This window comes from Juglans microcarpa x Juglans regia, chromosome 3S (genome assembly GCF_004785595.1).
Source record: "Juglans microcarpa x Juglans regia isolate MS1-56 chromosome 3S, Jm3101_v1.0, whole genome shotgun sequence".
In the NCBI taxonomy this organism is placed as follows: domain Eukaryota; kingdom Viridiplantae; phylum Streptophyta; class Magnoliopsida; order Fagales; family Juglandaceae; genus Juglans; species Juglans microcarpa x Juglans regia.
This window is the reverse complement of record NC_054599.1, coordinates 21653135-21724309: the sequence shown is the minus strand read 5'-3', so window position 1 is coordinate 21724309 and position 71175 is coordinate 21653135. Positions and strand designations below refer to the sequence as shown.

At 35.0% G+C, this 71175-nt stretch overlaps 9 protein-coding genes across 10 annotated transcripts; 3 read left to right on the top strand and 6 right to left on the bottom strand.

The window, feature by feature from the left end:
• Positions 1-1542: 1542 nt before the first annotated feature.
• Positions 1543-4584, bottom strand: LOC121257385 (ACT domain-containing protein ACR4-like). Its single transcript, XM_041158375.1, has 7 exons — positions 4220-4584; positions 3960-4005; positions 3755-3869; positions 3602-3669; positions 2383-2982; positions 2181-2285; positions 1543-2089 (listed from the first exon to the last, which is right to left on the bottom strand). The coding sequence occupies exons 1-7, from the start codon at positions 4291-4293 to the stop codon at positions 1745-1747; spliced, it is 1353 nt and encodes a 450-aa protein (XP_041014309.1). The 5' UTR covers positions 4294-4584; the 3' UTR covers positions 1543-1744.
• Positions 4585-14725: 10141 nt separating this feature from the next.
• On the bottom strand, positions 14726-15896 carry LOC121257384 (transcription factor TCP20-like). Its single transcript, XM_041158374.1, has one exon. It carries the CDS (start codon positions 15742-15744, stop codon positions 14944-14946), a length of 801 nt encoding a protein of 266 aa, XP_041014308.1. The 5' UTR covers positions 15745-15896; the 3' UTR covers positions 14726-14943.
• A 2710-nt stretch (positions 15897-18606) lies between these two features.
• On the bottom strand, positions 18607-26402 carry LOC121257383 (glucose-6-phosphate 1-dehydrogenase, chloroplastic-like). Its single transcript, XM_041158373.1, has 11 exons — positions 26330-26402; positions 25977-26208; positions 22940-23172; positions 22717-22811; positions 22429-22543; positions 20625-20830; positions 20388-20537; positions 20178-20298; positions 19841-20070; positions 19556-19756; positions 18607-19248 (listed from the first exon to the last, which is right to left on the bottom strand). Exons 2-11 carry the CDS (start codon positions 26173-26175, stop codon positions 19002-19004), a joined length of 1797 nt encoding a protein of 598 aa, XP_041014307.1. The 5' UTR covers positions 26176-26208; positions 26330-26402; the 3' UTR covers positions 18607-19001.
• Positions 26403-30702: 4300 nt separating this feature from the next.
• On the bottom strand, positions 30703-31693 carry LOC121257382. The gene has a single exon (XM_041158372.1). It carries the CDS (start codon positions 31560-31562, stop codon positions 30867-30869), a length of 696 nt encoding a protein of 231 aa, XP_041014306.1. The 5' UTR covers positions 31563-31693; the 3' UTR covers positions 30703-30866.
• A 2563-nt stretch (positions 31694-34256) lies between these two features.
• On the bottom strand, positions 34257-38088 carry LOC121257381. Its single transcript, XM_041158371.1, has 4 exons — positions 37338-38088; positions 36783-37023; positions 35199-35316; positions 34257-34732 (listed from the first exon to the last, which is right to left on the bottom strand). The coding sequence occupies exons 1-4, from the start codon at positions 37937-37939 to the stop codon at positions 34641-34643; spliced, it is 1053 nt and encodes a 350-aa protein (XP_041014305.1). The 5' UTR covers positions 37940-38088; the 3' UTR covers positions 34257-34640.
• A 61-nt stretch (positions 38089-38149) lies between these two features.
• LOC121258791 (heavy metal-associated isoprenylated plant protein 8-like) lies at positions 38150-40375 on the bottom strand. Its single transcript, XM_041160330.1, has 6 exons — positions 40367-40375; positions 40129-40237; positions 39768-39943; positions 39513-39600; positions 39116-39401; positions 38150-38222 (listed from the first exon to the last, which is right to left on the bottom strand). Exons 1-6 carry the CDS (start codon positions 40373-40375, stop codon positions 38150-38152), a joined length of 741 nt encoding a protein of 246 aa, XP_041016264.1.
• A 3955-nt stretch (positions 40376-44330) lies between these two features.
• On the top strand, positions 44331-45746 carry LOC121257379. 2 transcript variants are annotated; one of them, XM_041158370.1, is made up of 3 exons: positions 44331-44455; positions 44638-45314; positions 45401-45746. In XM_041158370.1, the coding sequence occupies exons 2-3, from the start codon at positions 44685-44687 to the stop codon at positions 45611-45613; spliced, it is 843 nt and encodes a 280-aa protein (XP_041014304.1). In that variant the 5' UTR covers positions 44331-44455; positions 44638-44684; the 3' UTR covers positions 45614-45746. The 2 variants fall into 2 exon arrangements, with proteins under 2 accessions (XP_041014304.1, XP_041014303.1); XM_041158369.1 differs by having other exon boundaries at positions 44401-45314.
• Positions 45747-53330: 7584 nt separating this feature from the next.
• On the top strand, positions 53331-54484 carry LOC121257378. Its single transcript, XM_041158368.1, has one exon. The coding sequence runs from the start codon at positions 53480-53482 to the stop codon at positions 54311-54313; it is 834 nt and encodes a 277-aa protein (XP_041014302.1). The 5' UTR covers positions 53331-53479; the 3' UTR covers positions 54314-54484.
• A 12898-nt stretch (positions 54485-67382) lies between these two features.
• LOC121257377 (protein LAZY 1-like) lies at positions 67383-70572 on the top strand. The gene is made up of 5 exons (XM_041158367.1): positions 67383-67502; positions 67620-67686; positions 67994-68805; positions 69045-69345; positions 70223-70572. Exons 1-5 carry the CDS (start codon positions 67497-67499, stop codon positions 70240-70242), a joined length of 1206 nt encoding a protein of 401 aa, XP_041014301.1. The 5' UTR covers positions 67383-67496; the 3' UTR covers positions 70243-70572.
• The last annotated feature ends 603 nt before the right edge of the window (positions 70573-71175 follow it).

Genomic DNA, 71175 nt, shown 5'->3' with positions numbered 1-71175 from the left:
TTGCTTTGATTGTTGAAAGAAAGTATAAAAGAAAATTGAAAAAAACGCTGAGGTCAGTCGCGTGGATAAGCGTCATCTTCTTCTACATTTAGTCTTTGATATCGTCGTCTGAAAATATACCCATTTAAGAAAGTTATTGGACACACACAACATCGATGTGAATTTAATCGTACACAGTAGTTTTGTAGTGCTTTGCCTCATCTTTTTCCAAAGTTTTCACAAATTAGATGACAACTTGTATATTTCAATCTAATATATATTTATCTAGTTCTCTATTTTCTTCATATTTTCTACAGCCTTGTTCGGTGGATTTGAAGGGGTATATCAAGGATAAGCTTCCAATAATCTTATTCGACGAGTAATTAAGAACAAGGGAGTCACAGTATGTTTCTGGGGGGGGGGGGGGGGGGGGACGCTTATCCAGGGCGATTGAACTAAGTGTTTTCAAATGATTATAGACATCATCGTCCTATCAATTTAGTTTTTTATCGGTAATTATTTATGTTGTCTGTGCATTTTTCAAGCTGAGAAAAGATATTTACAATAAATAAATTATGCAATCGTCGCGTAATCATTTTGTAAAATGTAAATAAAACATGAAACTCACATGAAAAAAATTAATTTTTTAATAATAGACTTTACTCTTTTTCAAAACAATTATACAGTATTTACGCATTTCACTGTTGTATATAGAATTACTCTTTCATCTTTATTTATATTCAATTGGGTCGGAGAATTGAATAGTATCTCAATTGATAAGAACCAGTTTCTTTGCCCCTTTTACTTTCAAAACCATAGTCAGCAAATGTGATAAGAAAAAACTATATATAATCTATATAGAACTAAAGGAAAAGCACTTCAAAAGTAGAATATATGTAGTGGAGAAAGGATGTCATCAACAGGTATGGAAAACGGGAGGTTTATCTTGGGTACAATGAGCGAGAACAAAACAATTTTTAATAGGCAAAAGATTCCGAAAACAATAATAGAAGTCGGAAAAGGAAGTAAAAAGTGGCAAACCAGTTCTCAAGTTCTCGCACCAATGAATACAGGCCACATGGAGTAGTGAGTACAGACTCCAGAGAGCTGTGAGGTTACTGTGAGGTAGTGACCTTACCTACCAAACCACTACGTAGCCACTTCCAAGAGAGGAGAAAATTATAATAATAAATGCATGGAATGAAAACTTCTCAACTCAGAGGAATGACTTGATCGATGTGTTATGGAATCCTCAGGACTGCAACATGTCAACCTTGGCGGCTTTCTCAGATCAGGGGTCATGGCTATCTATCTATCTCTTCTCTTTTATTTTAGTCTTTGTTTTTTCGACGAATATTGTGGCTTTATTTTAACAAAAACGACAAAACCCTTTTGAGCCAAGTCTTTCAAATTTTCCATGTCATTTTCGGCATTATGTTTGATGCCGCAGCAAAAGAATTGCGTTTTTAATTGTCCATCTATATATATATAGTCTACAAAACAGTCTGAAGACCAAAGGATGAAACAAGAGGATTTATGTACACCGAACATGGAACAAAAAGAGACAGCATAGGGAAATGTATGCATGAGGCTTAGCAATTGTTGAAATATTGAAAGTTCAAAGCCTGACCAAGATCAACAAGGGATTCACCTGCAAAATCTACAACTAAGCAGACATTTCTTGATATCTACAGGCATTAATGGACAGCACCTTTCCTTTGTTTCTTTTTTTTTTTTTTTTTTGTGGGGGGGGACTTATTAATGCTTAAGAACATGACTTTATCAAACCCAAGTTGTATAGGAACTTCTCCGATTTGGTTCGAAAGAGATTACCCAAAGAGAACTTCCCACTCTCCTGGGTTGGAGATTTTGAGAAGGCATCATCCTTCACATGTAGCATTGTGAGGCCAATCTCTTTCCGAACTGCCTCAATTGTTTCACTCTTTACTGGATTTCCTGATGCATCAGTCACATAAAAAGCATTTACAGCTTGGGAACCCCTGGTGGTGACCTCGGCTCGGGTTACTGATAAACCATTTTCTCTGAATATTCGAGTAACATCAGATAGAAGGCCAATTCTGTCTTCACCACAGAGTTCTAGTCTTATGCCCTGTATTATGAGAATGTGCATTAGCATCACATAAGAGTTGGACAAGTACTGAAAATCGTGTATGTATTTGAATCCCCCCACACTCTTTTACCTCGGAAGTTCGCCTCCTGATAGCAGCCTCCAGGCAATGAATTACCCTTTGCCTCTCTGCTTCAGAACTAATAGGGCAGCCATCCGTATGCCTGATATAATATTCCTATAAACATAGAAATCCAATGTTTTCAACTTTAGTCAATGCAAAGCATAATCAAGAAGAAAAGCGATCAAAGCAATTCAAAGTAACAAAAGACAACCTGATAAGCCTCTGGTCCTTCAGCAATGACAGTTCCATGGTATACCACATATTGCATATCTGTCAACGTGCATACAGTATCAAACAATAGCTTAGGACGGTCAGGGCACCTCAAGTTCACAGCAGTATATCCCTTATCTGCACATTTCTCTACAGTTACAAGAAGTTTGCTCCTGTCACTTGTTGACATGCAATCTGTGTCATCCATATCATAATCGCGATCAGCATACATCATTTGATGCAGCCTCCGTTCCTTATGAGTGGAACCGACCGAAACAGCAGTGTTTGCACCCCGTTTATCTCTGTCCCCCTTTAGCACATAAAGAAGAAGTTGTTTGATCTTAGCAAGCTGATCAGGATTGTCAATTGGCAATCCAGTTGCCTCATCAGTGATGAGGACAACTGACGCCATTCTTGAATTGTGGGTCCAGACTTCTGCTGCTACCACATTACATTTGAGGTCAGCAAGAACAGCAAAAGCCTCTGAGAGTAGGCCTGGCCTGTCTCTTCCAGTCAATTCAATTGTTGTGTGTTCCGTGGCAGCTTGGACACCCACGGACCTTCTCAAGGATCGAAAGCTATGTGCCTTAGGTCCTAGCGACTGTGACATGTAAAATTAAACTATAAATATGGCTTGCAATTCTCATGGCTCCATCTAAATAGTTATACTACAGACCAAACAGCAAGCACAGCCCCTCCTTTGTCTGGTCCTACTAGTATCTAATTGTTGATCTAAGTAATCGAGGATGGTGATTTAAGTAAAGTCCTTGTAGCTAGCCCCCGGCCCATTGGAGGCTTCATAGAACACAACACTATTTCTGTTTGATATCTATGTACGCATGTACAGTTTGATCAACTAGATTCCTTTCATGAACATCATGTAATTAAATAAGAAATTAATATGAACAGGGATTCCTTAGCAGAATATAAGAAGCTATATTGATCCGAATAGGAATAAATAAAGCTAGGCTATTGATAAAACTAATTTCAAAAATTTTCCGGACTGCACAAAAGTCAAAACCAATATGAGCGTTTAGCAAAGTAACGGGGAAAACAACAGAAATCAGCTACCAAGTTCTTCCTAGAAGTATATCAGTTTAAACACCCTTCAGAATTCGCACTCTTAACATCAATATCTCCAGCTCCAAGGTAATAATTTCTTAGGCACTTCATAATTGGTATAAATAAAACGTAAAAAGAATGTTGGTTCGCATATCTACCAGTTGAATCTGTTCAGCAAGATCGTCATCAAATAGCTTGTTCCCATTCCGATCTGTGACATGAAATACTGCAAAGAACAAATGGAAACAAGAAAACTCAATCACAAACCACACATCCAGGGTCTTACGTATGTATGAAAATCAGAAACTAACCATCCATGAACCATTCCCCATCAGAAGAAATGTAAGCTCGACGAATTATAAGATTCAAGTCAATGAGAACTTGAACCAACTCCAACAAACTCCCACGCTTATTTGCACTATCAACCTAACAATTCCACAAAATTCATTGCAACTGAGGGTCTCTCGAATTGCATACAAGATAACCCAAAATAATTTAGAGAATTCAATCAAATACCTTAATCAAAGTGGCTTTCCTGCTGGAGGCATTATCAACTGTAACCCTGCAAATTCCGTAATCAAGCAGGGAACTAAATCACAAACCCATGTTGCTAAAACAATCAAGATCGACGCTTTCAGCTCAATACGGTGGAAATATCGAGAAATGAAAGAAAAGCGGTCCAATTCCACCAGAGCCTAGACCGAATTGGAACGTAAAATGGAATCCCAGTACAGATAAAAGCAATGAAAAAACATCCAGAGATTGAAAGAAAGTACCTGGGAGGGTTCATTCGAATCACAAGCTTCTCAAACTCATCATCCATAGCGAGAGGGGAAGACCAACAATCCATTTGGAAATGAAATTCAGAAACACAAACCTGAGAGGTTGAAATAGAGAGAGTAATGAGTGAGGGGATAAAGAGAGTATCTTTCTGCTCTGGAATCTCTGCTCTGCTGGTTTCCTTCCTTTTATTTATTATATTTGTTTTCTCTTCTGTCTGAGTTTTCTGGCACTTTCTTTGTTTGTGCCTGTGGATTCTGATTTCTGAATCGGGGTTGTGGTTTGTTGTAATGGGTAGTTGGTTGGGTGGTGGTGGCTCTTCAGCTGGACGAAGATGTTTTGGAGGGACAATGGGACATACAACAAATTAGCAATTTTAAGGAGAGAGCACATATAACATTAAAAAAAAAAAAAAAAAAAGAGGAGGAGGGCATGGGACTGTCATGCCGGCCTGTCCCTGCTAACATGGGCCCCACACCACTTCCCCTGTAAACATCTGGTCAGTCATCCGACTCATCCCCTCATGTGATCTATTGTCTTTGTCTAGGGTTTGCGTTCTTTCACAGGGCGGTTCTACACACTCTTACCTTTGGTTAAGAACCTCGAGTGTCTATTTCAGCCTCTTTGTGGCTTTTTTTAGGGTTTATAAGGTTTATTCTTCCCTGATCAAGTGGGTCTGTTTGGCCATATTGGCCCCCAGCGACTGTGTTTATTATGGTCTTTATCAGAGGCACCCTACCCTGGCTGTCATTCCATATAAAAAAAATCTAGTAAGATTTGCTTTGCTTTTTGGGGACCCTTTGGTTTAGTAAGCATGTGTCACATTTATCATTTAAAACCCAGTAGGATTTCAAACTCTCTTCAGCTGATTTAAATCAGTTTAGTAGGATTTCTGTTCAGGCTTGAGGCCAGGCACCCCCCACCTTGGCATAGATCGAGCAACCTCTACGCTTAAGCAACCATTGCCTCCAAGTCCAGATCTAAATGATTTGTTTGCCCTACTTGCTGCTAGAATCACACTCGGCCTAGTCCCGCGAACTCGAAGATAAGAAAAATTGAAAACAAAAAAAAAAAGGCAAAATCATCTTGTGGTGGATCTTAAAGATAATGATCATCATGTACTTTAAAATTAGTTTTTCTTTTTACCAACTTTTTATTATTATTTATTATTGTTGCCCATCTACTTGGAGGTATGGTTACCCATATGATCAGCTCCTCACAGGTATGAAGACTGAAGAGTACGTAGTACTACTATATTAGAGTAAACAGGGAGTGGAACTCTGGGAGGACTCTTTGTTCTGTATAATATAAAATGTGGGAGATGAAGCCAAGAACTTTTGAGTTCTGTAGATCATAAAAAGTACTACTCCAATAATTGCAATCTTATTGTTCCACTTGCGATCTGCACCGTTTGATCAAGCATCCGTGCTTGGAAAATAAAGTGCCTCTTGAAAAGAAAAAAGGCTTATTTGGGAGATGTTAGCCACCCACAAATCCCTGTTGTTCGCAACATCAAGTGCAGGATATTTCGCCTTTCTGGTGTTACTCCAACGTACAACAAAAGCATATGATAAAGGCCGAAACAACAGATGGGGAAACTGATCAAGAGCGCCACAATGAGAATGACACGATGATACATAGACAAATAAATGCCACTGGCCTTGACTGTTTGTCCTGCATTGCTCTGCACATGATATATCATAGCCACAATGAGGAGACACATAAGCGAGGTGGCTCTTTGTTGTACTTGTCTCATTCATGTCTGGGCATTTCGGGGAATGTCACATGGATTTAACAATGTTGATGAACGTACCAAGGTAAGTTGCATGAAAAACTAGGGTTGAAAGAAGGAATTCTTTTTTCTATATCAGTATAGAAATTGTTGGAAATATTTTTAAAATAATATATATTATATTTATTATTGATAATATTTTTGGGATTTATTTTTGGAAGTTGTGAATTATCTTGAAAAGAAAATAGTTGTGAATTATTTTTGGGATTTATTTAGTGGTATTGAGGCTCTAGGTTTACTCGTGGGGCTAGGTTCGAGCCCAGCTCCACGCAAACCATGGCATGTGGCCCAGCACCAAAGCGCTCATGTGCAAAGCGCTGCAACGCGTCAAGGGGCGCAAGCGCGAGACAATGCATGGAAAAAATAAAATTCCCAAATCACGCAAGCTGTTTAGAGAAGAAGCAACATGACCATTGGACTAGGTCCAATTATTGTGTCACTTGGTTATAGGCACAATAAATATACATGTTCGTACCAGATTTTAGAAAAATTAATGAAAAGTTCATTCACATCCTTTTGTTATCTATAAATAGACCCATTATCCTACGAATTTAAGAGTTCAAGAAGGTAATTTCAAGATTCTCTCTCTCTCAAAAGTTTGCATTTCTTCAAAACTTATTATTAGGATCTGTTCATTTTGCAAAGAACGGTTTTGTAATCTCTTGGTTGAAAAGCAAAACCTGAGGGTATTAGGGGTCTAATTTCATGTGTACATATGCAATTAGATAAACAAATTTGTTTTGGGTTTAATTGTACCTTTGAGGCAAATTTACTTGTAACTCGTGTGCATACCATTATTGGTGGGGGTGAATATTATCTTAAGGAAAGCAACATTGTTACGTGTCTCGAAGCAAACTTTTCTCTCATTATTTTCTCTTTTGTAACCCCTTTTGCACCAATACAAATTTCTCATAATGACTCGTCTGATCATACGAGCTAATTGCAAACCACAATCATTGATGAGTCATTTATTTCAGCAACTCTCTACAATCGATTGAGAAATATAGTACCATGTGTAGGGAATAATTGTAGGTAAAGGGATTGCAAGAGTAAGTTGTTGTGAAAAAACCATGCAAGAAAATAAAGTAAAACAAGAAATCAATCATAAGATACAGAGATTTATGTGGTTCGACAACGTGCCTATATCTATAGCGCTGCAAATGATTTTATTATCTTGAGGAATGACAAATTATACTTTGGAGGCAAAAATATACTGTTCAAAATAGTCATACTATTCATAATAAACATATATATATGTGGTTGTACGGCAAAAACTCTAATTTAACAATTATTGGGTTATTCACTTGAGCGAAGTCTCGAGCGAACTCTCTATTTGATGTTTGCTCGAGCAATATGTCAAGCAAAATTACAAACTCTCTATCTAAGTTTCGCTCGAGAGACCTGTAGTGCAAATGTAGAGTGAACTTTCTATTTTGCGTTTCTCGAGTCACAAACAGAGTCAAAAAAATTTCTCATGGCCAAGTCTCATTGAAAATCCATCAAAAAGTCGTATGTTGCCATTGTCCGATCGGATTATCAAATTGAGTTGTCATAAGAATAGCAAGGCTCCACAAACAACACGAGATCAAATGACAACAGGATGAGCCAAGAAGAGAAGGTGCAGTACAGGCTGCTACGAGAAGTCGAGATTTGCTCTATTCAAGTGCTTTAGAGAATGAAGCATACATAACAAAAGAAGAAGAAGAAGAATGAAGATGATGCCCTAATCTAAATATTAAAACAATTGTAAGTGGCAATGTACATTCTCGGGATATAATATTTTTTAAATGAATGTTGCGTTGATCATATTATATTAAATCTAATGCACACACGAGTAATCTTAATTCTATATTATTATCTCACTCTCATCCTAATTTATAGACATGACACTTGTTTTCATTTTATGATTATATGATGTTAAAAACAAATTCAAAGATTGAAGGAAAGTGTCATCTTATGATCAATGATCATATTGGAATATACATTGTCTGATTTACTTGAAATGAGTCATCCAACTTGAAACCAAACAAATATTATTGATTCTTAAGATTTTAATATGCACTGCCCGAATAGAAATGCAAGTAGAATGAGCGGTTGTAATGAGTTTACTTTGGGATTGGATTGTGGATCATGAGGATATATCACACATGCACATGCACATGCACATGCGCACTTTAATTTTGAGATTAGGTTCTGACTAAAGTAAACAATGTCGTCTCGACCCTTTTGTCTTTAATAAGCTATCTACAAATACTACTTAATACTTTGCAATTTTGATGCCCAATCCATGAAACTGTACATGCGATTTTGACCAAAAAATAATCCAAACAATAAAAAAAGAAATGATTCGTAGGGGACAACATTTCCGTACGTACCAGGATATTGATGTATAAAGCATGCAGTGATTTGCAATTTTATATGCCGAAATGTCTTAATAAATTTGGGCGGAAATGTCTGATTGGTCCTTTCTGTCTCAGTAATAACAGTATTAACTGTCAAAATGAGTACAACAAGCGATAAGACTTGATTGTTTATCAAGTACAGTACCTTAATGACGAAGTGACGTACGTTGCTTTATTATGTTTTTAATTTTTCATATGTTTCCGACACTTTTTTGTGATGATCTTCATCTATAATTTCTGGTGTTTAGTGTTGGAATAAGGGGGAAACAATCTTAAAGGGGCTGAGAATTACGTGGAATCCATTTTTCCATTTGAATTATTACGTCCATGCATTACCGTTACTTCGCCAAGTTTGTGACACTGACTAGGGTTAGACTCTTTACTTGGATCCAAATTTGAGGGCAAAAGGAAAGAAGTGGAGGAGAGAATATAACTAGCTAGTGGAAAAGGGCATCGAAAAGGATGAGAAAATTATAAGAAGTTTGATGCATGCGCTAGCTAGCATTCGAGATGATTGTGTGATTGATCGATGACACGACTCAATAGTGATGATAAAAAATGTTACAAATATAAACTGTAATATTGAAATAATAATAATAATAAGAGTATAGTATATATAACATTTTACTAGGGGTGGCAAATTGTATTAACGATTTGTGTTCGTATCATGTCAAGGTATGTACATTATACTTAATGGGTCAACACAAACACGACCCGTTAAGGATTTCGTGTCAAAATCTCAAATCTTAACACGACACGATAAAATAACGGGTTTATACGACATGATCCGTTATGACCCGTTAATGAAAAAAATAAATTGATACGATACGACCCGTTTCAACTCGTTTACGTTAATGGGTTGAATAGACACGATAAGACACGACACGATATGACATATTTGACCTGATTGATTTTATATAAACATTTAAATATAAATAATATCTATAAAAAAAAAACTGACTATAAGTCTAAAATTACAACGCAAACAAATATGATCCACACAAATTGTAATAATATTCATTATCAAAATTACATCCCATTATCAAAAAAAAAAAAATACATCTCAAATATAATAAACAAAACACACATTGTAAATATATTAATGTTACAATTTCAAATATGATAAAAAATTAAAAACACAGATCTAAACAAATTTAGAGCTTGAAAAAGGAAGTAGAGCGTCCTCTTTGCCTTTGTTGTTCTCCAAGTCCATTACATCTTCAGTTAACTTGTCCAATTTAGCTTCTTCTTGTGTTTCTATTAAAAAGAAGAAGACATAAGTAGAGTTTTATAACCAAATAACATTATTGTATTGAAAAATTACATTCATTTATTCAATAAAATAATAATAATATTACCTTGCTCCTCGCCATATTTCACCAACAACTTGTCTGCACAGATATCTGAGAACTGCTAGGAACCACAACATAATCATGCAACCAACAAAATGGTCCTCCAAAAAATTGCATCTGAAGGTTCAAAGAAATAGCCAGGGGACCCTTTCCAAGTGCAATAAGTAATAACAAGGAGAATTCATTGGACCAAGAGATGAATGTTAATGGTGAATTATAAAAACCTTATCTTAGAACATTATAATTGGCCTGCATATGATTATATAATGCTATGTTCAAATTTTCAGAGATTTTTATCAATCTTCCAAATGAAGAATTCATGTGGCATAACTAAGCCTAAGTTAGATGTTAGTTGTGATTAAGCAGTTGGATATCTAGGATAATGCTCTTTGAGATTTGAGATGAAGTTGTAAGAAAAACTGGTTTTTGAGATGACAATAGGAGATCCTTTATCAAATGCTTTAGTTGATATATTCTATTGGATGTTCACTTGTTACGAGTCTACAAAACGATGGATGATGTCATTTTACCATATTTCATTATTTTGTGCGTTGCATGACCAAATATAAGGAGTAAATAAATACCAAATTAGCTATTACTATCTCATTAGCATGCTTTTATCTCAGAGGTGAATGAAAAATCAAATATTTCTCCAATTGAGAAGCACTACCAAGACTATCCAAACTAAAGCATGTGATTATACCAAAAGTTGAGCTTTGGCTTGGTATGATCAGCTTCTTTAACCCAAAATGAAAGCTCAACACAACTGCATATCACGGTCATCAAATGAACAAGCATTCGATTTCATCCATTAGACAGATTATTTAGAATGATCTACATGAAAACATTACTGAAGCCAATGCAACCAGATACTTTCAATTACACATACCACAGAGTTATTACACATCTAAATCCAAAGTACAAGTTTAGGAGAAATTTGTAGTCCAACATATTTGAATCAGAAGTACTCAGATTTAGAGTAAATGTAAAAATCTGTTAAAATTTATAAAGATAAAAAGACAAAAAGAAATAAACAAAGGGATCTGAGGCAAAAGCTCTCGAATTTGGGAATGAAAATCATAGATCTAATTTACCAGAATCAAATTTACACAAATCCGGAATCAAAGACTAGCCACCGAGTTACAAATCCAGATGATTAGGGTACTCTAAAATAGACAAACTAATTTACACAACCAGAGAAGAAATCACATGAGGATTCCATCTTTTTTTCTTTTTTCTCGGCAACTAAACAATAGGTAAAGGTAGAGTAGAAATCTTGGTTGGATTGACTTACATTGGGCGACGCGGCGTGGGTAACGAGTGGCTTGAGTCTGTGACTCTGAGTCTGCGTGGGCAACAGACGGCTTGAAGAGAACTAGATGGCATGAAAAGGCAGGCCAAGAGTGGCACCGTGAGCGTGGTGGAGCCATGGGCGATGGGGTACTAGGTTGAAGTCGAAGAATGGGACGGCGTGAGAAGTTAGAAACTTAAGACTTAAGAGTTAGAACTGATGAGGGGCGGCGTGAGATGAGAACTAAGGGGAGAGGGAGTCACTGCGGGGCCATGGGTTGAAGACGAAGAGGGGGGGTGTGGCGTGAGAAAAAGAAAAGTTAGAAAAAGTTAGAAAAGTAAGGGGGTGGCATGGGTTAGGTAACTTAGGTTTAGGGTTTTTGAATTTTAAGTCTAAGGGTATAAAGGTAAATTCAATTTTCTTAACGGGTCAACCTGTTTTTACCCGAACCCGTTAAGGCTAAATCCTAACCCCTTTTTATCGTGTCGTATTCATGTTGAGTTAATAGGTCGTATCACATATTGACACCCCTACATTTTACTCATAAAAATATTATACAAATATATATATATATATATATAATATGCATGATGTTTTAAAATAGTCCAAATTATAAATGAGAAAAAAGATTCAAGGAAAAGGATTCGAACGTCCTTGCTGGGAAACAAAGGCCAACAGTATTATTCCTCATAGCTCTTTAAGTGTACACCATAAAACATGGACGAACACCACACTTTGCCATCACATCACTGCTCAATGACCATACATACATAAGCCTTACCATGCATCACATGTGTTATATATATATATATATATATATATATATCATGTTTAATTACTAGGATTTTGTTTCTGTTATAAATCAGGAAAAATGATGAATGGCTGTGATTAGTAGTCCGTAGAGGTTGTGAATGTGAATACCAACAGTCTGCAGCAAGCGATCAAACTTAGAAACCGAGTCTCGTTAGCAACCTCAAATCCTAGTCTTGTGGCCGGGTGGTCCAGGCCGGATTTTTCACCCCCGCCTCACCTGGACCACCCACCCTATTCAATTCTTTTTGGTTTCTGAACCAGCAAGTTGGCCACTTGCTGCATTGCACTATTCATCACCACTTTGCTGGTTTTATTCAAAAGCTAGCTATGAGAATGATAGCACTCCAACCCAAGATTGCATAAGATTCTGTTGAGAACGAATGAACCTCAACCTGGAACTAGTTTTTTTTTTTTTTTTCAATATCTTTTTAGATATCATCTCTCATGGGATGTGATCATGACTAAACACCTAAGATCAGTGTTCAAAGAGTAAATATCCGTCGAGAGAACATATTGATGTTGTTGATTTTTAAACTCTCGATTAGGGGTGAGATTCGGCCGGTCCGGACCGGAGAAACCAACCGGACCCAAATTATATAGAATCGAATGAATTCAGTCCGGTCCCCAGTCCAAGGGTTTTTACCCGGGACAGGACCGAATATATAAATATATTTTATTATTTATATATATTATTTATATAAATAATTGTATATAATTTATTATTAATATATCACAATATTACATAAGTATTATATTTTTTAATGTATAACTATAATATATAGTACTAGTATATATTAATATATCAACATATAATAAGACTTATAGTATAAATTATAGTATATGTATAAATTTATAATAGTATTAGTATAGTTAACTTAATATGTTAGTATTAAATCACTATAACTACATAAAGTATTATTTAATATAGTATTAGTGGTGTATTACCAATTTATCACTAACATATAGTATATTAGTAATACTACTAGTATAGTTATTAGTTATAGTATTGGTACTAAGTCTATAACTATATATATTTAGATCAATGTATTATTATATTCTTTAATGTATAACTATAATATATAATACTAGAATTATACAATTTATTATGTAATTTTCATTTAATAAGTCACTTAATTTAATTTAGTATTTTAAATAAATATTTTTTATTAATCAATTTTTTTTTAAAAAAAAAAAAGTTGGACCGACCGGACTGAACCATCCCGAATGGGACTAGACCGAACTGGTCCTTAGGCTATTCGGTCTAGTCCAAGGTGGGAAAAACCTAGACCGAATAGGTCCAATCCAGTCCACAAAACCTCCTGGGACTGGACCGGACCGGACCGGACCGAACTCTCCCCTACTCTCAATTGATGTGATATGAATCTATGATATGGTAACAAAAAGAATAAAATGTTATTTTTCATCTCAAGTAACTTCATATGAAAATCATTTAAATCAATGATAACTTAAAACGTACCACGTCAATAAATGAGAATGATAAAATTTAAAACGAAGAACAACAACTATGAAAGCAGTAGGGTTATTGCAGAAGGATGATGGCAGTAGTGTCATTACCAAAGCCACAAGGGCCAGGTCTCATGGGAATGGGGCTTTCCAGCCACGATTGGTGTCTAGAAAATGCAAATGGCACACCAAGACTAAAGACTGTTTCCGGCCAACCCTTTATTGGGTTGGCCTTGGTTTAGGATGGGTTTGCTGTACTGTACTTTTGACACCCTTTATGGGTATTTGTGTTTTCAATACGTTTGTGGGCTCACTTGGGTGAGTTTGCAGCGCCATATTCAACATGGCTGTGGGGAGTCCTGCAAATTACCAAATTTGGAACTCAAAGGTGGGTTACCAATTTTTCTTCTCTGTTTGCTTTTTTTGCCAATACAAGTTTTTCTAACATTTATATGTTTGTATCGGAAGCAGATCTTTCAGCCACTAAACAGTGAGTTGCTCCTCTCCATGGCCATCCAAAATCAGGGACTTCACTGAGTGGCAAATCTTTTTCCATGGCAAGTACCATCCAATGGTTACTTGGAATAGTATCAGTGTATCACAACGAAAAGCTACCAGATTTCAATGTCAACTCTTCCACATATTTACCGGCTGTTAAATTCGTCTTGCTCGTGAAAAAAAGAAGTCCTTTTCACTAAATTTGAGATTTGGGTTAATGTAGACATTCCTCAGTGTCCCGACTGTCCGTAGAAGGATTGTTTGAGTAAAGAATAACCTAAAGCAGGGTCAAGTTCCCGTGGTTGAAGTACATTTTCTTGGATTCTATTTAAACCGGGATCTCACCGCCTGGAGTCCGTGTGGCCACTGGTGGCAATGTTTTGGTTAAAGCTAGTTAAGGAGGTAATTTTCCAGAAATGAAACAGGAAGCCGTGGGGGTTGGGAATAGAAATGATTTATGTTGTTCCCATTAGAAGTTAAAAAAACAAAGTATCCAAGAAAATATGCCTTTTTGAGAACCAGAAAATAATGATATCAAATTGCAGACCTACTTTTTAGTTGAACAGTTAGATGGGAAATTGCTGCCTTAGTGCAAATTTGCAAAAACATCTAGATCGCACTCTTCTATACCTCAAGTATGGTCGGGTTTTATTTTTAAAAACAGATCAGGTCTGAATTTATGTATGTAAGAGAAATAACAGAGTTCCTAGCAGCTCAAGATCTTGACAAGAAGTTATACACCTCAAAACAGTTAATGCATTGTTGTTCTATTCGTAGTCATCCTGCCTTGAAAAGCCAGAATGAATAGGTAGGCACTTCAGTTAGCTGCTCAAAAGTAAGAAATCTCATTGGAAGAGCTTGAGACAGAAATGGTGAAAACCTGATGTTAGACTAGGATGAAGGCTATTGCATTTATAAAGAAGAATAAGCCTGCAAATCAAATGAGGTTTTTTACCACCAAACATATTAAGAAATTTTTTAAGTAAATTCCAACTCTCTCAGCTCTAAACTGAACTCATCCTGAATGGTAAGAAACCATAACAGTCAAGTCAGCTTCTTAATCATATGCTACTTGTCATGATCACTCTCTCTTAGAACCCTAATTCTTCTACTGCCTTGACCCTTCAGAATCATTTTTATCTGAAGGTTCCGGTTGCTGTTTCAAAGAACCTGCATCACCTCGGCTCTGCCCCATCTGTTGGTAAAACTGGCTCAAAGCTTGAGAATTCAACATCCCAATATGACCATCCTGCGAAAGACCAAGCTCCAAACCAGGTACTTGCCGGTTTGTTCCACTTACAATCTTGGAAAAGCTCATTGGACCCAAATTCATATCAGGAATTTCAAACCCAGGGAACCCAAATTTAGGAAAGAAATTCCAGTTTTCACTGCCAAAGTTCAACGATGACTGACTTGAATTATGAACAAACCCTGACCCAATTCCACTAACGGAGGGCCACATCCCACTTGACACATGTGCCCTACCCAAAGTCCCATTCATCATTGTCCAATTGGCCCTACCTCCTGACCCCATAGCTGGCCCTAGCATTTCCACCACTCTATCCAAACCTGCTGAAACAGACCCCTGTTCAGAAACAGAGGCCCCTGCAGCTGCAAGAGCCGAAGCTGGAATAGTCCCACTACCAGTTGCAGCCATGATCGATGGCTCTGCTTGCTGTAAAAGCCACTGAATTGTTTCACCATCAGACTTGTGACCCAACTCTCTGGTCAACTGGAAAACCCTTGCTGCGCATAGAGCTGGCATCCTTATTCTTCTCCCTCGACCATCCACTTTTTTATGTCTGTCCTTGGTGGAGCTTCTCTTGGGAGCTAACTGCTTCTTGTTATCATCCTTGTTTGAGATCATGATTTGTAAGTCTGTGATCTCTGCAGGCTTGTTCTCCGCCATGTCTGCCTATTGGGGATAAATCGAGAGGGGGGGCACCGGGGTTCCAAAAGAACAGGGATGAGATGGGGCCTCTATGATTGAGGAAGGTGACCTCAAAAGGCTTGGATGACCTTTCAATGTCATTTGTCAATGGAATTTGGCTTTCGTATTCAAAAATTCAAACCATAATAATTTTAATTGATAAGATACTACTTTTCTAACCATCTGCCTGCCTTAACGGCTAAGATCAACTAAAGAATTAGACCACAATGGGTGTAATTTACCTAATCCTTATTTTTTAAGATAAGATCTATATGAGGATAGTGCTACTTGATATGCAGCTCAATGAAAACAATATGCTTATGTTCTCTTTCTATTGTCTTCACACAAACATGCCATAAGAAACCCAATAAACCCCGCCAAAACATCATATGATTAGATGCATAAACAAAATAGTTCTGATATCTATGTCCAGTGGCAATAGAACAATAGGTATAAGGTGAAAATTTTCCAGCCATCATGGATCCAACTCTAATGTCTTAAAGACCCACCAAAAAGGAAAACAGAAAAGAAAGCAGTCCCACTTAATTGTCAATTTCTCCATCTCCTTAGTCTTGGACAGCAATAAACACCATTTCCTTCGATCCAAAAACTAGTTGCCTCTCTGTTTTCCTTATAAGCGCTATCACAATCATGTCATTGAAAACCAGAGCAATCATGCGCTCATTGTGCCACAAATGGTTACGTGATTTGCTAATAGGTTTGATTTATGTCCGGTCTGCATGAGCAAGGCATTGGGGTTCCAACTGTCCTGTAATATGAAAACAACAGGTTCTGTGAGCATATAAAATGATGTGATGGCTAAAGGGTTTTGTTCTTTGGGCATATAATAATAATAATAATTAGAGTTTCTTAATATGTCAATGAGCTGTGATTTAATAATTTCAGAGAAATTTACTCAAACAATTATACTTAATATATATTGTGGGGTTCACAGTCTTTCTCTCAGCTTTGCATCTGATAATCGGATAACAACTCTGTATCAAACATGCAATCATATTAGCCGAGAGTTAGTAGGTAGTCTATTATAGTTCAACGCAATGGGCCATGCAGTCTTGCAGATAAGCTTTATTTTTATTTTGTTGGAATTGTAGGCCAAAACTGAAACATGAGGCAGATTTTGATAAGCAAATATGATTGACAATTTTAACTTATATAAATCGATGCAGATAAGAGATAGGGACAGAGAGTCACTGTTTCTTGATGGGTGAATCAATACAGAAGAATGTAATCTTGCGATGGTATCACCCTACAAGGACTGACATTTCTAAGGCTAGAATGAGAGCCGTAGTCCACTTTTTTCTGCATATGATAGCAACTACGTTCAATAAAAGCTGAAAATGCTTTCACATTCTTACGACCAATTAACTGAGAAAAAATATGATCGACCAAACTCGGCTTTTTTTCTTTTCTTTTTAAACATTGACCCAACTTATTCAAGCAAACGGTAAGACAATTTAATAGTAGATTTCTTTGAAGGATCCTTCTATTATAAAAGGTGCATTATTTTGCAGAGAAAATATATCGGAAGCTGCAGATACAAGCTTCATAAGAGCATGGGGATGACTTTTCTTCCTTTCTCACTGCTTTGTTTGGAGGAGATCAAAGAATAATCGTGCTGATAATAGTGGGTAGGTGAGATACATTACCCGAGTTGTATTATTTTCTTGAATTGTTTCTCACGTGTGTTGCCCACCAAGGTGACAAAAGAGGTCCCTTCAAAAGTTTACCATTGAAAATTTGACATATTACCCAACTTCTCTTAAACACATATGTAGCTTTATTGATTCTTTAGTGATTGTGTTTGATTGCGGAATCCTATGTGAAAAGGCTCATCATTTGAAATCTTCTCTTGGCAGCAGAAAAACAAAGTTTGGAAGGCGTGTATACGTATTTAAAAGTATATATACTTTCGTGCTTTTGGCTGCAGATATCAAGTAGTTGAGGATGATCTATGGACACTTCAATGATGAGGACCAAAAACAAAGAAAGAGAGCCTGAAGATAAAAAAAAAAAAAAAAAAAAAAAAACAATGCAACCTTACGTGTAGGCTTATAATCATGAAATGAATGTGGCACGAAGGTGCAGAACCTTCGATTGTTGTACCCTTTGATGTCTCAAGCCCTAACAAAAATGGCAATGGCTCGCACAGTTTGTTGCCGGAGGTCTTTGATAATCAGGATTCAGGAAAGATCGTTGCATGGAGGTGAGGTAAGCTAAAGTCTCTGTTATATGACATGGCACAGCCCTAGTTTCAAGGCTCCAACTTGGCCTGAGAAACATATTTTTACACTTGCTGAAATCTGATGTCAAGTAAAGTTAATTTGATATATTGACTTTAAAGGTTTCTAGTAATTAGAAATGTTATGAATAAATCATTATCAAATAAAAGAAAACAAACGATAAGATCCTAAACAGATTTCATTGACTCTCTCTCTCTCTCTCTCTCTCTCTCTCTCTCCATTCTCAAAACACTCAGCCAAAAGACGCCCTCCCATGTTCGGTTACTCTCTCTCTCTCTCTCTTCTTTGTATCTACCGGCCTCTTCCATGTCCAGTTAAATATCTCGTTTGAGAAGTACTGCTAGATTCACAAAAATATTTCACAAACTGTTGTAGGTAAAAATCTATTTTACAGTAAAAATAATTTTACAAGATGCGCTGAAGTAAACAATTTGATTTGCTCAATGATGTGTAGGCAACAAAGTATACATTGATATTACTCAAACACAGACAAACATCGCAGTGCATTGAACAGATCACCATTGGGTGGTGATAATGTGAACTTAAGGTAGGTAGTAGTAGGCCATATAGAAGAAACATATGCAACCAAATATTTATTTCAACTATTTATTGCAATGGCAGATCACAGAACTATTCATTTCAAAAAGTTCTAAGCTTTTATTTTTTGGGTCTTTGACAAGTAACTTCAATGAGTGCCTAATAATCTTATGTTATAAAAAATGGGGAAAATACGTTCATGGGCAATTTACACGTTCATTAAATGCTGATTCCGTGACAAACGAGAGAATTTCATGCTTTGCTTCAGTAGCTGGATCACATTTGCTCATGTCACTAATTTCACAGTCCCCGCGTCCCTTGGACCATGTAAATTAAGCTTCTCCATCTGATCACCCGGGTAATTTCAATTTGGTGCACCCTCCTGAACAAATAAGAACCTTGAAGCTTTATGCTCACAATGGCAAATCATTCTGAGAGTCATTGATCTACGCCATCGCCCCACCGTACGTTGTATTTTGCGGCAAGATAGTGGGCCCCAACAGGTCCCCGACTACCGTAAGGATAGTATTCTGGTATAATCTTCTTCTCTTCGAGCTCTTTTAACAGAGGTGTGAAGAGTGCCCAAGCAGCATTCAGTTCATCGCTCCTGATAAACAGCCTTCTTTCCCCTTCAACAGCATCCAGGAGAAGCCTCTCATAAGCATCTGGAATCTCCTTTGAATATCTAAAATAAAATGCCAAGGAGTTTGGTTGGACTTTTAAAGATCACTTATGGTGGCACCATAATCCAACACTATAGGCAGCTAACTTTTCAAGCCTTTTGTCAAATCAACAACAAATAACATAAAAGTCGAAGATGATTATATTACGTTTCAAGGTTTCAATTAATGCATCCAGCTCAATATCAACAAAGCTAAACATTCAAAACAGAAGTGATGCTTCAACACAAAGGTTACCTACTTTAGGCTGAGACTTTAATACAGCAGTTTTGGCATGTATAAGATAATAATTAAAATAAAAATAGGAATTACCTTGCTGCATAATGAAGATTCAGGTTACTTCGGTCCAATCTCATACCCAAACCAGGGACCTTGTTATTGATCTTTAAATAAATAGCTTCGTCAGGCTGCACTCGGATAACAAGCTCATTTGTAGCGCAATCAAGATCTGTCCCAAAGTTCCGGTTATATAAATTGCCAGGCACGTGCCTAAACTGTACCCTTATCTCAGCCCTGGGTAAAAAGAAATACATAAAATAAAATGATCCAGTCCAAGACAAACAAATATGACGCAGAAGCTCCTGCCTAACAACACACCTCTTATTATGTAATGCTTTCCCAGCCTTCATTAGAAAAGGCACCCCATCCCATCTTGCATTATCTATGAAGAGGGCAGCTGCTGCAAATGTTGGAGTTAAGCTGTCATCGGGTACAGTCTTGTCATCAGTGTAAGCTGGGTAAGTAACACCTCCTTTCGTGTGACTCTTGTATTGCCCTACCACCATATTTTCTAGTTGTAATGGCCTCATCGAACGTAGAACTTTGACCTACAACCAGGGAAATATTTATATTTTCATAACAAAAAACAACAAAGAAAAACATATCAGAAATAAGCAGATTTCAGGTTCTTTCTTGAGCAGGGGTTTGGGGGAACCTTTTCATTTCTGATATCTTCTGCATCCAAACTAACTGGTGTTTCCATTGCGAATAGGGCTAGTATCTGAAGCAGATGATTCTGCATTATGTCTCTTATAATCCCATAATTGTCAAAGTACCTAGATTCAATCCAGCAAAAAAAAAAAAAAAAAAGACTAAGTTCTCACAAACAAAAATAGACGAATGTCTACTAGATACAGAAAAGTACCCTCCACGTCCTTCAGTGCCAAAATCCTCAGAGAATATCAACTGCACATTCCTTATATACTGCCTCGACCATAGTGGCTCAAAAATGAGGTTAGAGAATCGGAGAACAGATAGATTTTCCACAAGCTCCTTCCCCAGATAGTGGTCTATCCTGTAAAAGAAATCAACCACACAATCAGATTTTAGTCAGTATTCTATTCATAATAATAAAAGCCAACCTTAATTAGAAAAAACTCACCTGAATATTTGATCCTCCTCAAGATACTGTTTGAGAGCTTTCGTCAAAGCAGCCGAGGATTCTGAATCTCGACCAAAGGGCTTCTCGACAATGACCCTAGTCCAGCCATTACCAGATGAAGCTGACAAGCTTGCACATCTAACAGAATCTATGAATATATTTGGAGGTATTGATAGATAGAAGAGGCGATTAGAAACCCTTCCACCCTACAGAACCACCTCCTCATTGTCAAATAATTGAGCATAAATTCATAAGCAAGTTGTGGGAAGAGCAGATAATTGAATTTCATTGGAACAGAGGGAAAAAAAAGAAGCTCCCTCATCATATCTTGAACTTGAAGAAGAAATAGTTTGCAGTTCCATTACTAGATCATCAAATCTTTAAACAAAGAAAAAGAAGAAAACTTTACAGGTGCATTTGGGGATATAACGATGGCATTTCAACATAACACCTTGTGAGATCATATAACATGTGAAGTTATAAACCATTTCCGATCCACCCGAACACCAATTCTAGGAAATTCATATCACAGATAATGCCAAGATCTACCGTATCGTAAATCATATTCACAGTAACCACATTGTATCCCCCAGCTATCAACCAACTAATTGTAACACCAACTTAAGTGTGCCAAAGTCCTGCTTCTTCCTATAACTGAGCTTGAGCTCCAAGAGGCACTTGATAAATGGATTTAAAGAGCAAAATGTACTGCAATCAGCAAGACAGTGGCTCCAGAAAGGCATCAATTCAACAACTTCAAATTGTATGGAATTTTGCCTTTTTTTTTATTACAAGCTTCTAGTGTGCATTTTCAAAAGGCCTAGAATAAGTACTTGACAGATGAAATGCCATTTTCTTACAGTACAATACAGTGTGCATTAACTGTTTTCAAATAGATATAAATACCAAAATTAGTTGAAGTCAGAGTAGACAAATATGACAAAAGAAATATATATGTATAGATGTGCGAAGAGTGTTGGCAGCTTTTGCTAGAATGGGGTATCCAAGAAAGACACCCCGATTAATGAAAATTAAGCCAGTAAACAACACCACTGTAAGAGCCACTCCCAGAGTAAGGGGATGTTTGGACACAGAATTCTCAAAATTTTTCATAATTTCATTCTCAAATATTACTCAAACACAAAATATTTTTCAATTTCAAATCTTCAAATTTTTCATCTAATCAAGTACCTAATCATTATCCAAACACAAAAACTAATACGACTTTTACAAACTTCAAAACAAAACACAAAAATACTACAACTTTCACAAACTTCACAACAAAAATAATATTAAAAAATTATATTCAAACAACTTTTTAACTTTATTATATTTTTAGTCAACTTTTTCTCTCTCATTTCCCAAAACCAAATACAAATCTTAACTCAAACCATTTCACTACTATTTTTTATTGGTACCAGGTGTCCGAGAACAATGTCCCGACTAATCCCAAGGATGCATAGGCCCTCTGCAAGGAGTTTTCCACAAGTGTATATCGGGTAATTCAAGCGGAAAATTTTCCAGTCCGATGGCCCCTAGAAATTTTTTGCACCTAAGGAGATTTGAACCTTAGACCTGGGGGGAGCATAACCCCAAGGTTAAGGCCTTTACCACTTGAGCCAACCCCTAAGAGTTATTTCACTACTATTCACAGAATTCTGAGATACTCCAAGTCTCTAAACAAGCCCTAAGATGACCCTGTAACTTTCTACTATCTTATCACGTGGCAGTTATGAGCCACTTCCAAGTTAGATGACCATGCAACTTTCTACTTTCTTATCACGTGCAGCCACACACAAATTACCTCATGTTCCTTCAGCTTCTTGTCTAGCTCTGCAAAATTTTCTGGCGAATCATACTGCCCAGAATGGTAGAAACATCTTTTAAGAAATTGCTCCATCTTTTCAGTGCAGTTCTCCCTGATAATTCAGCAGAAAGAATATATGACAACCCAAACACCTCAAAATATTTAATAAGCAACAAAAAACCCAATGACCACACCGGGAGTAATATGCAATACCTTACAGCCAAATTCCTGAAGATAAATTACATGTATACCAATTAAGCTTCAAGTCAAGGAAGATCTGTTTACCTCTTATCAATTCTGCAAGTAAGGGTCTTGCTAACCATGTTTCTAAGGTCAGCATCAGACATCTTACTCCGAGCATAACCATAAATAGTAAATTGCTGCAATGAAATGAATTGATACTTTAAAAATAAACAATACCGCAACGATGAATACACTGATAGTATGCTGACCCACGAAAAAAGAGAATATCACAAGGGGAATTAAAAAACAAACAAAAAGTAGAAACCTGAGGGAGACAATCCTCATAATAGAGTGCAAAAAGTGCAGGGAATATCTTCTTCTTGGCAAGATCCCCAGAGGCCCCAACCACAGTAATACTGACAGTAGGCTCATTTTCATTGATATCAAATGTCATTGCATCTTTACATTCGTCCGAAGATGAAACTGACAACAACCCATCCTTCAGTTTCTTAAAAGGAATGTCATTTTCAATCGGTGCAACTGTAGTTGTCACTGCTCCTACACCCAGTTGTCATCCAAGTGACAAATTAAATCAGAAAACCAAAGAAATAAGAGGAGCGAGATCTCATCGTCAAAATAGACAATTACTAGGAACATGCTTAATCATGTATCAAATTCTGCCAAATAAATTTAACAATTGCCATTCTTATTACTCAAAACACTAAGATATAGATTATAAAGAAATGAATTTGATGACTCTGGCTTACTAAGTTAAACATGCCATATTAATCAGGAGGAGTGATTAAGAAAACAGACCTAAACGCTAGCCATATGCATGCTCATACTCCAAAAAACTAGACAAGGTTATAATTGGAGCTATTTGGAACATTATAAATCTAATTCCGCATAATAAGTAACCGTTGTGGCTATGGTGAGAGAAAACCCTATGGAGAGAGAAGACCCGCTACCACCCTTCACCCACCCTAGACCGGCGAGTGACACCACACCACCGGCATAGACAAGGCCGACGGACCCCGGTGACTTCGCTGAGGGCAGTCCAGCGTAGGTCCTGGCTCCGACAACCTGGATTTTCGCAAGACTCTCTCTCTGTCTTTCTCGGAGGCGACAACCTGTGCCTCTACCACCACCACAGACAAGACTGACGGGCTCCAACGACTCCTTTGAGGTCCCTCCAACGTCAGTCTCCCTCCAACAATTGGGATTTTGATCTGCATTTTCGTCGCCGCAAATCTGGTGGTTCTGATATGCTTTTTATTTTCATATAATCCTCGAGATGACGAAGAGAGATTATCCTGGGAGATGATCTTGTGACTTGGGATCAGATGATGATGACATGCGACATGGATTCGTCTCAGATGGAAGGTGAGAGGTGGTTGAAGGTGGAATAAAACACTTTCAGTTTTTACGAAAGAGGGAGGAAATAGCTTTCGCATCTCTGAATGTAGTAAAAGGATGGCTCAGTTCATGTGTCTAGATGGGATGGCAGCTTCGTGGGTGGCTAAGGGGATATAGGATTGTTTAGAACTCAACTATCAAGAAGGATTCTTTAGGGAGCTAAGGATGGGTAATGGAGTTCTCATCATTCAACATCATATTAATGCAAGGGGCAGCTTTCTGCAACTCTCAGAATTCCATAATGGAAGGAGGAAAGGTTTGTTGGTGATTCCGAAAGGCGCAAATGGTATTGGATGGAAAAGTTTTCTGCAGTCCATTTGAAGCGTCACTGGGTCCAAAGCCAAACAGAGGGGAGTTTGTTGATGGAAAGATAGTGGGAAGGCCTTCCTTGGTCAAAGGTGCCTCGTATGCTTCGGTGTTGAGGTCACTGGCGGGTAGTCCAGCCGAGAATGGCTCCATGGTAGAAGGAAAGAGTAAGACACTTGTAGGAGACAAAGGCAGTCATGTGACATTACGAGAAGTGGAGTGGGTCTTATGGGCTGTCAAAACTCAATTGACGGGAGTTATGGAGTATGTGAGTGATCTCATGATTAAAGTGGATAAGGGGCTGAACCTAGTCGTGGGTTTGGGTGGTGGGTCAAAAACGGACAAGGGGGGCGAGGGGTAGATCCTATGGGTTTGAAGGCCTCAAGTGCGCCGGCAAAGGGCGTTTCGACACCGTCACGGATAGGGTCGTTGGACTCCTACATCACTGTTCACACTGGTGTCACTCAGGACATCGGTAACTTGTCGTTTGACTACCCTCAGTCATCAGTTGCTAATGGGGTTGGTACTTTTTTTCAGGATTCACTTTCAGTTGAAGATGGGGATCCTTCCAGGGTCTTGAGTACTTTGGAAGAAACTGACGAGCCTCTTTTAGAAGATGAAAATGGGGTAACAAAAGGTAATACTTCCCCTACTTGTTCTATGCTTCTTGAGGGAGCAGTAGGGTCTGACAAAGTGGCATAGAAAGGATCATCAGGGAGTGGAGTACATACAAGCAATGTCCTCGTCAATGGAGGGGAGGAACCTTTAATAGTGACAGCAACAATGGACAACAACCATATAGCTGTTAAGGAAGTTCGAGATTTGAATGCAGGATATGGCGGGGAGGAAATTATGGGTTTGTCGTTAGTGTCTTGTGAGGAGGAATGTCTAGGGTCAGGAGTGCAGTTGGATAATGTGTTTGGGGATAATGTTGTTCCCCTAGTTTCTCTCCCTCCAATAAACAATATAGCGGGTTTACCATCGGATTAAGTTCAGCATAAGGTTAACGAGATTCAGCATATCATGGGGCTCTCACATGGAATATGTGAAGACTAATTTAAAGCACTACTCACTGCGATTTGGGCGAGCCACTGGCTTGAAGCCAAATCAAGTTTTAAAAAAAGCAGGGAGTTAAAGTGTCTTTCTTAGACAATCAACTACGATGCTAAGTGTGATAGCTCAAATCGAGAGAAGACTAAAGGGAGGGCATTATGAAGACATTCTCGTAGAGGGAGTTTCGGGTGAAGTATTAGTCTTACGGGAAACAAGGGGTTGGGATTGAGGTTGGGGAGGTGTGTTTAATTCCAATTCGGGCTTGATATATTTTGAGTAGTTTTTCACGGACTTTTTGGGTCTTTAGGAGGCCTCTAGTATGTACTAGTTGTTTTCTTGTATATATCTAGTGTATTTGTTACTCCTATTGACATATATAATATTTTTACTTATAAAAAAAATAAAACATACCTAAATTCAAACTTCCACTTTCCAATGTCCTCCTTCAATTCTCATTACGTATTTAGGCAGAGCATTGGTGATTTCAAGAATAAAAAATAATATCGGAAACTGAAATACTGAGATATATTCATGAACGGAAATAATCTAATTAGGGAAAAAGAAGAAGAAGAATGGAAGAAACCCACCATCTTGCGTGCGGCCAACAGAATTCGTATGGGATTGTATGGAGACCTTAGCCTCGAGAAAACGTTTAGAACTCGAAGAGACCGATACCCTCTGACGATGACCGAGCTTAAAGCATAAATAAGAAGAAGAAGATGGCGCATAAGACGATGATGGTAATGGTGAATATGAACGGCAATGGGTTGAGGAAAGGGTCGCCATCTCTCTCTCTTTCTCTCTCTCCAATGTTTGCTACTGAAAGAAAGAAAGAGACTTTCAATAAGAATGGGATCGGGAGAGTCGAGTCCGATGCTGTTTCAGAGGGTGCAGAGAGGAAGAGAGGGTAATGACCACTTGGAAAACATCGAAGGGTCACAACTTACAAGGGGCCTTGAGATCTCCGAAAGTCTGTATTGTCCTGCAAACAGTCTGGAGAGAAAATTGGAATACGGGTTCTGCTGCGTTTAGATGTTAAGGTGCGTGGAATCGAGAGATATAAAATATTTTTAAAATTATTAGTATTTTAAAATTTAAAAAAATTAAATTATTTATTATATTTTATATTAAAATTTAAAAAAATTATAATAATAAATTGAGATAAATTTATAAACCAAACGAATTATGCAAAAGAACAATAATGTTTACTTGTTTAGTCGATGATGATTGTCTTCGTAATAATTGGCCCACCATTTTTTTGTCATTTTATGTTAGGTCGGTTTTTTTTTTTTTTTTAAATGGAGAAATTATTTGTATAAGTTTTAAAAATGGAAAATAATTTTCTTATAATATTTTATATAACATATTATATAATAATGTGTTAAATAAATAGTATTTTTGTAAAATTATGTTACTTTTATAAGATATTTTATAAAAATATTTCTCATTTAATATATTGTTGTACAATATGTTGTATAAAATGTTGTGGGTATATCATTACTCTTTAAAAATAGATAATTTTTGCATAAATTTTTATAAAAAAAAATATTTTTTATCAGTGAGACTATTTTTTTACAAATAGCATGTATGAGACTTATTTATTTAAAATTTATACTTAACATTACTCTTTTTTATTCAATAACTAAACATGAGTGTATTTTTTAGTGAAGGTGATGAATACACTGATTAATATACTTAATTGCCTTTCTATGCTGGAGAAACTTGCTCAATGGGTAGGAGAATCTGCATTCTGGTGTGTTTGGAATTGGATGGATGCAATCTGAAGATGAGCGTTTGAGTTTAGGTCTTTAAAATCTAAAATCCCTTGTTTTGATCTAGATTTGAATTTACATAAAAGTCAAATAAGTTTTTGAATTTTTCAAAATTTAAAATCATTATTGATTTAAATTAAAAAAAAATCGAAATCTAAATCTAGATTTTTCTATCTAACCATAATAATAGTAAATTCAATGAGGTATCTTAAGTTTTTGCTAAAATTGGCAGGGGCTTTTAATGGGATGTCCAAGTACAGATGGGCTAGGGTTTAAGATATTAACAGAGTCAACAAGCATATACACAGGCATTTGGGCTTTCTGGCTGCCATGTAAGGTTGACCCACACCTACGTCGTTTTGATGGGCTGAAAAGCTCCAAAAGAAATACTGCATTCTGTCACCAAACCATGTTAGGCAGCGGCAGTGGCAATATTCGAGCTTTACTGCTTATCATTTTCATATATTACATATTATATTTTTTTATTTTTTTTATATTTTTTAAACTAATTAAATTTTTCTACTCATCATTCATATTAACAAAATAAAAAATAAAAAAATTGTGTGTGGTGTGTGGTGTGTGGTGTGATGAGTAGCAAAGTTCTTTGTAATTATAAGATTTACAAATCACAGGCATTCCATTTGAAAAAGATAAATAAATATGAGATTTACAATAAAATAATTATTTTTTTAATAGTAGATTCTATTTTTTTTTTCAAATAAAATGCACGAAGTTTGCACACCCTAAAATTGTATCTAGCATTACTCAATCATACTATATCAAATTCCTATAATCTTTTATAATTCTTAATTATTGTTATTATTATTATTATTAAATTCAGAAAGGTATTATTTTATTATAAAATTATGTAATAATTGTGTAATAATAAGGCCTGATTTGGATAATGAAATTATCTCAACTCATCTTATCAAATCATTACAACTCTCTTAAACTTCCTAACAGAATACATTAAACAATTTAATTTTTTTAAATGTAAAAAAAAAAAACAAAAAATATTCTAATAATATTTTATTCAATTTTTATTTTCTCTCATCTTATCTTAACTCACTTCCCAACCCGGCCTAACAGTAGTAAATTTATATTTTTTGTTACTTTTATTTTATTATTTATAGGAAAAATCTAATTGTAAACGATTTTACGAACTAATACGCGCATATATTCAATATGATTGGTCAGAAAGTAGATTTTATTGAAAACAGTGCTAATTTAAATTTAGAATATAAAGACAATAATATTAGTACGCAGATTAATACGCAAACTTACTTGTACATAGCAAAACTGTTATTTATTTCAGGAAAAATCTAATTGTAAGTGATTCTGCGCACTAATATGCGCACCATTTTAATATGATTGGTCAGAAAGTAGATTTTATTGAAAATAGTACTAATTTGAATTTAAAATATAAAAACAATAACATTAATACGTAGATTGATACACAAATTTATTTGTACATAACAAAAGTCTTTATATCATCTCTTCGTAGCTAAGCAAAGAATTTCAACAAGGAACGAGGTCAAAGATAAATATACACATGCTGGTCCATCCCAGTTCAAGCTTCCGAATCTGAGGAATAATAATATTCAGACTAGCCTACCCACCCACCTCACGAAGGGCCCCATACACTAGTGGAATCCATATATTGATCTAACCATTTTTTAATGGAATCCATATAATCCTCAAAGATAGCATTACTTTTCTTTAATGGAATCCATATAAATGTACATAATTAATAAACATAAGATCGATGTAAAATCTTCCATGCAAAATACATAAAATGAAAGAATAAATCCTTTCTTCCCCGAAGTCCTAACCATAGCAAGCTGTTGGACCCTAACTTTTCGAAAAAAAGCCATCTTTTTGTAATGGGACTTATTTTTAACAAACATTAAACCTCAATGCCTAAGTTGTTGGATCCAAACTTTTCAAACAGTAATGGTACACTTATAATTCTATTTTACAATTTTTATACAACTATGTTATAAATTAAAGATATTTATATAAAGCGATGCTATTTTATAAGTTGTTTAGAAAAATATCTCTTATTTAACACATGGCTATATAAAGATTATAAAAAAAAATTATAAGTATATTATTTTCCCATAAAAAGATAACCTTTAAGTGGCATGTTTATTAGTGGGGGGAAAAAACATGAAGTCTAGGTGTCAAATCGTATTAACATGTCATGTTTGTGTCGTATTAAGACATGTATATTATATTATATGAGTCAATCTGAACACGAACTGTTAAGCTTATCATGTCAAAATCTCAAACCCTAACACGGCCCATTAACATAATAGGTTGACACAACACAACCTGTTTTGACCCGCTAGTAAATACTACGAAATAAGTTAACACGACCCGACCCGACCTATTTTAATCCATTTATATAAATGAATTGAATAGACCCGAAATTAACCAATTTGACCTAATTAAGTTTAGTATAATTTTATATAAATGGTAAAATCACAAAATCTATAAAAAAAATATAAAAATAATTACAAGTCCAAAATTACAATCCAAATAGTAAAAATATCGAAATTAAAATTCCAACAATTTTACTTTTACTTATAAGAGTATAATTGTAGTTTTAATTTTCTTAACGAGTCATAAAGAGTTATAATGGGTCAAAACAGGTTGACCCGTTATCAACTTAAGAGCACTAGCATTGATTTTCCTATATACATCTTCAAAATCACATTTTTTGAAAATTGATTTTACATATCAAGAAAAACTCATATATTGGATTATGCATCTTTAAACCAAATAATAATAATATTTTTATTTTTTATTTTTTTCTTAAAATTATTATTTTTTATATATTTTACAATTAACACCATGTGCTCAAAAATATCAATTCCATATATCTAAATATTACTAATTTCATATATTAAAATGACCAATTTTATCAATAAATATTAATATGTACTAAAAAGCACTTTGTATCATTAACTTAATACAAATTTCATATATCAAAATCATTTTAATACAAATTCCACAAAATTGATTTTAATGGGTAAGAGAGAGAAAAAACAGTAAAATAATATTTGGAGAGCGAATATTATTTCTTTAAATTTGAATAAACACTATTCATAACTATGCTAAATTTTGAAGATGCATAATTTAATGTAGACCAATTTAGAGAGACATTCTGCAAATATGAAAATACATAAGCCATTGTCAATGCTTAAGCAATTTTGTTTTATCGAGTTAATACGTTTCTATCCGAATTCGTTAAGACTAAACTCAAACATGTTATTATCGTGTCGTGTTTGTGTTAGGTTAACAGGGATCGTGTCACATATTATCACCCACACGTCCAAGTACCATATTTATGATCAACATGAGATGGTCGGTCATTAATTAATGGTGCAATCCAATTCAATGCAATTTAAATTATAGATATAATGCATCTGCTCTTTTTTTTGGATTTTGTCTATTTTTACAGGGATGCAAATATTTATTTTCCACGATAGTTTGAAAATCATGTTATGTCGTACGTATAACAACAAGCTGATCATGTTCAAAGTACACAAGAAGTTGAGCATGATCTGTACTAATTAATCAAGATTAATTCCTATGAAGTATGATACTATGATCCCTAGTTAGCTAGCTACAAGACAGAATAATTCCCATGGTTTATTTTTCCCAAACTCTCTCTCTTTTTTTGGCAGAGTCCCTGATTAATCAGGCTTTTGCACAAACCATTAAGTTGGCTTCAAGCCACATTTGTTTATTGACTTTGGCAATAAACTCGTCAGCTCTTTGTTTTAGCTCCTCAGCAGGCAATCCCATCTCATCTTCATCGTCATCGTCCTCAACTTCTGCTTTTACTTGATCTTTTTTATCTTCTGCCTCCTCTTGATCTTTCATCACTTTTTTTCCTTCAATCATATTCGTACTGTCCTCGATCAAGATCATCTCCAATTTCCTCTCTTCTTTTTCCTCTGGAAGCTGATTGGAGTAGTCTAGACTGTGCTTAATATACACATCATGAGTTTCAGAATTCCTCTCCACTTTGCTCTCTCGAGAAGTGGAGTACTGTCCCCTGAGACTGTGACTCCTCTCCACATATTCGTCGTAAAGGTCACTCGCCGGTGACAAGTTTGAGTCGAAAAGCTTAGATTCCCCCACAAGAAAGACAACTATGACATTGACAACGATGAACAAACACTTGGGTTTAACGAAGAAAGAAGAAATATTTGGGAGAGAGGTGAACAGAAAATGCTTCATTGCACAGCAAAGAGAAGGAAACCGGTAACAGTAAGAACATAGTAAACTACATGTTAGTGCTATAAGAGAATGAAGAATGAGACTGTAAAGAAACTGACTCTTTTTGTAACTATTCATGGCTCTAAGCTTTTCTCCCATAGTTGAATCCATTGATGAAAGGAGAAATATGAATACTAATTAATACAGTTTAGAGGTTTTGAGATAGTAGGTTTAAAAGGACTCTGTCAGAAGGAGTTTAGATATTCAAGGAGCCAGGGAGCTAGAGATGGAACAGTAGTTGTGAATACCTAATTAAAGTTGTTGAACTGGGTTCACATCTGGCTGAAAATAGAGCAGTGGAAACAACGAATTATATAGAGGCCGGAGGCCGAGGGAAAGGGGAAGATATTTTGTAGTCTAGGCCGGCTACTTTACAACAATATTATTGTAATGCATGCACGAGAAGGCTGCATTTCGGAAAGCCGAAGGCAGGTAATTACTTTGACATGATCAATGTGTTTAATTTGTTAGGTACGTGCTTCTGTTACTGTTGATGGTTTTGAATCCTCCCACCTTAATATATATATATATATATATATATATAAAAATTTTATGTACAGTCATTTTTATATGTTCTTTACATACTATACAATTGGCTACATTACTTTTTTTAATATAAAATAATTATTTTGACTAATCAGATCAGTAAAATATACAAAAAATATATAAAAGTAACTGTATGTAACATTTATTTGGATCAGTAATAATAAATAGCAAAAATGTTACTCCTTATATTTATCTTTGATTTTATAATTCTTAGTTACATCGACTGATCATGTTAAATATAAATTAAAAAAAAAACTATTTAAAATATTGTAAATCGATTTGTATGATTGAGATAACAAAATTCAGAACCAAGAATAATAGTTTTCATATATATATAAAAGTCAATGGTTCCTATATATCCTGATACATGGTTCAAGTCCGGCCGTGCATCCAGGTTGTGACTCCAATATATTAATTAATTTAGTAAGTAGAAGTGTAATGTTAAATACATGTTTTAAATAGACAAATTTAATACAGACCTTTTAAATAAAAGTGAGATAAATTTTTTTATACATTTTCATAAAGGTATCCACTTTTTTTTTTTTTATAAAAAAAAAACTATATATAATTTATTTATTTAAAACTTATATAAATCATCACTCTTTCGGAAAACAAAGTTCATATATTTCGGGCATCCTCGATGAAGTAAATATTAGAGTGAATATTAAATAAACCGACGTGAAAATACAATTTTCTTGTTGAAAGTTAGCACTAGAAACTACTAGAAAGTGCCAAGCAGTTCCCACTTTTCTTTGGTGGGCTCGCATTGGAAAAGAAAAGGGATCGTAGTAATTAAATATAGGCCAAATGTCCATGTTTGTTTCCTCTGATTTGTTAATACTTTTTTTAGTCATTATAATTGAAGTGAGACGTGGGCATTCTGTAAAGGAGATGCCCATTCAGTTAAAAAAGAAATTCATGGAAACAACAAGAACAAGGACATCACAATCATTCTCTATTAAATCTAGTTAGTTTAGACATGACATGATGTCATTGTCCAACAAGTGTCAAATAGACAAGTTTTGCATAATCTTTTTATAAAAATAGATTATACTTTAGCAGAATCTATTTTTTTACAAAAAACTTGTATGAAATTTACCTATTTAAAACTTGCACATAACATTACTCATTTATAAAACAAAGAAACGTATTAAGGAAATAAGAAATAACCTAATATTGTTGAAATCAACCAAAAGAATCGAATATTTAATAGTGAAAAAGCGAGATTTTGAATGAATCAGTGTGATGGATTTTGTTTTGAAAAATACTATATGTTATGCTCTCATTCTAGTCCTATCTTACTGTTTTAACATGATATTGCACTTATTACTCAAAAAATAAGAATTAATCTAATAATGATGGAAGCAAAGTAAGAGTGGTGTATAACATAACTCATTAACTTAAGTATTTTAAAGCGCCTCCGATTTTCGAGTACTTTAGCAGTATCCAATCACAACATGCCATTATCATATCATGTGTACCAAAAATGGATTCTCCTGAGATGAAATAAAAAGGTAAAGAATCGGAATATGGTTAAGGTAGATGGACGGTTTATTTAGATTCCTCTCCAAAAGAGTGATCCCACAATATAGACATGTGTTTGATGAATATGACTGAAACTTCACACAAGGGCCTTTAAAGAAACCGTGACATGAGAAAGCGATACTTTCTTAGCCAAAGTGTATGTTTCCTTCATTTGCTTATCTGAGAAGAAAGAACACATTTTAACCATTTTGGGGAGAAAGTGGGGCTGCGTGCTACTGAAAAGAGATGCACAGCAGTTTAAATTATTTATTTATTTTTCCATATGGTTCATGTTTGATCTCTTTCTCTACTTATTTATTGGGCTTTGGTCATCAGATCGATTGGCTTTTGACTCTCAGTTCCTTTTGTCTTCCTTTTCTTGGCAATATGAACCTCCCATAAACAGAACCTGGCGAAGATGAGGGAAAGTTGCTGGGTAGGTCAGGGATCATGTGATGCGATATTGGAGCTGCCATTCCATTTCAACTACAAATGAGGCAGTTGTTCAACCTTATACGACTTGGTTAATCCTAAAATTCTCATCAAGACATCAACAGCTAAAATAGGACTTGGCATTCGATTTTAAAGGTTAATGCATCGTGCCTATCGGTTTCCAGGCCTGCAAAATCAAAAATATAAGCCGGTGTTCTAACTGCAAAGTGATTCAGCCAGTTAGAATTTGCTATAAATGGATCGGTTCTTCGTCGGTCAATCAATGTAAATGAAGAGATGACAAGAACAGAAGTCACTTCTTATCATTGAAACGATAAAACCCAGCATAAGCCATAAGATACAACACAAAGGCACCATTCCATCTTGGACAAAATAGAACCTAGACCATACAAGCACTCAGACAACTCCACCACAACTACAAAAAAGCCGGCAAAAAAACATTACTTTGGTTTGCTCAATTGCAGCCATAAGACCTGCTGGTTAGAGTCAAAGACAGCTGATTCTAGCAACTGCTAACAAAAGAATGAATTCTGTGCAATGATTTTCTCCTTGCCACCCAGAAAGGGATCAGGAGAACTAGATTGCATGTAAAACATTAATGGAAAAAATCAATGGAACACCTAGTCTATTCAACCTCTAGGCCACAAAATTGTAGAACTAATATCCTCAAAGGACCAGTGCAACCTTCTCCTGGGAAGCATAAGTAGAAGGATGGGCAATCAGGGGCTCATAGTGATCAGCTCCAGCACCACACCAACCTGTAAATCAAAATGCTGCAACTAAATGGCTAGCTTGGGATTAAACAGATGCAGTGGAAGAAATAGCCAAACCAAAAGAAAAAAAAAAGAAAAAGAAATGGTACACTCATGACAGAATAATAACTTTATATCGTGTTGGTTGAATTTGGATCCCGATTGAGAGCTGGAGAGAGACATACATGAAGCGGACCCTAGAGTATTTATAGCTGTCCGATTGGATTTCTTGGGCAGCACCATATGCTCAATAAATCTTGTAGGGCCCACTTTATTTATATGTCTATCTTCTTCCACTCTTAAACCCTAGAGTTTGGATAGGAATCCTAGGGGATCTAAATCTGTTCCCAAAGGGATTATAGCCTATAGGAATTAGGATTTTCTAGGATTCATGACTGAATGAAAACCAATTGCCATCCAAATGCATTTATACAAACAGTAAGGGAATATATCACAATGATAGCTCCCTTACCTGTTCCTTTCATGAAAAGGAATAAGGGAGGTTCACAAATCTGACTCCTTGGACGATGTGGGAGGAAGAAAACACAATTTTCCTCCTCAACCATTGCGTCAGATCCATGTGCTTGCACCTGTAAAAAATGAATTAATACAAGGAAACTAAATGATTGATGATTCTTATGGTACATCTAATATTATACACGTACACAGTAAAAGAAGATACATTTTACTTGATCACCTTTATTAATTGAGAATTAATTGTACCCATATAAAAATAATATGCCCAGCTGACCAGTACCGGGCATTTTTTTATAAGTAAAAGATTATATTAATAAGAATGGGCTATGCCTGAGTATAGAGGGAGTATACAAGAGGTAACACCTATTTAAGAGGAAGAAATAGAAACAAGAAAATCATAAAACTCGAGGCCATTGAAATCAACAGCTTTAGCCTATAGGAATAAAGTACTAACAAAGAACAATCTAATCTTCTCCAGTGAGTGCTCCCTATCTTCAAAATTCCGATTATTTCATTCCTTCCATAAGGCACTTCAAATGAAACTTCTATAAGACAAGCTGAACAAAACACACCCCACTTTAAAAATTCCAATAACTTGTGTTTGTATGAACAATTTGATAACTTCTCAGAGATGACTACGCTACAGTAACAAATTAAATTATACTAGCTACTGGCAATGACTCGCTAGTGATAAGATAATTGTGGCAAAGGTGGTGGCGGGGTGTTTCTATTACGGCAGTGGTGGCAGTGTGGCGTAATTGCATATACTCTGAGAAAGGTAATGTTTGTACTATTTGTACAATTATACGTTCTATACAGAATTTGAAATTTTAATTTTCAATCCTAAGTTCAAAATTCCTTGAAATTTTCAAAGTAATTTCTTTTTTACCCAGATAATGGCCCCCCAAGTCACAGGTAGTAAGTCCTACCTAAAAATCCCTCATCCAAACATAACACTCGCTCCGTTTTGATAATGAAAGTGTTTCATCTCATCTCATCTCATTATTACAATTTTCTCAAATTTTCACACAAAATATAATAAAAAATTTAACTTTTTTAAATTCCAAAACAATAATAATATTAAAAAATAATATTCTAATAATATTTTATTCAACTTTCATCTTTCATCTCAACTCACTATCCAAACGACACCTAATTCTTATTGACAAAGGCTGTCTGTCTGAAGGCAAGTACACATTGCACTATTTTTTCACATTAAGCACTCAAATTTTCAACCCAATGAAATTATGAAAACTGCTACCTAAACATCTAATTATTTTAAGAAAAAACCATAACGGAACATATCACAAAACTATCAACTTCTAAAGGCAATCGGGTTTGCAAAACTACCGGAATTTACACATTCATTACAATAACCAGAGTTTCAATCATATATATTATTTATTCCTCCAAAATAAACATTTACAACTGTGAGATATCATACGAAATCATAGTATTATTAAGTATAGCAATAATCAAATTTGAGTATTTCTAATCAAATTGAAAAATAACAATCAAAAGCTCAAATTGCAACAAAGCAAGACAGAATCAATGTAAGAACCAAATGTTTATTCCTTACCACGTATATCTCCCGCTTGAACTCCGTTGCAAGGCACTCTATTGCTATATCATCTCCAAAAGCTGCAGCATGACCTTCCCTATTCTCATCTACAGATAATAAACCCTCCTCGGTACACTGCAATGTGATGATATCATATTCATCATCAGATGAACCAGAGATCGACATGTATTTGGCCCAACTCGGACCATCATTCACCGGAATACATCTCTCTTTGTAAATAGACTCCGCCGCCATTTCTCTTCAATAAGAAAAAGTAAAACCCATTCACAAAAAAATAAAACAAAGTAACATACACGCCATAAAAATCCGCAGCAACATCCTCACTTCAACTGATATACAAAAAACTACACCACAAATATCGTTCTTTTAATTGCATTGAAAAAGAGACCAATTAGATCTCAAAAAAGAAAGAAAGAAAGAAAGAAAGAAAGAGATCTAAGACTAAGAACCATTAAATGGCTAAAAAGTTCTGAACCAACATCTGCCTCGGCAGAAACGATCAGATCTAACAATGTGTTACGGAAACAAATAGATCTAAGGAGAAAGAAACACCTTTGCACGCCGAGCTGAAGGAGCTCGTCGATGGCCGAATCCAAAGCCAGGCGATCCGATTTCTTGGCCAATAACTTAATCTCCTGCACCACGTGGATCCCCCACCCGTTCTTCAGATCGGGCGCGTACATGTGCTTGATCGCCTCTTCGATGGCCTCTCTCTTCTCCGCTCCCACCGATCCAAAGTCCTCCAGGAAACGCCTAACCGTTTTCCTCCGCAGCTCCCTCGCGTCGAACCCACGCGCAGTTCCTGACCCGGCCATGGCCTTCTGCGACGCCGTGAAAAGACAGTTACCGTCGGCCGAGACCTCCCCGCCGTGCGAAAGCCGGAAGACCACGGAAACGGAGGACGACGAGTCGTCAGCTGGGTGCTTCCAAAGGATCCCCTTCGCGTGCAGCCGTTGTAGGTGGCGCCTCTGTTGTTCCTCCAGCCCATGAACGTCGTCCCAAGCGGTGGTGGTGGTTTGGTCAACGAGATCTACGGCCTCAATTGCATCTAGAGCAGCTGGCGCTGACTTAGGGTCCCTCCAAGGAACGGTCGGTGAAGAGGTTTGAAATGTCTCCGCAACGGTCGTCGAATCACACAGCAGTTTCCCACCCATTGCTCACTTCTATCGTCCTTTTTTTTTTTTGCCTTTTTTTCTTTTTCTTTCTCTAAATCTTTTCTCTATTTTTTTTAAATTTATTTTTTCTACTCTCTTCTTCGACGGAGAGAGAAAAACCACGGAAGAGAGAGAGAGGAGTTGCAGAAGAGAGAGAGAGAGAGGGGGGTTAACGGATAGATGTACGAAGAGGGAGAATATAGACACGTGTCAAGATCCGGTGGAGCGTTTAGCTTCTCTAGGACTAGGAGCGTGTGGAGCCCGTGGACCTTTACCAGCAAATCTGAGCCAAAACAACCAAATTCAATAAAAATAAAATTAAAGATATAACCAACGTTAATTTTACATATCATATCTTCATTTTTTATGTATAAAGTATGTCACTTTTATTTCATTGAATTATTTTTTATTTAAAGAATTTAAAAATTGATCGATAATTTCACATTATTATAATATTATATATAAATTTTCACATATATATATAATATCTGATCTACAAAATTATTCTGCAAGTTCGTTTGAAATTGATTTGATTAATTTAAGTTTAAATGAATTTATTTATTAAACCAGTAATAAAACGATATAACTATTCAAAATATAATTTCAATTTTTTATTATTATTTCTAATTTTGGTATTTTAAACTTTATATCGAAATTTCAGTTTATAAATCAATAAATAGTAATATTTATGTCCCGTCTAAACGTTACACCAGTCTCAACAGTAACCAATTATATAATGTCAACTTATCAAGACATATCAGGCCCAAGACACCCCCCCTCGTGCGGCGCGTGTTTACCTCCGAACAAGGGCCGGCGCTGGTCTCATCACAGACAGTTAGACACGACGTCGTACTGCCTCTAAAATTGTAGTCCGTAATAATCAATGTAGAGATTACAAACCCATGGATACATCGGAGGTTACAGTAATTAATTTAGACGTTTTCCCATATATTTTTCTTCCTTAATTATGATTTATTTTTGGGATATAATAAATTACAATTTGTCATGACCAAATTAATAATATTTATTGATAGAAAGAGAGGGGGATCATATAATTCTTGCAAAATTGTGGGGGGGAAAACAAAATACATGATAAAATATATCTTAAGTTAATTATTATTATTATTATTTTCTATTGACTCAAATTACCTGTATATTCTATCTACATGATCTTACATTATCGAGCATGAAAAAACATTTTCATCATTAAACATTTGAGTCAGATCATGATGAGCACAATGCATTAAGCAATATTGGGGAGGATATTGGAAAATATAATATTCCCCTAATTGATCTATGCCCTCTTGGTTGCCACCCTCCGCAGCAGCTTCCTCTTCATGTTCAACAATCTCTACATGCTTCCCTAGTCGCTTCTTGATATCTTCAACAAGTTTCGCTACTTCGAATGCTCCCCTCACAGTCACTTGCGAGGCTTCCATATTGGGTTCCACACTTAGAATCCCTAATTATTAAACAAAAATAAATAAATGTTTTAGCTTGAAATATATATTCCATCCATAAAAATCCCAACTTCTATGTATAGAGTACTGATTTTACGTACGTACGTACTTACCTGTCATTCTCTCTATATTCTTCTTGACATCATTGACACAACCTTCGCAATGCATGAACATTTTGAGCACCACAATCTTCACTTCAACCTGCATAGATTTATAAGAAAAAGGACACTAATTACTTAGCAATTACAAATTAGTGATCCTGATTAACGTACGTACAAGAGATGTTGATCAAGAAGATCTAGAAAGCTGTCTTAATTTGGTACCATGCATGCATGCATGCATATTATAAATGTGATCGATCGACCCACCTCTTTTTTCTTTTCCGGTTCTTTTCTAACTTCAGTATTATGAAATTTTGGAGAAATCAGCTCAGCGTTTCTGCTATACTTCTTCTGAAGTCTTTTTAAAACCTTTAATGGATCGGCTTTCTTGCCCTTCACTACCACCAGGTGATTTGCAATATCGATCACCACATCCTCCACACCTAATTAATCAATCACATCATGTAGTACTGCATCCTTTTGCTCTCAACAATATTTTAAATCAACAAAGATATATATATATATATATATATATATATATATATATATATATATATATATATATACTGGAAAAATGACACAAAGTACTATTGAAAAAATAAAGTATTTCCGTGAAACGTTACCTTACCTTCAAGACATTTCAAGCACTTGAAGACTTTTCTACAGCATCCGTCGCAATGCATGTATGCTTTCAATACAATAATATCGTCGCAGTGAGTGTTGGGTGCATTTGATCCCTACCCAAAAAGAAACAAATTAAGATTCAAACGCCATACAATAATACTGGGTTAAGAGTATCTGTTGCAAGGACGACTTAAATTGACTAGAACGGAAACAATTGTTTGTGGTTTCAGTGGTAGTACTACGTTGTCCATTGCTTGTCTTCTAGGTCAGGTTGGGCTGATGACAATGGCCAAGTTTACAGGGAGGATCACCTCAAAACGACATTTAAATAAGACTCTCTCTCCCTCTCTAACTGATGACAGATTCCCAATCTATGTGGAAGAGGAATGAAATCATGCATAAATAGGGGTCAATCAAGGGTGTTTATATATTATCAGATATACTCAATTAGCTTATCCCCAGTAGTTCAATTCTAGGGCCTAAAGCGGAAGAAATAGAGGCACAAAAGAGAAACTTCAAAACAATATTTATAGTTATATTTAAACAGTATTAAATGCTTAATAAATATTATAGAACTTACTTTATACGTCTATCTCTCATATTTTAGATGGGGATCTAAATCCATACATACTTATATATATATATATATTTATATATATGATTTAAATCCATCCATACTACTGCATATTACTTTATACGTCTATATCTCATAACGCATAGATTCTGTGATTACGCGTTGGCTGACATCTTGACCTAGCCTATCTGTGTTAGTATATAGCTAACCAATTAGATGGTCCATTACATGCTAAAGGTTTAAATTCTTAATCTTTTTATAAATTAACGTACGTATTTCCAATTATGGAGCTAAATTCCAAACTAATTATGGGACATTAATTGATTTTAACATCCCAAAACTCATGTCCTCGGAGCCAATGACCTGTCTGTCTCTATTTTCTCTTGATCTTGAGATAAAAGACTAATTCAGAAGGAATTTAAAGCATTGCTATTTACAAAACTTTGTCTATAAATTTACTAGAAAAATAAAGAGTCTTGCCAAGTACAAGCGAGTTCGCGCACCAAATCGTATACCGATGCTTACATAACCTTTTTTATTGAAAAAAAAAAACAAAAGAAATTTTTTTTGAGAGAATAAGAAGGTTATATATCTCGCGAAAATCATTTCCGTCTTCAATTCGTACCATTTTGTTAAACAGATGTTTTATATGTCAATATCGGTGCACGAATTAATGCGCAAACTCGCTTGCAAGAAGATTTTTTCATAAATAAAGAGCCTTGCTATGTTCGGTTAACGCCACATAGCCTAGCTAGCGCGTTAGCAAAACTAAATTTCCAACTTTGCAATTTGTTCATATCTTGCACTATATAATCACTTTGTGAATAAAATATTTCTCATATATCAATTTTCCTTTTAGTAATTGCATGCGCTTGTAAATGAGATACCATATTTAATTAAGGGTCAAAGTCCTATTTTTTTCATTATGTCTTTGTCGACCATGCAGGCGGTTGCCATCTTGACGTTGGTCCTCTCCTGAATAGTACTAATTATTAATGGTTGGGCTAATTATTGGTATATATATTTATAACCCTCTTAAATTACAAATTTTTATGATCAATAAATCTCCTTATTTAGAGATCAATAAATATTTATGACTTAGTCGGATTGGACAGGGATACACATTGTAAATTAATGTTGACTAAATATATGTGAATTTTGACAGCTTTTTTGCACCTCATGATGATCATGATCTAAGCATGCCTATTATTTTGACAGTTTTGCATTGAGTGAATGTCACAAATGATTTCCCAAAATTTCAGATGGATTTCTATGATTAATCTTTATTATTTTTGCTGCTGCTTTATATGGGAATTACTGTTAATATTCCACTTTATAGGGATGAAAAAAGAAGTAAATAGCTATTTGAAAAGAGAAGTGATAGGTTAAATAGATCCACAAAACAAATTACTACTTCATAAATTAACTAATTATGTTGTTAGATCTTTTTTACAGTAAAATAAATTTTATAATTTGATATATCACAGCAAGTCATATTAATTTATGAATGAGATCTCTTTATAAACCAAACATTTTTTTTAAATTAAAATTAGATGAAAATCCAATTGGCTTGAACATGCGGATACTCTTATGAGATCTCTTTATAAACTAAACATCTTTGGTGAACAGTACACGGAAAAGTTTTTTTAATTCCCTTGCAATTTTCCCCTCCCCCCATTTTGATTGCTTGCTCGACTCTCTATCTATCCAACCACTTACTAGTGATCATGACCCTCCTTGATCTCCAGCTCCTCCCCCGCCTCTTCTTGATCTTGTTCATTACGGCCTTCTCCATCTAGCAGATTATCTGCTCCTGATCCAATATTACCTCCTCCTCCTCCAATCTTTTCTTGCTTAGAAATTTCAACCTTTTTTGAACACTTTTTCCATATCCGGCGGACGAGTTTTTCCGAGTCAAACACACCAGTCACAGTTGCTAATTTTGTGCTTTCCGTCCCATATATTGAACGGACGTACTGATCATTAATATGTACTTCAGAAACTCCTAGGAATTCATGTCAAGCAAATTATGAGATTCATCGAAATCTCTCTCTATATATATATATATATTCTCTTGGAATGGATATATAGATGATCAGAAAAGGCTGGTTTTTAGGAAACTCAATATACCTGGCATAGACTCGCAGCATTTCCTGAATTCTTTCTCGCACTTGTTGCAATTAACATTGAACAATATCTCCACTCTGATTCCCTGAAACAAGATGATCATGAAGTGCGCTGATGTTGAAAATTAATTATAAAGCGATGAATTACCAAAAGCAATTATAGCACTACAAGAAAATTGTTTATTTGTGACCAGTTAATTCTAGCGAAATGATTATTTACAGTCAAAATGAGTCTGTTTTGGTCATAAATAGTCTTTTCGCCGAATTAAATAGCTACAAAAACTCATTTTTCTTATAGTGGCAAACACCAAATTATGTTTGCATGCAAGTTGAAAATATATCATAAAATCTCCAGCATGCATGCGCGCGGCAGCATGCACTTTAACCTTGTCATGCATTCAACATACATTTTGTTCTAATGCTTCTTGCGAGGGACGCTTGGCTTTCTTGGAGAACTCCAGGCCGGATACAAATGCGCCACTACATTTTGTTCCAAGCTTCTTTAGGGATTCCATACTTCAATTTGATGGCCTTCACTTCACTTGGCGCGCGTAATCTACAAGACCTACTTTTGTGCGTATTTCACTTGGATCTTTCGTCCTTTCTATCTCTGGTTGCGGAATATAGATACATATATATATATATATATATATATATATATATATATGCCGTTTAATTCTCTCGGAAAAATAAGGGAGAAAAAAGAAAAGGAAAATTACAACGAAGTACGTACGTACCCTTGATAGGCGATAGCATTAAAATTGAGAAACATGCATGCATGCAATCGATATGATGGCAAGATCATGCGCGCGCATTGATCATCATGGTCAGGTGAGCCAAAGTTAATACCTCTATTTACAGCATTTTACTGCAGAGCAATAAATCAATTTGGGCTGAGAAGAATCAATTAATATCACGCTTATATATGTATAATTGGTAAGCCTAGCTGGCCTATAAATTCAATTTATTAGTAAAGCATGCGCAAAGAATCTTATCCAGGAGTTACAGTACTCGTTAATCCATGTCAAAGAAGGAATAAATGATAGGGCCGGCGGTTGAACTTGATTTTCAGATCAAATCCACTACTTCAAGCTGCATGCATGCGTGATTCGTATCATTATTGGAATTAATTTTAATATTTATTGTTATGATTCTCTGGTTCCATCAAGACTCAGATTGAGAGTGCAAGTAGTGATAAAGAAAATTACAAATGGCAGAATGGGAAGATTTCTCATGTAGACCGATCACCTCAGTTATTGTTGGACTCCAAGTCAGGTAAAAGCCCAGATACACACAACAGATTGCCTTTGCCCTTTAGGCCTGGGCTAACCCAGCCCACAATGTTTAATGACGTGTCCAACAATATCCACCGTGATAAAACTTGATTATTCGATTTCATACATCAAAACGTGTCATCAAAAGAGAAGGTGATAAACCCAAAACTACCAGCGTTGGCACATGTTGGACAGGGATTTCTCCACGTGGAATTCTCACCCACGTGTCTTCACGGCGTTGTAGACACCCGCTCTTCGTGGTTGCACAAATCCTCCTCCATGACCCTTTCTTCTCGTCTTTTGGTTCGGAGGACTCGGTTTTTTAGTGAATCACTTATGCTCTCGCTCCTATTATCGGTAAGATTTGTACGTTTGTCTTTTCTTTTTCTTTCTATTATCTTTTCATTTGGTTTTATTGTGTGTTATTCTGAAAGAGTGAGTTGAAAAATCACCATGGTCACCAATCACCATTGAAGCTTGCTTCTTTTTTCCTTTTCGGGTTTCACTAACACGAAGAAGATCTGAATCTCAAAAAGCAGCCAACCCAATCAAGCAAGAAACACTAACACAAGTAGCAAAGGAAGAAATGTCGGGTGTATCTCTAGCAGTGGCTCCTCGGACAGACCCTGACGGAACCAGCATAAGTGCAGCCACAAAACCCCCCCAAAAACAGCCCTTCCCCCACAACCAGAAGAAGCAGAAGCAGTCGTTCGTGGGGGGTATATTGGGATCACTGCGTGTAATAGAACTCCAACTCGTAGCATTCATCATTGTTTTCTCAGTTAGTGGTCTTGTCCCACTCCTCGATCTCGTCTTCCCCGCATTCACCTCAGCCTATCTTCTACTACTCTCACGCTGGGTCTTCCCTTCCCGTGGCAGTACCAGCTCCGGGTCGCCTGAAATTTTCATGGGAAGCAAGTTTTTTAGGTTCTACGAGGTTTTGGGAACCACAATAGGGCTGTTCTTTCCGCTGGCGTACGTCTTGGGTGGGTTTGCGAGGGGAGATGACCATGCAGTCCGGTCAGCCACGCCGCACCTGTTCTTGCTCTCTTTTCAGATACTGACTGAGAACATTGTTTGTGGATTATCTTTATTCTCCCCACCGGTGAGGGCATTAGTTCCTTTTCTGTATACAGCCCGGAGGATCTTTGTGATCACTGATTGGGTAAAGGACGTCTGGACCAACCAAACACTGCCTCTAAATGCACAACTTAAGGTAAATTCTCTCAACCGGACTAGTTTTCATAGCTTCATGGTTGTGTTGATAATCTGATTGATTTTGTTGTGTCGACCGTGGCGTAGGACATTGCTTGGTTTTGGTTTGGGAGGAGCCTTGCAGTTGCAAATCTGGTGTATTTCTCCACCAATTTGTTTGGATTCTTGATTCCTAAATTCCTTCCGGGTGCTTTCGAGAAGTATTTCAGGGAGAGAGACGAGGTTCATGCAAAGACTCTGGAGGAGAAGCGATCTGCAGCCATCAACAAATCCCAAACAACAGATAAGAAGGCTGATTAATAGTTCTGTACGTACTTAGTTAATTGGTGCCATAGTTTTGGTACCATAATTTTGTTTTGGAAAGGGAAGATCAAAGAGACGCGCGCTAGCTAATTCCCTTTCCAGTGCATCTAAGCATTCGATCTGCTTGCCATATGTAGCTTCTTTTAATATCATCTCTTAATCATCTGGCCAATGCAAAATCAGGGCCATCTTTTCTGTAACAGCGTTAATTGAAGTTTCAAAAATAAGATTTCCATCTTCTAGCTTTTGATAGGAATCTTTCCACTTATTTTCCAAATTTGTATGATTATGTTCTTGTCACGAGTTTTGATGTCTACGACAGTAAAGACTCGTGATGATTACAGAGCTCTTTTTTTTTTTTTTTTTCTTTTTTTTTTTATATATATATTTTTTTAAAGCAAGATTCATTCCATAGTAGAAAAAACAAGGTAAAATGACTCCAGTTCCGGCAGGGAACCGACTGACGTGACATTTGAAAATTTAAAAAAAAAAAAAAATCGTGTGAGTAATATGCAGGAAAAATGGAGGAAAAGTAAAATGAGGAATAAAAATGTAAAAAGCGGGAACCGAAATGAATATGAGCATCGATCTTCGAGTTTTCTTCTCCCTCCCGAGTTTCGTCTTCGACTAAATCCAGCTTCGTCTTCGACTCGTCTTGTCCCGAAAATCTCATCTTGTTTGGAGCTTCATCTTCTCCCGCGAGATTCATCTCCTTCAAGATTTTGCATAAGTGCGTGCGTCTAGAGGTAAACGGGAAGGAGACATACTCACCACTCACCGAGAGAGAATGAGAGGCGCGACGGTAATAACGAAATGACGCACCAAAAGTCTCTCATGATGTCCGATGCTTCAACATGAGAAGCACTCCAATATTTTGAACCTTTCAGAATGCTGACTTACGAGAATGCATGTGGTGCCTTGCACGTTATACCATATAGTACTTCAACTACAAAATATTTTGCTTTATATGTATATTTTGATCAGAGGCTCTAACCAGCCATCATTAGCTAATGGAATAGCAGGAGAATTCATGATGGAATACTTTGAACCTTTCAGAACTATTGTTATAGAACAATTGTTATATATAAATGTTTTAAGAATGCAAATCTATATATGTTTCTCTCTTTTGGGTTCAAACGAATTTTCCGTTCGATTTTCTCTTTATATATATATAAAGAGCACCAGAAGTCTCTCATGATGCCCGATGCTTCAACATGAGGGAAAGTGTTTTGTACCTATTCAGCTTGTTCTGTTCTTAGTTATGAAAACAGGGGATGGTTGGGATGCTACGGCTTGGAGCAGCAGCGAGAAGAGGAAGCGCTGCTAGTGGCTTGCCTTGGGAATGAAATGGCTTACGAAATGGGGTAGGCAGAGGATCGAAGGGAGAGGCAGAGCTTTCAACTTTGAAGGGAGTAGGAAGATTTCGGCTTTGTGGGTTGTCTCGAAGATTTCTATCTCATCAGTTTTTCTCCTTTTTTTCGTTAGTTTTATGCGACTTGATTTTTGAAGAACAGATAGAGATAAAGAGTCATAGAGCTGAACGAAACAAAGAGAGAGAGAGTAGAAAAAATAATTTTTTTTTTATAAAAAGTGAGCCCGGTTACGCGGAATTTTTCCAACCGATTGTAAATAAGTTTTTGTTGAGGGATATACATGGTGGTAAAACTCCTAATGCTTTATTGCAGACGGTCGATTGCGCAAGGTTATATGCATATCAATTTTGTAATTAATGTATTTTTTTCTTTTCGTCATTCTTAAATATTATGAAGTAAAAACTGAATGTCTCTTTGATAGAAAACATTGTCCAATTACAGAGCTTATTAGCAGAGTCGTCAATTTCTTTATCATGATTACAAATTTACAATTAAAAAGAGTAATGATATCTAAATAACACATCTCATAAAATATAAATAAAGATATAATTTATAAAATTATTATTGTAAAAAATATTATGAAAGTGACGTGATTGCTTGTAAACGCTGCTGACAGCAGAGGCGTCTGCAGAGCCCACGATGTGCTCTCTTTTTTTCAAAAAAAAAACAAAAAACAAAAAAGATAAAGTTATGAAGCTTAAAAAGGAAAAAGAAAAAAAGAAATAAATAAAAATATCTGTGGGTACTGGAAACTTGAGAAGTAGAAGAAATGCGTTGAGTCTCGAATTAGGGATTTAAAAAATGTCTCGAATGAGATTTTTTTTTTTTTTGTTTATCAAATGATTAAGAAATAATTTTTAATAATATTGTGAATTTTTTTATTTTTTAAAAAAAATATTTATTATTATTAAAATATATATATAAAAAAAATTATACTATTCGAAACCTTTTTTTAGATTCCGAAACATTTTTTTAGATCTCGAATTCGAGACCATAGCAGTACTCTGGGAAGTAGCAAGATGTCAGTATACATAAAAGTGCTTTGATCACAGCTGACAGCTCCGTATTGAATTGATTGACATTTGATTCAGAATTTATTTTACTTCCTATATAGCAAGATGTTTAGATACAACGCAAGCGTTATCCAATCCTCAGGCTAATTAGAAATTAGCAAAGAAGGGTAGTGATAGGGTTTGGGTTATTATTCTAATACTGTTTATTTATTATTTATAAATTTTCTAAATTTTTTATTTTTTTAAATATTTGTTTAATATTTTTAATCATTAAGAACAAATTAAAAAAATATATAATTTTACTTCTAGTCACTTCTTTAACTATTAAGTAAAATAACAAATTAAAAAAATTAAATATAAAATGAATAGTAAATAAGTAGTAAAAATGTTGTAATCCTATCATGTTTCATCAAAGAATATCATGAGCATACACTACTAAAAAATATTTTATAATAATATTTTATTTAACTACCATTCAAAACATATCATCTCATCTTATATAAGCTGTCTATCCAAATCCAACCTTAGTGTTGCCACGAGGCTTGGTCAAACGATGTGTTTTACTTAGTTTTGAGCATCCTTGCCTTCTGTTAAGTGGGCTTCTTTGTATATGTCTCTTTGATCGCCTATCAACCTCTCTCGAGTCTTAAGAGCTTGGTTGTTGTCTAGTTTTTCTTATTATTATTTTATTAACCATACTTTTTATTGAAAATTTGGAGAACAAAAGGATGGAGTTGAGAGCCTGTACAATCACTCAAACGAATTAGAATGGTAAATAACCAACAAAAAGGTAAAATGGAGGGAGTTACTAAAGTGCTCTCGATCTCATAAATTAAAATTAAAATTTATTATAATTTTTTTAAAAAATTAAAAAATTAATTATTTTTAACTATATAAAAAATTGTGTTGAATGTATTAAAAAGTAAAATTTTATAAATAGATTTTCTCAATTTAGACGAATGGCAGCTTTCACAAGGTCTTTGCATTGTCGTTATTGTCCAATACAATAATACTTTTGTTCACATAATTATCGCGACATTATTTATCCTCAATCTTCGAGTCTTTGGTTCTTTACAGAAATCCTAAATTAAAGGTAATTTGTGGACAGCTTGTGTTATATTTTAAAAAAATTATTTACATCAGTCGCTGTTATCGCAGTATACCGTATTGAGGAGAAAAAAAACAAAAAAACAAAAAACAAAATAAAACAAAACGTTGAATGTGCGGAGAAGCGGCTGATTCATATCATTGTTCTATATTTTAAAGTATTGTTTTTGACTAGAAATTGATTCCCCAAATAAACACACCGCTCTCTCTATTACTTTGGTCGGTTGTCCTTATCAATCACGATCTCGAAAAGTCTGTATTGCCCTTTGGAACCTTGAAATATCCCTAAACCCAATCACTGTCCAGGGTTGTGCACTTGTCCCAAAAAAGGGCAAATACAAAAGGCTGAGAGAGACAGAGAGACAGAGCACTGGGCAATAGGGCAGTAGACTTTGCCCCCTCCTCACCTGAACCGAGTTGCTATACACCACCACGCGCCCACAAAAAATATTTTTCCGTAAAATATAAAGAAATTCCATAGATTTTTTATTTTGCTCTTTATTTTACATTTTGTTATACTAATTTTTTAAATGTAAAGAATACGGTTTACAATTCTAAAATATTTTTAATTATTTTTTCTCTCTTTTATACGTTTTTCAATCTGCTTTTGTTTATTAGTATTTCATTCCAATCCCTTCTCCTTATTACACATTTTTTCACCTGGTTTTATATTGAAAATGATCCACCGTTTTATCCCTTCTCACTTATCTCTATTAGGGGTGAAAGCCAACCCATTCCGTTCGGTTTTTGGGCTAAACCGACGCCGACCTAAAGTTAATTTGTGGAGAAAAAAATTGGTCGAAACCGGTTGACAGAGGGGAGAAACACCGGCTGAAACCATTGCTTCATTTCTTTGGCGGTTCACGATCGGTTCCCAGACCGAACTTTCTCTGAGAGAGTAGAGAGAGAGAGTGTTGCAGAGAAGAGAGAGAAAAAGAGAGGATGAGAACAAAGAAGAACGCGAGGAAGAAGACGAGAGGAGAAAGACGAAGTTGGTTTGAAACGACGCCGTTTGGTTTTTTTGAATTAAACGACGCCGTTTGGTTTAATACCAAACGCCGTCGTCTAAATTGTGTTTTTTTTAAAACACAACTTAGGCTTAAAACGACGCTGTTCCACTTAGACTTAAGTGAAATGGCGTCGTTTTAAGTACATAATATACATAAAAAAAAATTAGTTTATGTAGTCGGTCGGTTTAGCGGTTTGAACTAGGTTCGAACTGACGCCGAACCAGTCGATATCGATTTTCTCTATTTGCTGCCGCATGCCGACCGGTTCTCCAACGGTTTCAGCTGGTTCTGAGCTCCGGCGATCGGTCTGAGTTGGTCTAAGTCGATTTCTCGATTATTTGTACAGCCCTAATCTCTACAATATATGATTATCATAAATACATATATCAAATATGACATAATTATATAATTAAATTTGGATTAATTTGAAATATGGCATAATTATATAATATTGTATATTAAGAAATATTGCAAATTTATTGGTAGTTAGAATAAATATTTGAAATAAATAAAAAATATTAAAAAATAATATTTAAATGATATAGAGAAAAAGTAGATAAGTTGATATGAGACCTATTATAAAAATCAATATGTAAAATGAAAAAAAAAAGTGAGTTTTGGTGATATATTTTGAAAGATAGGATACAGAAACCATTGGAAATGCTCTAATAAATTGCTGATAAGACTTTTACTCGCTGAGACAATACTTGCATCACATGCAATCACACATACAAAATCATATAAGAATTAGATGAGATAGTGAGTTGAGATTATATGAGTTGAGATAAAAGATAAAAGTTAAGTAAAATAATATTAGAATATTATTTTTTAATATAATTATCATTTTAAAATTTGAAAAAACTAAATTGTTTATTATATTTTGTGTAGTAATTTGAAAAAATTATAATGATGATATGATATGAAACACTTTCATTATTTAAACGGGACCTAAACTATCTCAAATTAATTACAAATAAGATTTAGATCTTGTTTAATTACACAAATAAGATGAAATGATATAAAAATTAAAAGTTGAATAAAATATTGTTAAAATATAATTTTAGTTTGAGATTTAAAAAATTGAATTATTTATTGTATTTTGTGTGAGATATTAAAAAAGTTGTAATAATTAGATGAGATGAGATGATTTGTTAAACCAAATGAGGCCTATTATTATTTTTTAATTTCTCATAAAAAATTAAAATATATTTTGAACATGTTTCATACATTTAAACACATATCGTAATATATTTTATACATTCAATCACGTCCCAATTAAATTTACAAAACATTACTATTCACATATCAACACAAATCATCTAAAATCATGTCAATACTCAAACGCAATCTAAATCTCAAACATTATGCTTAAACAATATGTCAATCATAAGATCAAATTTACATAATTTATAGCTAAAATGGACGAAAATAATCTAACATGAGATTCTTAAGCATTGTTTGGATACTAAAATTATCTTAACTTATCTTATCTGATCTAATTATTATAAAATTTTTAAATTTTTAAACAAAATATTATAAAAAATTTAAAATTTTTAAATCCTAAAACAAAAATAATATTATAATAATATTTTATTCAACTTTCATCTTAATTCACTATCAAAACCTTCTCTTAGTTTAGGAAAAACCTACTCTTCCTGTTGGGAGTTACCGCTGAAGGCTCTTGCTGTAATTTTTTTTATTTATTATTTAGTAATTAAGAAAGTATTTTTTTAATAATATTGTGATTTTTTTATTTCTTTAAAAAAATATTTAAAAGTGTTAAAAAAATACATGTAAAAAAAAAACAAAAAAAAAAAACGAAAAAGCTACTATAATTTTTCTCCATATTTGTTTATTTTTTAAAATAATTTTTCTATGATAATACTAAATACAAATTTAAAATATATAAATTTCGTGAATTCCGTTGCAAAAAAAGTAAAATTCACGGTAAAAGAGCTTCGTTTGGATTCATAACTACTCTCAGTTCATCTCAATTTATCATTACAATTTTTTTAAATTCTAACACAAAATATAATAAATAATTCAACTTTTTTAAATTTTAAAATAATAATAATATTAAAAAATAATATTTTAACAATATTTTATCATCTCAACTCAACTCAACTCAACTCACTTCAACATCCAAACGCAACCTAAACTCCTTCAGAATAGATTATAAGCGTAAAATATCGGCACGCAACCTATATAGGTGGCTTTTAAATTTTCAAAATTCACTTTTAATTTAGTTTCAAAAGTAAAGCTACTTTTAAAAAGAAAATATCCAAAAAAGAGAGAGAAGATTTTACATGTTAAAGTGTTGCTAATTTGTTACTAATCATTTATATATACTATACATCACACTTATTTTTATTTTTTTTAATTTTTTTAATTTTATTCTTTTTAAACTAATTGATCAAATCAATACCTATTTTATATTTAAAACGTAGAAAGAAATACTCTTTGAAATTATTTTCAAAAACATTTTTTCTACTTTCAATTCTTAAAAGATATTTTTTTAAAATAAGAAAGTTAATGTCTACTTACTAACACATATTTCGTTTAGATATAAAAACGATTTCATCTCATTTTATTATTTTAAATTTATATATAAAATATAATAAAAAATTTAATTTTTTTAAATATTAAAATAATAATAATATTAAAAAATAATATTATAATAATATGTTATTTAATTTTTAACTTTAGGTCCCATTTGGATTGAGAAATTTAATCAACTCATCTTATTTAATCATTATAATTTTTTTAAATTACCACGTAAAATATAATAAATAATTTAATTTTTTTAAATTTCAATTCAATTTTTTAAAATTTTAAAATAATAATAATATTAAAAATAATATTTTAATAATATTTTATTCAATTTTTAATTTTTATCTAAAATTATCTCATCTTATTTTTATTATTTAAACGTTTGTTTTTGTAAATAAGATGAAATAAAAGTTAAAAAATTAAATAAAAATTGTTAAAATATCTATTTTTAATATTAATTTTATTTTAAGATTTTTAAAAATTAAATTATTTATTTTATTTTATATAAAAATTTAAAAAAATTATAATAATTAGATAAGATAACAAAAGGGATAATAATCGTAACCTTTCTCTCGAAAGTTTAGAGCACTCCTTCCTCGCTGTGTCTACACGCGCACCGGATAACAGAGTGTGGGCAACTGTTCTCTGCAACGAACGGTCACCTCTACGTACCGCTTCTGCCTTGTCTATCAAGTGAAATTAAAACCCTATCACTGCAAAGTGCAACGCCCCCCTCTCTCTATTTCTCTGATCTCCTTTACTCCGGAGCCCCATCAAAATCTACACTCTCATCCTAAACTATAAGCAAAGATGAAAATAAAGAAAGGTAAAGTATACCCGTCTCCTTCTTCTTCTTCTTCGACGTCGACTGCGATTAGCTGCCCTTTTGATGGAGATTTTCCCGCCGTGTTGAAGCTCCTCCCGGCGGCCATTCTTGCTCTAGCCTCTGTGCTCTCCCTGGAGGACCGTGAAGTCCTGGCCTATATGATTACCCCCTCCTTGAAACCCACTACTTTGTCTCCAATCGTCCAAGATTCCAAGAAAAAAACCCCCAAGAAATCCCCAAGCAGAAGCTACAACACCAAGAACAGTAACAGCTCCCACAGACCGCCGATGTTCGACTGCGAGTGCTTCGACTGCTACACTAGCTACTGGTTCAGGTGGGACTCCTCTCCCAACCGCGAGCTCATCCACCAGGCCATCGAGGCTTTCGAGGACCACTTGGCCCAAGGCGAGCAGTCAAAGAAGGTCAACAGCAGAGGTAAACGCAGAGAGAAACCTTCAAGCCACCGCTCACCAGAAAAGTCGGCCGATGTTTCGGAGACTCCGACGCCACAGGAGATTGAGGAAAGCTGTGGTTTTTATGTGACTTCTCCGGAGAAGGAAGTGGATTTGGTGAGCTGGACCGACAAGGTCGACGGGGTTGTCGAAGGGAATGGTAAGGACAAGAATATAGAGTACGAGGTAGCTGTTGAAGAGGTTATGGAAGAGAAGTACGAGGACGAGGAGGCTTCGGTGGCTGAACCGGCATTGAGGGCTGCGGGCAACAGCAACAACCACAAGGGTTTGGCCAGAAAGGTGCTGCCGGACGTGCTGTGTATATTCAATTCTCGTTTGTGGAGCCTTTGGAGTCCGAATGCGTAGGTCAAAATTTTCAATTCCTCGTATTAATTTTTGGTTAATTTCTATTGTGGTTCAAGTTTTCGAGCCCCCCAAAAGGCAAAGATTTTAGAAGGAAATGGAAATATATATTTTGGTGGTGGGTTTTGTTTCGTACTCGAAATCCCAATGTGGATATGGTGAAGTCTGAATGAATCCCTTATTATTATTTTTTATTATTTTTAATTTTAGAACATTTTAAGTTTCTCTGCCCTTTGTGTTGGTTCGCGTTGCCTGGGCCATATATATTGGTCGGTGGGAGTAATTTTTCTCGGCGGTATGACTGGAAAGTGTTCATATTTTTCCTTTTTCTGGGGTGATGGGGAGGTAGTAATGATTATTGCTTAATTAAGAACTTCTAAGCTTTTGTGTTGGTGAAGATCATTTCTGAAGTGGGCCAACCAGTTCAGATATTTTTAACTGGGATGTTATAATACCGCATTGCTCTTTCATTTAATCGGTTCTCCTTTTCTCAATGTCAATGGGATGCGATTTTCTATGCTCTCTCTTTTGATTCCAGTTTTTTTGGCTGGACTGCTTCGGATTCCAGTTTTATTGTTCTTCCGAAGATCACTGATCTGGGTTCGGTACCCTATGTTTCTGGGTGCAATAGCCTAACTTAATGGACATTGTCCAACCAATAAATCTCCTGAAAACCCAAAATTTCCCTGTACAAATACAGAGATTTTATTGTTGGCTCTGCTTCATGAATCTGATAATCTCATGCAATTTAACTTTGTTGCCTACACAACTGTAAGATTATGTTTCCCTAGCTACTCTATGATTTGGATTGTTGGATGCAATAAAAGAGTTAAAAAAATTAGTCTGTAAAGGGATAAATACTTGAGGGCTGGGCCTGCCACTTCTGTGCTTTATAGTAACGCAGTCACCTGCTGACTGGGGTCGTGGGGGATGATACATTGTCCTTTGGGGTTGTATTTCCTGGGTCGCATTCATTTCTGGATTATTGGGGCCCTACTGAATTTAGTTTTGGTGTTGGCCGTTGCTACTTGGTACTGTTTAAAAAAATTATTTGGTGATGAAGAGCGAATGGCTTTTAATCAGAAAGGTAAGGTTTTGAACATCGTGATGGAGGCGAGGCGATCGAGTTTAGGTGTAAAAAAGAACGAACTTCGTCGTAAAAAGTTTGGCCAGCCTTTTCTGTCCTTGACTAGGAAATATTCAATTCAATTACCCAAGTACCTGACTTCAACACGGAGTGTCGCTGTTACAAGCCGATTGAAATTAACCTCTACATCTTGAATCCTCTACGGAATTTGCTGGATTGGATTTTGATATGAGATAGAGATTATTTTAAATGAAAATTGAAAAAAATATTGTTAGATATTAATTTTTAATATAATTATTATTTTGGTATTTGAAAATTTTTAATTATTTATAATATTTTGTATGAGAATTTGAGAAAATTATAATAATGAGATGAGATGAGATGAAATATTTTCTGAATTTAAACGGGTTTTATATTTTTCAAAATTTCTACCTGACAATGACCAAAAGTCCATTCTAAGTGCATACTTTCTTTTCACCATAGAAAATCTCTTGTATAAAAACGAGATATAAATTTACTTATCTTTGTTTTTACAGATGAGATGAATTGAAAAAGTTAAATAAAATGTTATTAAAATATATTTTTTAATATTATTTTTATTTTAAAATATAAAAAAGTTGAATTGTTTATTTTATTTTGTATAAGAATTTGAAAAAGATGTAATAATGACATGAGATGAAATGAGAATAGTTGTGAAAATAAATTTTGAGGAACTCTAGATACAGGTAATAATATGGTGTGATGTTTTGTTTAAAAAATTGATCTTTTTTTATGTAAATTTTAATTTTTTTAAAAGAAGTACTTTTACTTGCAAGCAAGTCGAGTAGAAGACTCCCCCTTTAATCTTTATATATTACCATATATTGCATGGTAGGATCTGAGGCGTATCAAAATTTAAAAAATTTCTAACGTATTGTTAAATGATGTGAAGATAGATTTCTCTTGCAATTGAAATAGAAATTATCTTATAATTAGAAGCATAAACTCCAGAAAATACAAATGATACTTGGCAACATAAGATCTCTTAAGATCACGGGGCTCTCAATTTATCCATTCTTTGTTTGGGGATGTGGGAAACTTGCTGTCAAGTTTAAAGCCTTATTATCCATTACTCCATATGTTTGATGTTTGAGGGAGTGATAAAAAAGACAGACAAATGCAAAAGAAGTAAGGTTTCGTTTAGTTATGCAGTTCAGATGAGATAAGATATTTTATTAAAAATTGAATAAAATATTGATAGAATATAATTTTTTAATAAAAATAAATATTGTTAGAATATAATAATTTTTTAATATTATTTTTAATTTAAAATTTAAAAAAAATTAAAATATTTATTATATTTTATGTGATAATTTAAAAAAATTATAATAATATAATAAAATAAGATAATTTTATATATCCAAATCAGACCTAAATAGCTGGGGTACTAAAATTGACTTGCATCTAATTTGTTTGCAGTACTGTGAGAGACAAAAACTAGCTTTGCTTAGGCCATTAATGAAAAGCATTGGAGTCGATCGAGTGGGTCAGCATGACCCATGCACCTCCTACTTGTGGCATCACCCCTACTGATATTTCTTCTGAACTCTGGAGAAGAGAATCTTCTCAATTTTAATAAAGGATGATCATTGATTTCCCCAATAACCTGATTTTTAAGCACATATGCAGTTGATCCTAACCAACATCTTTTTGTTCCATAAAGTGCAGCGCCGGCTCAATGGTTCCGGAGTTGGGTGCGTTTAGTTATCAAACTTATTTTAATTCATCTCAATTTATTATTGTAATTTTTTTAAATTTTAATACAAAATATAATAAATAATTTAACTTTTTCAAATTTTAAAATAATAATAATAATATTAAAAAATAATATTCTAACAATATTTTATCATCACAATTCAACTCAACTCATTTTAACATCCAAACACATCCTAAGATTAAAATTTTGAGTGAAGTTGGGTTTGTTTTTTTTTTTTTTTTTAAGGTAAAATTAAATAAAATTATTTTTATTTTTATACTGTATTTTTATTTAAAAATAATTCCTATCCTTTTGTAAAGTAAAATTATTGATTAAGATTTTATACCACATTTTCAACTAATAACTGACTTAATCTTTATTAGGAAATTTTTGATTTAGAGAGAATTTTTGCATGAACATTGCAATTTGCATCGAGACTCCATTTTTATATGAGAAATTTCATGGATGGAGTTTAGAGTCTGGCAGAGGGAGGGTGCCATGAAACAGATGAACACCTTGGCAAGAAAATGGTTTCTTCTATTGGATTAAAAAATGAATTAAGACAGTGATACAACATGAATCGGTATCTTTTCTTGTTCTGGCTTAAGAAACACCTTCTGAATTTATCATCTGGTATTTATTATGTTTTACCATTCTTTACAAGTGATAAATAACAAAAAGAAAAAGCAAAAAATAAGTGAAAAATGAGGTCTGTACTAGAGAATGGGCCTTTTCAGATCTACGAAGGCTTAGGCTTCACCTGTCGTTTGGGCCAGATGTAAGTTAGGCTTAAAAACCAATTCCAAGTTGAAGGGTGGGCTATGTCGCGCAGATAATAGACATTAACGACACATTTACTCGGAAAAAAAAAAAAAAAAAAAAAAAGGTGCATTTGGGAAGCTAAGATGGAAAAAAAAAAAACGTGATGGAGAGGATATTTGGGTCCTCTAGCTGCCGGGCTCATGACTGATAAGTAGGTCTAACTTACTATTTTGACCTATAAGGCTCGCAGCCCAAGAGTCCATGGAAGCATGATATCAACATGAGAGCAACATTATTTGCAAAGAAATAACGCTTCAAGATGAAGGCAGTTATCCTGATATGGATAAACCCTATAAATCAGAATAGTTATTCCCTCCTCATTTGTTAAGGGATAATTAAAGATAAATGTAAGGAACATATAGTTATCGACTCCCTAGACACGTCCCTGCATCTCTATAAATGGTACATGAAGTGCCGTCGGATTGTTCATTGCAGGTCATTCAAGTGGCTGATCGTGTGAAACACATCTTTTACAAGTACTATATATTCCTTTGGTGGAATCACTGATAATTAATCATTAAATTATATAAGAAAGAAAGTTGAAAATGGAACGAGACACTTTTTTCTCATTCTCTCCAAGTGATTAATTGGGCCTCCACAGCCACCCATTGTACGATGCCATTTGGGCTGCCCAAGGGTGGTGGTGGCCAAGCAATGTGGGCCACTCGTAGTTGTAAGTAGAGATGAGATTCAGCCGGTCTGGATTAGAGAAACTGACCAGATCTGACAAAATGAAAATTAAAAAAATAAATAAATATATTTTATTATTTATATATATTATTTATATAATTAATTGTATATAATTAACTATTAATATATCACAATATTACATAGTTATATTTTTTAATGTATAACTATAATATATAGTACTAGTATATATTAATATATTAATATATTAACATATTATAAGAGTTATAGAATAAATTATAGTATACGTATAAATTTATAATAGTATTAGTATAGTTAACTTAAGCCGGCCCAATCCTACCTTCCTTTCCCGGCTGCCAAGGGTGGCTGGCTGCACCTCCTTTTGTTAAGTTTTGTTTTTTTTTTTTTTTTTTTAATGTTGTATTTATATGAAATAAGAAAGTTTTGTTATTATTATTTAGTTTGGTTTTTGAGTTAATTGAAGATTTATTAGAAGGAAAATGTTTCTATACCCTTAATTTATACCATTCACTTTGTCTCTTTGATGTGATACTATAATACTTCTTGATTTTCTCTACCTTTTTATGTTTGTGTTTTTACTTTTTTTAACAAGCCACGTGGCACTACATTGTATAAATTAAAGAGCATAATAGCATTGTCCTCTTTAGATTTGTGATTTTTTTTTTGCAAGTTCTAGACTTTTCTACGATTTTATATTCTTTTCATTAATATATGCGGCCGCATCCATGTAACGTGTCAAATATTCATTTTTAGATGATTTTTTCCCCTCACACAAGTGTTTAATTTCTAAGTGTGCTAGCGCCACATTAATGCCCTTTATCATAAAAAAAATCACAATGATTCATTAAGATACAAATGAATCCATATTTTTATTGTCACGAGAGTGAGTTCAATATTTCAATCCCTCTCGACCACCACGGCCTCCAGTTTTCTGAAAAAATAAAAAAAAGATTGCAGAGATAGCATCGCCAACCACCAGTCTGGTCAGGCTGCATGGTTTGTCTAATGTGCACGTGACTGCTTTCATGATCATGCAATCGTGTGGTGTCAAAGCTCCTACTGCTCCCTATGGCTCTGAGCGAAAACTTGGATTCTTCTCCCTTCAACCAACCTAGACAGAGTCGAGAATATATCGGCCATGTATTAAACTAATTCATTCAGATCAGCTAGGGCTACGGCATTTATACAAACAGCACCATATAATATTTTGTGCAGAAAGCAATATATATATATATATATATATATATATATATATATAAATAAAAGGGTTGAGTTGGGAAGAACATGCAAAGTATATGTGAACTCTAGCTTTGTGTCTCCTGGAGACTCGAAGCCTCTCATGTTTGTGGCAGGAAACTGTCACTTAACTTCGTATTTTAGCTTAATGTTTGCTTTCCCTGGAAGGATGGCACAGGCATTCACTTGGACCCCACGCGTTTAGCACGATCATTATTGTTTGCATGCATGGAAGGCAACGACGGGCAAACAAATGGCGTGCTCGTTGTCAGTGGAGGTGTAGCGTTTTTGTTTTTTTATCTGATCTTTCTTTTGAGTGTCAAATTATTGTCCAAGTGTACATGATATGATTTCCAGAGCATTTGCAGATCTGAATGTTGTTGTCTATAGCATGACCGACCGTGGTAATTATTATAGTCCTCCACCTGAACTGCTGAACTCAACCGGCCTAGCTATTTCTCTTGTATTTGTTTGATCTGATCAGTTCTAACCATGCATTGTTGTAAAGCAGCTTTCTCAGAGATTGCTGGGCAAGAAAACATGTAAACTTTGTTTTAATCCCTTTCAGATTTATCATAAAGTTACTGGGTTTAATTAAAGTAGTATTCAATGACAAACTTATACTGAGATGTGATCAATGATGGGTCTTAGGATTAAGAATAATGATTTAACTGTCTGACAGTTATTGCTTATTATAAGGGACAGCACCATGTCACGACTTCAAATCAGGAAGACGACACAACACAGGCTAGAAAAAAAGAAAAAGCTAAGCTAGCCTCAGATTCGTGCCAATAAGTGGACTAGCTAACATGATATATAGATATCATATTTAAAGACGTGACGGAATGTTATGATCCTAATGATTAGACCGTTAACAACAGGCAAGCTATATATTTTAACCCAAGTGTTAATTAAGTTCCATTACTATCAAGTATTAGTTAGGGAACATGCAATGAGGGGTAAATTATTTTTATTTCAACCAGGAATTAGATCATGTTTAATTACATGATATTAAAATTAACCGGGTTTGGTTTTTCTTGGACTGATATATCTAGGTACAGTGTACATACTAGACCAATCGTCTGTTCTCGATCCCGGCCCCCCTTCATGTTTTGGTTGGATCATCGGTCTATTTGTCTTAGATAAGTACTTTTCATGAGTTAATTTGATCTATTGGACCTAAGCATGAGAAAAGGTGTTAAAGATCAGTGGACGTCGTCGATCGGTGGACAAGATCACGTACTAATTGTTGGCATACTCGGACATGCATCAATATATTCAAAACTTCATGATCGAGACTTTTCTTATTACATACTGATCTAAACTAGGGGTGTTAAATCGTGTTAACGGGTCGTGTTTGTGTCGTGTCAAGCGTGCATATTATACTATATAGGTCAACCCTAACCCGACCCGTTAAGCTTATCGTGTCAAAATCTCAAACCCTAACACGATCCATTAACATAACGGGTTGTGTCGTGTCAACCCGTTTTGACGCGTTTATGTAAATGGATTGAACAGACCCAAAATTAACCCGTTTGATCTAGTTAAGTTTAGCATATTTTTATATAAATGTTAAAATCACAATATCTATAAAAAATATAAAACTAACTGCAAGTTCAAAATTACAATCTAAACAATAAAAATATCGAAATTAAAATTCCAACAATTTTATTTTTTAGGTATAAGGGTATAATTGTAATTTTAACTTTCTTAACGGGTCATAACGGGTCAAAATGGGTTGACCCGTTATCAACCCGTTAAGCAATCGTGTCTTAATAGGTCAACCCGTTTTGACCCGAACCCGTTAAGGCTAAATCCTAACCCGCTTTTATCGTGTCGTGTTCGTGTTGAGTTAACGGGTCGTGTCACATATTACCACTCCTAATCTAAACTATAAAGCATGATCAATAGCTAGCTGTCAGGTTATTGATCAGAATATATACATGGTATGATTATGCATATAGATCTCAATGGTATGCACGCGTCCCAATCAACCTCCAGCTATTTTGCTAAACCTTATCATGATATATCCAGAAGATCAGTATGCTAGCTATATATATATATATATATATATATGATCTACAAATTAATCAATCACGTTGATGGAACGTACTTCTCGAACATGCATTGGGAGCATTCCAATCTTATCATGCATCGATGGTACAATTATTAGTAATTCCGTCCTTTCTTTTAAGCATTTTGGCATGCAGCATGCATCCCGTAACCATGGAACAGTAATTAGAAAGAAGCTGGAAGAGAAAGCTGGTTTAAATATTCCAGATTCAATAACCATGCATATTATATCTTCTAATTCGATCCGACCATTGTTATTCATTGATCCTGATCATGATCAGTGAACCTTTTGTGTACTAAAACCGTAATAAATGAATTAATATCAATATCAAACGAAATTAACCCTAATTAAGTGATGATCACCAGCTGATCATCATCATGTGACCAGTCTTCATGAGCTTGATTAATTTCTTCTCATTTTCTGTCAAAATTCTCTTGGAAACTACAAATTAATTATTAAGATCAAGCATTTAGATATCCAATTGAAGATTGCTTAATACCTGATCTCATCCCAGCCACTGGGGTTTTCTTATTAATTCTCAGGCCATATCTATGTCTAAGAAACATGGGGCATGCATGAATCCATAATATTCCAAAGATCACCTAATTAAAATATAGAGCTAGTGGAACTTTAAGGAGCTAGGATCAGGTTCACATGAGCCTTTAATTATTAGTTGTTACCCTAGGTTTGTGAATGCATGTGTGTACTCTGTTTGTTTGAACTTGTGGTAGGACCAGGTTCACGTCCATTTTTCTCCCGAGTTGTGTCTAAAATGGAGTTTTTTGTCGCAATCATGCTACTTGAAGTCTTGATCGGTGGTATATTCTAAGTGATTTCTAGAATTGCATGGGAGTTCGAGTACGTTTCTCCTTCTCATCAAGGATGGCTCTGTCTCCTTTGTCTCTAAGTCCTGAACCCTTTTCTCTTTTAACCTTCACCCTTTTATTAATAAATATGCTCGTGGGGGCAATGCATATTGTAATAGGATTTTCCCCCCTATCGGCTCTTAAAGCAAGCTCACAAAGGACTATTGGGGATCAAATAAGTCAGAAAATCCGGCCAAGCCCAATCAAGGCCAACAACCCTCCTCCAAAGGAGTCAGTGAGCCTCTGCAAAGTACTCGGATGTCAGTGAGCCTCTGCAAAGTACTCGGATCACGAGCAAAATTCATCTCTGAAGCAATCCACGCACAGAGAAAGCGGAAGGTAGGGGCAGATGAGACTCGCCGCCCTGACACCTTCCTGATGACACCTTGCCCTCTGAGCCTGCACAGGCAGGTAGGTAAAAAATATAGAGAATCCTCGATTTCCTGATAGCGGACATGGAGAGGTTTAGCAAAGAACGCTTGCAGGAGACGCCTGCAAGATAAAGTGAGTCAGGAAGCCACACTGCATTAATAGCACCACTACCTGGACTCCATGCCACAGTAACGACGCCGCCCCAAAAGTCACATTGCATTAAAAGATTTTGACAAATGAACAGTGGAAAGGACATAGGTTCCTCAAAGTCAAGGATGGGTTGACCCCACCCGGAACCTAGTATTAAAGTCGATCTCCTGTTACGAAGAACTTTTTCTTATCCTTCTAAGCTTATGTACAAACTACTAAGGAGATATACTGACTTTGGCATCGGAGACTCCCCGACCACCACCAAGACCCCTCATTCTTCGTATTTGCTTAAGTGTGCAGGTCAAAACCCGAAAACCTAAGTTGCTAGAATCCGACCTAAAGGCGTGCGAAACACGACGTTAACACATACTATTTTCAAAGTGAAAAGTCCTGTTCCAAATGGGCTTTTTCGGAGAGAAAACAACACCTGCTCTAATGATAACGATGGCTGCTGGAAATATTGAACATAAAATGCTAACAAAAGACGATCACACACCTAGTAACTTAGACATGAGTCCACATCACCAAAGTAGTACCCAAGAAGTAGTACTTGTGTCATACGTCTTTCTATTTTGTTATCGGCAGTGCTAGCTAGATACAATTTCAAGATCAACATGTACAAATTTTATTCAATATTATTCTTTTCAGAAGGATTAATAAATATTATATTATGAAAACAATGACATTTAATAATCAGCTTAATTCATGTAGATCTTTTATATAATTCTTATAATGTTGACATGTACATGTTTTTTTTTTTTGATTCGATACGACATGTTAAATGAAGCATAAATTGATCTCATGATGAGACAATCTGATTACAGCAACTCAAATCTATAGTATTTAAAAAATATTAATAGATTAAATCTAAGATATATATGATGATTTCCAAGTTCGAGTGTCATGAATTTCTAAGCGTTTTGATTTTCTTTTCCATGACTTGAAGTGTCGTTTCAGTATATATCATAACGATTTATATATCATCATGTGATCTGTTACATCAGCAATTCTCTTTCTTATAAATGAAGGGAATTAAGACTAAGAAAAATGCTACTTGCAAGCGCATGATGTAAACGGCTTGCAATCGGCGTAGCCATGCTAGTGTTTTTATTTTTCCTTCTCTCTTAATTTCCTTCTATCTCTCTTAAGAAAGTGAAGGCGAACTCAAGGTCTCACTCCTTAGTCTCCTCTAACCTCTCCCCCCGCCCCCTCCTCTCCGTCTCAATCGAAATGGCTGCTACAGTTACGTTAGTCTTCAAGGCCTTGTCAATGGCCGACTCATCTTGCGTAACCACCATTCCCTCACTCTTTACCACCACCACAAAAAACCCATATCGGATTCTCTCTATACCCTCCAAACCTATCAAGCTCAACCTCTCGTGCTCTCACTCTTCACTCTTTTCCCCACGTCTCTCCCTAAAAAACAATACCCAATCTTCCTCCATAGCTACCTTCAGCCCAGACCTCAAATAAGACCCAATCTTCCTCCATCTTCCTCCATAGCTACTTTTGTAGCCCAGACCTCAAACAAGACCCAATCTGCCTCCTTAGCAGTCTGGGCTCAACAAGAAGAAGAAAGCAACACCATCACCATTGACACCGAGGACCGTGTTTCGGGTTGGGAAGCTGAGAGAGAGGATTCGGTCATGGAGGGCGTTGAAGCTGAGGCAGAGAGTAGTGATGATGGGGTTTTTAAGGAGATAGAAGAACATGAAGACCGGTTTGTAGAATCTCCAGAAGAAGTAAAACTTTTTGTTGGAAATTTGCCTTATGACGTTGATAGTCAGAAATTGGTTATGCTTTTCGAGCAGGCCGGGACGGTGGAGATTGCCAAAGTTATTTACGATAGGGAGACTGATTAGAGTTGTGGGTTTGGGTTTATGACGTTGAGCACTGTTGAAGAAGCTGAAAAGAGAGAGGTCTTATTTTTCTTTTTTTACTTTTTTATTTTTTATTCCACGTCACATCCCGATTACCTGCCGCTTGTATCTAGCATAATTGTTCTTATAAATGAAGGGAATTAAGACTGAGGGTAGGATATATACCTACTACCTAGCTAGAATATTGACAAATTTTCATAAATTAAAGAATTAATTCGAAATAATGAATAGCTCAAAGATGAAGCTAAAACTTAGACACGTAAGAATAATGCTGAGTAGAAGCCTGATATCAATTCTAGAGAGTTGATCAGGATCAAAAATTAAGCACCCATTTGCTAGCTTATGCAAGATGATCAAGATCAAGATGGTAATTGCAAACAGAAACACATACAAATTGATCAACACATATGTAATAAACTTTCACAAATATTTAGACCTTCGCCAAAGCTGTGCTTAATCAAATGAGTTGGGGCTACTCTGCCACCCAGAGTAGCCCACTCAAGTTGACCGCTTGTTACTTTTTAATTTTTTTTTCACATTTTTTAATCTATTTAAATATTTTAAAGAACTAAAAAAATACCTCAATATACTTAAAATTAGGGGTGTAAATTCAAATCGAAAAACCGGTCCGGACCTGAACCGGTCCGCTCCGGAACCAGTTCTTAGAATGTGAAAACTGGCCGGTTCCGGTTTTAGGATTTTTCGGACCGGATCGGTTGATAAAAAATATATATAAAAAATAATATTTATATTATTGTATATATAATTTTTATACAAAATATTATATATATATATATTAAAATATATAAGTTTTATATATTATGTATAATTATAAATTTTTATGTGAAATTTATATATATAATTATATATATTCATATATGAAATAATTTCTTATTATAATTTATAAATTATTACATAAAATGTTAATATTAAATCACTAAAAATTTATAACTAATACTAATAGTCTAATATAGACTAATGACTATAGTTATACTTATAATTAATACTACAAGTTTTTACTAAAAGTTTATAACTAATACTAATATTAAATATATAGTTTATAACTAATACTAATATGTAACTTATAACTATACCAATAGTCTAATATTAATACTATTATATAGTCTAATATATTAATAAAAGTATAAAACATATTTTTTTAAATCATTTTTTTTATAAACAAATTTTTAATGACAAATTGTGAAACTTACATTTTAAAAAAACTGAAAAACCGGACCGGACCGGATCGGAAACCGGTTAAACCGGAAGTACCGGTTTAGGAGAGTAACTGGTGCGTAATCGGTTTTGAAAAATATAAAATCGGTACATAGCGGTTCGGTCTTAAATTTTATCCAAAATCGGACCGGACCGGATCGGTTACACTCTTACTTAAAATCAATTTCTTAATTATTAAGTAAAAAAAAAAAAAAATTTTATCAAGCGGTCAAATTGAGTTGTATAACTTAAGAGGCAAATCAGTTTTTTACTAATCAAATCGGGTCCTCTCAGTCAAAAGTACATCAGTACTGGACATACTGGAAAGCACGGTACTGCACGCGGCAAGCTTCTAAATCCCAAAGAAGAAAAGATCTGTTTCATTGGCATATTATGTTTGACTTGATATGGGTCCGACTCCGAGAAAATATTCTCTGCACTCCCCACTATTCAATGGTAGAAGACCAAGATGATGATGATCATCATCATTTCCCCATACAAAAGTGCATGTGCACATGAACCACAAACATGTTAAAGAGCAAAAATCCTGGTTACGAACACCAAGGGATCGATCGAGATCCTGACCTAGGCACTTAAAAGACAACTGAATCACGTGCTTGTTGCAACTTGAATTACATATATATATATATATATATATACAAACAGAGAATTTGACGAGTCATGATGAAAAACGAATCATGAAAAGGGAAAAGAAGAAGAAGAAGATCAAGATATAATATTTTATTTACAATCAAACTCGCAAATGAACATATGTGCATTAATGCTTATACAGAATCAGGGGTCGGGAGTCGGGACCCGGCCTATCTCGGCCATTTGGCCCACTTGATTAATTTACTTTTTGTTGAGAAAGCATATATAACCGACATGAATTTGTAACCATCTATGTGTTTCTGTCTAACCATCCCTTTCCAAGACTTGTTTGACGTGATCGTATAATTCATTAACAAGCATACAGCTATCTATCTATCTATATATGTAAAGAAGCTCATGCGCTTCCTGATCATCCTCTCAAAACTTAAGTAATCAAACCTCAAGTTTTCTGAAAAACTATCCGGAAAGATGAAGGTAAGAGTCTACTCTCAGCTTGTATTAATCCTTACGTACGAGAACATGAGGACTGTCTGCTTCAAATTTCAATATACTAACAAGTTGTTGATCTTTAATTTGCATGTTTTCTTTCAGTTACTAGGTTGGATGCATCGTAAGTTCCGCCAAAACAGCGGCGATCCGCTAAAGGATTTTGCCATTGGTAAGATCTCTTCCACTCATTTTTGGCCTTTGGGCTAGCATCTTTGTGTAATTAAATCAGCTAAATGATGGCCAACAAGCTGGTTAATTGTACGTACATTTCAGTAAAGGGTTAAGGTCTTTAGTGTTCCTGCTCATTTAGCTCTTTGTTATACACAGCTAATCACAAAAACTCTAAGAAACCTTACAAGAAAAAATGTTTTAAAATCATGATTTGAACCAAACATACATGTGACACTCCGACAATATGAAACAGTAGTTCTTCTAAATTTTGTGTCAGTCAGTGCCTTCTTATGGTTGTCTTTCAGGGCAGACGTCGCTCGACGATCCTCAATGCCACCAGAAGCCAAACTATGGCACCAAAATCTTTAAACAACCCCCAAAAGATCACTACCTTCGGAGATCTTTCACTGGTCAAGAGGAAGCAAGAGTACTAGAAGAAGAAGAATTAGAATACGAAGAAGAATCATCTGCAGCAATATCTCATGAGCTCTTCCATGGCTTTCTTGCAATTGGTACCCTTGGTACAGACCAAGTCATGAATGAACTGTCCACACCAAAGTTTTCAATCTCTATTGAGAATATAACTGAAAACGAAACAGAAGTGACAGAGAACGATCTGAAGCTCATCAACGATGAGTTGGAAAAGGTGTTGGGAGCTGAAGTTAAGGACGATGGCTGCAATTATTCGTCCGGGAGAAGCAGCCATGTCAGCGCTGGAAGAAGTAGTCATGGTAGCAGCATAACACTTGGTGGTAAGCAAATGGAAGGTCCAGAGGCAAATGGGAATGGAACTTCAGTCTGCCCACTCCAAGGATATCTGTTTGGGTCAGCAATTGAATTGTCAGAAACAGCAGCAGCAGCAACAACGGTAGTGGCAAAGAAGGAACATAGAACATCTCTTGGTGAGCTATTTCAGATGAGTAAAACAGCGGAGGAGAATCCTGGAACAAAGTGCGACAGGGAGGATAGGCGAACAGAAAAGGAAGCAGTTAAATCTGCCATGCACCTGATGAAAAAACTGCTGAAGAAAAAAATGCTTCATGCTTCTTCTCGGAGCTCTACAGCAGCTGCTGGTGGGCCTCTTGATTCTGCTTCAGCAGAGAAAAAAATGCATAAGGTACATTTACTAAGCAATTGAAAAGTATATCAAGAAGAATTTATCCTTATATCGAAGTGAATCATGTTGAAAGATTTCTGGTGCATGCCCATGATGTTTATGCTATTTACTTTTAGTTCATCTTCATGAATTATATGAAAGAGACTGACCCAACGGCCACTACTTTAATCTTGTCTTCTCTATTTTTCTGCTCTCTTTCTTCCTGCTCTTTGTTATTCAACATAACATGTGGCTTGTAGATCCTCCAAATGTTCCACAGGAAAGTTCACCCTGCAAACTCAACAGCAATCCAAAAGCCTACTAAGACCCAAAAGACTGAGACAAAGAAGAAAGTAATCATGTGTAACGGGGACCGCGACAGTACTGGAGATCATCAGGTGCTCCCAGAAGAAGAAATAATGTTGTATCCTAAAACATCCCTTTCAAAGAACAGCATTTTACGGCGCTACAAGAGCCAATCTAACCTGCCGCAGTTCACGGTACTCAACAGCAGCGATTCAAATGGGAACAGGGAGCACTGGATCAAAACGGATGCAGATTGTAAGTATTGAGAAATACTCTATTTTTTTGTTTTTCCTTCATAAAATATTTGTGCTATTATAAATAAATAAATAAATAAATAAACCACCTTATTTATGTTTATACGAGTGTCTGCAATCCTGTATGTCAAACCTTTGCTCTTCAATAACCACTTAAATAATAGCTTCTTAAAATATATATACCACGTACGTAACAATGTGATCGATAACCCATTAATTTTTTCGCAATTTTGAACCACATTGACTAATAAGTAACGAGACACGTCCAATTATTTTTATAATTTTTTATATAATCATGTTTTAAATTAAAAATATTTTATAAAATTATATTACTGAAAAATAAATTATTTTATAAAAATATCCCTCATTTAAAATAAAATTACCTAAAGAGTTGTAAAAAAGAATGTATGATTTTTTTTGCAGTATATGTTAAGTTTTGGTCTGACTCAACGACTGCACTGGAATACAAAATGATTTCAGTATAAAACATCAATTTTATCTCAATATTCAAACGCTACAATTAATACAAACACTTTTTAATTTTTTCATATAATTATTATTTAATTATTACAATTTTTTCAAATTTTTGAACAAAACACAAAAATAATTCAATTTTTTTTTAAATTTTTTAAAAATAATAATAGTAAAAAATTATATTATAATAATATTTTAACTTTATAACATTTTTTTTTTCTATTTTTCTCAAAATTTCATAAAATATCTCAATTCAAATTATTTTATTACTATTTATAAACTATTTTATTACTTTTAACAAATTATCTAATCATCTCATCTTATTATCTAAATCAAGCCAGAGGTCTAGCCAGGAATATGGTTGTTAGATTGCTGATTCAATGTTTTGTTTATTTGGATTGTAGACCTAGTGCTGGAGCTCTAAAAGGCAGAAGTAGCAATTAAGTTGGCACTTGACAGGGACATGATCGTCTAGTGTTGTATGATTCTATATACTTGGTGACCATGGCTGCTAATGGCATATATATATATATATATATATATACAAGTTATTATGTTATACTTAATGAGCTTGAGTTGAACAAATAAATAAGAGGCGCTGTCTCCTCTGATAAAGTACCTGTCTGTGAGTGGTGATTGTTAAATATTGTTAGGTAGATCTGTTTTTTTGCAAGAAATATGTAATTTAGCCATTATATATGGCAATATCTGCCTAATGCAGACTAGCAGCTTATATATTTGATCATTATCTTAAATTATGTCCACCTTGTAGCTCTAATTTGATGCTGGTTAAATTAAATTTTGGGTATTTTAATATATTTATATATATATATATTCATACTACTAATCGATGTAACTATTGATGTCATATTTCGGGAGCCTGAGTGACTTAGTGCTAGCAGTGCTCGGATAATGACTTGCACAGGAAAGAAGGGGGACCTCGGGGTCCGTTGAACCTCCGAAATTTAAGTTAGTCTCGATGAGATGGAGAGAATAATAATGAAGATTTGTGTAGATGATTGTAGAAGTTCACATTTTTGTTGGCCGGGAGTGGTGTCTATTTATACTTACCGACCTGGTTTCTACGATAGTGGAGTGTTGCTCTGTAGGAGATCAGGTGTTCACGCTTACTCGCCGAGCTATAAGGCATCTAGGCTTGATGTGAGCGTTCCGAGCTCATGCTGCATTTGAATGCGACATGCTTTTATCCTCTGAGTTTCCCCTATCTCATTAATGCGGCGTGTCTTACTCTCCAAGTTCTATCCTTTGCATTGAATGCGGTGAGCCTTCTTCCCTAAGTTTCATTAATGTTTGGTGTGAATTGAGCCTGGACATTCCTGAGTTGCATTGAATCCGG

Bases quoted from the DNA above. Each gene is read 5' to 3' on its own strand.
- LOC121257377 (XM_041158367.1), top strand. The intron at 67,687-67,993 runs GTAAGATCTCTT...GTTGTCTTTCAG, and splicing joins GCTAAAGGATTTTGCCATTG to GGCAGACGTCGCTCGACGAT. The intron at 68,806-69,044 runs GTACATTTACTA...TGTGGCTTGTAG, and splicing joins CAGAGAAAAAAATGCATAAG to ATCCTCCAAATGTTCCACAG.
- LOC121257384 (XM_041158374.1), bottom strand. From the start codon at position 15,744: ATGGCGGAGAACAAGCCTGCAGAGATCACAGACTTACAAATCATGATC.
- LOC121257383 (XM_041158373.1), bottom strand. From the start codon at position 26,175: ATGGCGACCCTTTCCTCAACCCATTGCCGTTCATATTCACCATTACCA. The intron at 22,544-22,716 runs GTAAACAGATCT...CTGAATTATCAG, and splicing joins ACTTGCAGAATTGATAAGAG to GGAGAACTGCACTGAAAAGA. The intron at 20,538-20,624 runs GTGAGTTTTTTC...TTTCTTTTACAG, and splicing joins GAGGAGGATCAAATATTCAG to GATAGACCACTATCTGGGGA.
- LOC121258791 (XM_041160330.1), bottom strand. The intron at 39,601-39,767 runs GTGGGTCGATCG...AAATCTATGCAG, and splicing joins AACCGGAAAAGAAAAAAGAG to GTTGAAGTGAAGATTGTGGT. The intron at 38,223-39,115 runs GTAAGATCATGT...GTTTTGGCTCAG, and splicing joins GTTTTTTCATGCTCGATAAT to ATTTGCTGGTAAAGGTCCAC.
- LOC121257382 (XM_041158372.1), bottom strand. From the start codon at position 31,562: ATGGATTCAACTATGGGAGAAAAGCTTAGAGCCATGAATAGTTACAAA.
- LOC121257381 (XM_041158371.1), bottom strand. From the start codon at position 37,939: ATGGGTGGGAAACTGCTGTGTGATTCGACGACCGTTGCGGAGACATTT. The intron at 37,024-37,337 runs GTGTTTCTTTCT...TTCTTATTGAAG, and splicing joins CTTCAGCTCGGCGTGCAAAG to AGAAATGGCGGCGGAGTCTA. The intron at 35,317-36,782 runs GTAAGGAATAAA...CATTTTTTACAG, and splicing joins TCAAGCGGGAGATATACGTG to GTGCAAGCACATGGATCTGA.
- LOC121257385 (XM_041158375.1), bottom strand. From the start codon at position 4,293: ATGGATTGTTGGTCTTCCCCTCTCGCTATGGATGATGAGTTTGAGAAG. The intron at 3,870-3,959 runs GTATTTGATTGA...TGGAATTGTTAG, and splicing joins GGAAAGCCACTTTGATTAAG to GTTGATAGTGCAAATAAGCG. The intron at 2,090-2,180 runs GTAAAAGAGTGT...CTCATAATACAG, and splicing joins TCAGGAGGCGAACTTCCGAG to GGCATAAGACTAGAACTCTG.
- LOC121257378 (XM_041158368.1), top strand. From the start codon at position 53,480: ATGAAAATAAAGAAAGGTAAAGTATACCCGTCTCCTTCTTCTTCTTCT.
- LOC121257379 (XM_041158370.1), top strand. From the start codon at position 44,685: ATGTCGGGTGTATCTCTAGCAGTGGCTCCTCGGACAGACCCTGACGGA. The intron at 45,315-45,400 runs GTAAATTCTCTC...ACCGTGGCGTAG, and splicing joins CTCTAAATGCACAACTTAAG to GACATTGCTTGGTTTTGGTT.